Raw genomic sequence first — 72,089 nt, 5'->3', positions numbered from 1 at the left:
ATTCACAATATACATATAAGAATATCCCCTATCATTCCGAGATCCTCCTTCGAACATGATATAAATTTCGAAGTACTAAAGCATCCGGTACTTTGGATGGGGCTCGTTGGGCCCGATAGATCTATCTTTAGGATTCGCGTCAATTAGGGTGTCTGTTCCCTAATTCTTAGATTACCAGACTAAATAGGGGCATATTCGGTTTAATAATCCAACCATAGAATGTAGTTTCATTTACTCGTGTCTATTTCGTAAAACAGTTATAAAAGCAGCGCATGTATTCTCAGCCCAAAAATGTATATAAAAAGGGAATAATGAAACTCACAGTACTGTATTTTGTAGTAAAAATACATATGACGACATTGAACAATGCAGGGTTGGCCTCGGATTCACGAACCTATATCATTTATATATTTATTAACACATATAATTGTAATCGAACAAATTGATACATTCCATCTTAATTTATATATTAATATTAATATATATTATTTTAATTGTTATATATTTATATATATATATATATATATATATATATATATATATATATATATATATATATATATATATACTTTTTATACATGTTCTATATAAGTATTTATTTGATAAAATAATGTTAATAATAATAATAATAATAATAATCATATTTATGATAAATAATAATAATGATAATAATATTATTAATGATAAGTAAAAATAATAGTTTTAATAAAAATGATAGTTTTAAAATGATAATTTTAATAGTCATGATAGTAATAATATTTATATTCATAATGATAATAATGTTAATGATAATAATAATACTTATCTTAATAATAATAATGACATGATAATATTAATCATAATAATAATAATAATAATAATAATAATAACAATAAAACTACCTTAGAGCAACAAGTTCCCAAAAACAAATGCCACAGTCTAGGTTCGAACCCGTGACCTCTCAAAACCCAACAACACCTTAAACCATTCCCCTGTTTCTACTTTTCTGTTATAACTCGAAACCCATATTCATTTAACCTATCATCTGTCTCGTCCCAATTTAATCATGGCCCAACAAGTTAAACCGGGTTCTCGGCCCAATATCAAATTCAGGTTTACGGCCCACATAACAAAACAAGAAAACTCGGCCCAAGTTAAATTAAACAACCCAACTAGCTAAACCCACCTACTTGGAGTCCATGAACAAACGTTCAGCCCAAGTTTCATCAAACAGATTAAGGGCTCGGTATACAGATATATTTACAATGTGGTAGTGACCGGCAACTAAAAAAATATCACGGTGGTTGGGCAGTAAAGCAGAAACAGGAAGATCAACAGCTGGTTCGGTTTCTTATTCTTTTAAAATTCTACAGCAACATGTTCTATGATATGATGATGGTTGTTTTGTTGTCATGGCCATCGATCATTAGTAGTAAAGGATGATGATCTTGTGTTTAAAACAGGAAAACAGAAGTAGTACTTTAGATCACATTCGTGGGTTTCAAACATTAACAAGATTCAAAGATGGTTGCTGTTTGTGATATAGATGGAAAAAAATAAAAAAATAACAAGTACCAGTTGTAGCGAATTGCAGTATATATTCGATGGTTTCAGGGTCTGTTGAGTAGCGAGTAGCAACAGAATAAAAGGCAGTTATTGTAGGGTTTCGATGGTGGTTGTTTATGATAAATAAGAGGAGAGAGAGGAGAGAGAGGGATTTCATGGTGATCTTGTCGGTCGACTGTAACAGCAAAAAGGACAACAACGATGACAATGAAGTGGTGGTTGCTTTGGTGGTTAGGGGCGGTAATCGTACAAAGAAAACAGAAGTAGTTTTAATCGAATTATGATTATGAAAGAAAAAAAAAGATGGTTATAGGTGCCGGTTTATGGCTGTGGTTTGATTATGTTTCCGACGACAACAATAGATCATCAAAGTGGATTATTTATGTTGTTAAACGTACATAGCAGTTGTAATCCAAATAAGTTTTGGTAAGGATCACCTGGGTACTCAAATTTAATAGAAACAGCTTCTTGGTGGTTGATCATAGTGTTTATGGTGGCATTTGGTGCCGGTTATCAAATAAGGAGAAGAAAGAATAAAAGTTGGGTGGGTGGTGTTTGAGATTTCGAGCCAAAACAGACAGTGACACTGTAGCAGCTTCTTGTTAATGGTTGATGATGGATTGCGACGATTTAGCTGGACAGAAACATGAATATAAAACTACAGTAGCAGGTACCTGTTGTTGTTGGATTGAGCTGTAACAGAAAGAGTAATAGCATGAAAGTAGTGATTTTGGGTGTTGGAGGATGGTGGTGGCGAGTGATACTTGTCGAAGAAGAGCAAACATAGATGGTTTGATGGTTTGTTATGATTATTGTATGATGGTATTTGATGCAATCCTAGTGAACCAGTTGCTATTTGCGTGTGGTTTGAGATGGTGAACATAAACATGAATAATGGAATTCATGGTGGTCATTTGGTGTCCGATTCACTTGATAAAAAAATAAATAGAAACAAGATAGCTTTGTTGATGAACCGATGGTGGGTTATGGTGGTGGAAAGGAGGGTTATCGGTTGTATGGTGGCGGGTGTTACTTCAGTTAATAGAACAAGAAAGAGAGGGATATGTGGATGCCTCTATATATCTTATATATATATCTACTTATATACATAATAAGATTTGATTTATTTAATATAATAATAATACTCTATTCTATTAGTAATGAATTGGATTCCTAATTTAACAATAATCAAAAGTTTTACAACTCGTGATTATATTTTGTTTATATGTTAATATATATAACTAATAATAATTAATAAAGTAGATTCCTGAAAATGAAAGGAATGAAAGGAAACAGAATTGAATTCAATCAAGCACAGTATTCTCAATTATATTTCAATTATCACGGACATGTTATTGTTTGTCAAGTGGAATTTGAGTGTATACATATGTATATCTATCTATATGTAAATATATATTAAGAGTCATGATTGATTGCTAGTCAACTATAGTAACGAATTAAATATCCGAATGTATAACAGTTAACAGCCTTCAATAATTAGTTTACTATTCCTTTCATGGACTGAATCTCGTGCTCCTTGCTAAACAGTTTATTGATAAATTTAATTCAGAAAAAATCCCCTATTTTAAAATTAACTATATTTATTTATTTCAGTCATTATGATATAAAATTTGATCATTAACTATTTAAAATTATTAAACTACAATTAACTCACTGTCCACTCCTGATCCTGGGTAAAATATAAAAAGTGTTGAAATTTATTAATTAGCTCCTAAATATATTTTTAATAAGCCTAAAATTTATCTAACTCATTTTTGGATCACTGTTTATTTTATAATCACATAAGTTCAAATTTAACTTGCTTAATATCAATCAGAACATCAAACGAGTATTACAATCATTTAGTATTTATTTTTAATATACATTTATGTATATGTAGATATGATTTAGATAGTAATTATTATAATGTCATATTTCATAACAACAACATTCAATATTTCAAATTATACTTCCAATTATTATTTATATATATACACACATATCTATTAACAAATAGTTGTTCGTGAATCGACGGGATTGGTCGAAGGTCAATTGAATATTTGAACATAATTTCAAAACTTTTGAGACTCAATATTACAGACTTTGCTTATCGTATCGAAATCATATAAAGATTAAGTTTAAATTTGGTCGGAAATTCCCGGGTCATCACAGTACCTACCCGTTAAAGAAATTTCGTCCCGAAATTTGAGTGAGGTCGTCATGGCTAACAATAAATATGTTTTCCTGACAATATGAGCTGATCAAAAGAGTTTTATCATCATTGAGTAATATGGATAAAATAATTTGATTATTTGAAGAGTACGAATGAAGCTATCACAAAATATTGAGATAGAGATTTAACTTTTGATGTAGTCATGATTGAATTTAGAAAATAAGGTGTTTCTTTACTTTTGACGTTGTCTTGGTGGAATTCCAGAATTCCAGGGGTTTAAAAGAAAAATCTTTGAAATTTATAAGATTTGATTCTTCGGCAAATAAGGAAATTAGGATCTCTCTAATTAAATGCGGAGATCTTTCTTGCTTCCTCTATCAGACCTTTTACTATAAATTAACTTCTCCCGTTCCATTACTTTTACCATTCCTATACTCAATTCTCAAATTCAAAAGATTGAACAAATGCTTAATTCAGTTCAAATCCTTGTCCTCACCCTTACTATCGTAACAATCATTCTCCTTTTTCCAACTTCCACCTGACGAATCTGTTTACTTCTACTTTTACCTTGGGGGATACTATTCTTAATTCTACCGTGTCTTTATATTGCTATTCGTATTAATATCCCCGGTTTGAAACCTCCGTGTTGTTATTGGGTTTTATATTTTCTCTTATATTTTGGAATACCTGTTTCCGTCTTCTATAATCATTGTCATTCACAGTTAATGCTCTCTCTTATTTGCTGCGATTTATACCCCCTTTCAATCTCAGAGCTTCATGCTTTTGTTTTCTTTTTGCAAGTAACGGTCTAGAATTCATAAGTGTGGAGTTTCGAATGAGTTTAATGTTCTAAACAAGAAAGAACGTATTAGCACGATTTGATTTGTCAAATTACCAGAATCACTGAGGATAGAACTATCAAGAATATATTTTCTTGATATGTTCATAAGTTAATCAAAATGAAAGAGTTATGTAACATGACACATGATGACGTTATAATCTGTGAATCATCATGTTCCATTTAGAAACTCAGCATGACTTACTGTAATATAATCACGTTGATCAAGTGTCATTATATTATACTAACTCATGCATCAGTTCCCAACATTACTTCAATAACATTCATATTTTAAGCTCGAAAGTTTACAGAATATAGAAACTAACAGTTTCTATATGATGTAACACTGATATCATGAAGAGATTAATAATTTCAGATAAGATTAGTTATGAAAATATATTCAGAAATACCGATGATATTTATAATGAAAGTTACGATAATATCTCGGAATATCTAAGATCAGAGGATGATAGAAACTATTGTCCGTAAGGGTTTAGAGTAAAGAGCAAGATATTCGCTAAAGACTTTAGCAGGTATTGAATCATTTGGATTCTTTGAAGTCAAACTTATTCTTTGTGATTTGTCCACGGCTTTCTTCATAGTTTCGCATAATCTGCTTTTCGGTACTAAATTTTCTATTGAATGTTTCCAATATAATGATACACAGGAAGCACGAAGAGGTATATAATTTTCGGACGAGATTATTTATGAAAATATCCTCAGAAATATCGAAAATATTGATGAGGATATTTTTGGAATTTCTAAGTTCGATGGTTGATGAAGAAAGGTTTTCCGCAAGATTTTAACATGACTTCGGAGCAAGATATTCTCTAAAGATTTCAACGGATCCCGAATTATCTGGATTCTTTGAATATAGGGTATGGTCTTTGTATTTTGCCTTGGTCTCCTTCATAGTTTGCTCAATCTGTTTTTCAGTACTAAATTTTCTATCGAGCGTTCCTAACATTCCCTTCTTTATTATCAAACTTTTTGGCCGTTTAGACCATCTACCATTTTTCTGTTTCCTCTGCATGTAATGCTACGATATTTGAATCATCGGTTATCAATCCGAGGTGGTTTCAGGAGAATTTTATTTTTAGATGATTAAACGCTGATGGTACTATGGTGGAATATAAAAGGTTCCCCGGTAATAATAAAAGAGCGCACATATATATCAAGGTTATAATAAGGTTGTTTCGAATGAAAAGTCAAAGTTGACCTACTAGAGCTGTGACAAAATTTGCTAATTTGGAAAAGGAATACAAAGTTATTTTGGGTAATAATAACACTAAAGGAATTAGCACAACTACGTGTTAAACGTTTACTCAGTTTCTGAGAGTTTTTCAGATGCATAACTAAATGCATCAATCTTTTCTCCCGTAGATGAAGTGCGGTTGATTCATCTTCTTGATTGAGGTGTTTTAAAGGATCATGAAAAATTTGAACGCAGATTGTAATTGTCAAGATACAAATGAAATTTAGGATGAAATCAAGTGGCAAACTTGAAGAAATGTTTAGTTTCATATGTTATAATCAATATTTTAATTCATTTTAATTGTCCAATATTATTAGTCCACAGTCGATAGTCCACATTGACAGTCCAATAATTCATATACAGTTTAATATATAATATTCGAATTAATTAATATGTATCGTGACCCGTGTACATGTCTCAGACTTGATCACAACTCAAAGTATATATATTATTATAGAATCAACTTCAACCGTGTATAGAGAACTCAATCATTACTGCATATAGAGTGTCTATGGTGATTCCAAATAATATATATAGATGCGTCGATATGATATGTCAAAACCTTGTATACGTGTCCCGATATTTAAAGTGTGTAAAATAAATAACAGAAACTAAATGACGATAAATTAAATGTGTAAAGTAAATGACAGAAATTAAATGACGATAAATAAAATTGCGAGAATGTAAATTGCGATAATTAAATTGCGATAAATAAAGTGTAATCAGTTAGCTGGGAACAATTAGCTAGGAACAGTTAGCGTGGATTCTTAACAAAATTTCTCATAGTTCATTTGTTTGTCTCTAACAAATTTTATTTTGTCAAATGTTTTCTTCATTATGCCACTTGTTGGATTCTGATAAGTCAAAATCCAAATATGAAATTGAATAAAAATGGTTATTTTGTAGTGAACGGATATGTATATCGGTGTTTGTAAATAGGATAGTAAATGACTGTTGAATCAGATTCGAAGAATGTACAGTGTAACTTATTAATGTGAAATCTAAATATTCCTCGGGTATTACCTACCCGTTAAAATATTTTCACCATTAACAGTTTGTACAATAAAAATTTTGATTACAATCTTTATGAAAGCATATATACATATATATTTTCTTCAGACGTAATCATGGATTTAATGAGTCAATGTGATATTAAACTCATTTGCTTTTCGGTTGGAACTAGAATAAATAATCTCTAAAACTTTAGAGATTACATATTCGCCATGTCGAACGAAGATAAATGAGGTAGAACGATACGTAGAATGAAGATCATACTCAAAGTACAGATGATGATATTGAAGCATGGATTGTTGATGGTACTGGTGCTGTTATTGATGGTACTGTTGGTGCCGGTGATGTTGCTGAAGCTGGTACATTTTGCACCATATTCTTCGAATTGATTATTCGAGCGCGAAGTTCGTTGACTTATTACTCCAGGATGATTGTCGGTCGGAACGAGCGGATGAATAAGGTTCAGAATTGTGGATAGAATATAATCTTGTCGAGTTACCCTAGAAATAAGACTGAAAATGGTGTCTCGAATAGGTTCGCCGGTAAACGCTTCAAGTTCATTGTCAAGAGGTGAATTCGGTTGGTGGAAGGGATTGCCTTCTGCGCGTTTCCATTAATTAAGTCAACTACGAACCCATCAGATGAATTGATAATGGCTGTTTGGTTGATTCATACCGATGACGCTGTTTTCAGAGCTTAGGTGAACATCTATGTCGGAATAGCTGTCGGAATAACTATCGGAATAGTTATCGGAATCTGAGGGACTCGAACTGGTTGAGGGATTCATCTCGTACAATCAGATGAAGGATTTTCGATAAGAAATAGATTATAGGATGTAGATTAGTACCTTATAATACATAATTTACATATGCATATATAATACTAAAATCCCATAAGTTACGGAGGAATCTACGGAATATGTTAGACAAAGTTACAGTAACAGATACGCTAAGATATGAAGTAGTAGATACGCTAAGATATGAAGTTTGTCTATACACTATTCATGCAGTCAATGCATTAAAACGTGTCTAGACTAAGAATGATAAGCAAGTGATTCTCTAAGAATGATAAGCAGGTAATTTTCGACACGAAATGATAAGCAAAACTTTTGACATGCAGACCAGGTTCAAGTCCAGACTCCTTAAAGTAACCTAACAACTATTAAGTCGAAGTCCAGACTCACTAATGCATCCTAACAACTCCTAGTTAGAAACACTAATGCAAGACCTGGTTCGCTACGACCACCGCTCTGATACCAACTGAAAGGACCCGTCCTAATCCATCCGGACGAAGTCCATATCGATTATAAACGATTCACAACAGTTGATTACATCGCGAGGTACTTGACCTCTATATGATACATTTTACAAACATTGCATTCGTTTTTGAAAAGACAATCTTTCATTTCATCGAAAGTTGACAACATGTATACCATTTCGTAATATATCTTACTATAATTGACTTAATAATAATCTTGATGAACTCAACGACTCGAATGTAACGTCTTTTGAAATATGTCATGAATGACTCCAAGTAATATCTCTAAGATGAGCAAATGCACAGCGGAAGATTTCTTTCGTACCTGAGAATAAACATGCTTGAAAGTATCAACCAAAAGGTTGGTGAGTTCATTAGTTTAACAAAAATAATCATTTCATAATTTTAATAGACCACAAGATTTCATATTTCCATTTCTCATAAATATACGTCCCATGCATAGAGACCAAAATATCATTCATATGGATTGAACACCTGGTAACCGACATTCACAATATACATATAAGAATATCCCCTATCATTCCGGGATCCTCCTTTGGACATGATATAAATTTCGAAGTACTAAAGCATCCGGTACTTTGGATGGGGCTCGTTGGGCCCGATAGATCTATCTTTAGGATTCGCTTCAATTAGGGTGTCTGTTCCCTAATTCTTAGATTACCAGACTAAAAAGGGGCATATTCAGTTTAATAATCCAACCATAGAATGTAGTTTCATTTACTCGTGTCTATTTCGTAAAACAGTTATAAAAGCAGCGCATGTATTCTCAGCCCAAAAATGTATATAAAAAGGGAATAATGAAACTCACAGTACTGTATTTTGTAGTAAAAATACATATGACGACATTGAACAATGCAGGGTTGGCCTCGGATTCACGAACCTATATCATTTATATATTTATTAACACATATAATTGTAATCGAACAAATTGATACATTCCATCTTAATTTATATATTAATATTAATATATATTATTTTAATTGTTATATATTTATATATATATATATATACTTTTTATACATGTTCTATATAAGTATTTATTTGATAAAATAATGTTAATAATAATAATAATAATAATAATAATAATAATAATAATAATAATAATAATAATAATAATAATAATAATAATAATAATAATAATAATAATAATAATAATAATAATAATAATATTAATAATAATAATAATAATAATCATGTTTATGATAAAAAATAATAATGATAATAATATTATTAATGATAAGTAAAAATAATAGTTTTAATAAAAATGATAGTTTTAAAATGATAATTTTAATAGTCATGATAGTAATAATATTTATATTCATAATGATAATAATGTTAATGATAATAATAATACTTATCTTAATAATAATAATGACATGATAATATTAATCATAATAATAATAATAATAACAATAAAACTACCTTAGAGCAACAAGTTCCCAAAAACAAATGCCACAGTCTAGGTTCGAACCCGTGACCTCTCAAAACCCAACAACACCTTAAACCATTCCCCTGTTTCTACTTTTCTGTTATAACTCGAAACCCATATTCATTTAACCTATCATCTGTCTCGTCCCAATTTAATCATGGCCCAACAAGTTAAACCAGGTTCTCGGCCCAATATCAAATTCAGGTTTACGGCCCACATAACAAAACAAGAAAACTCGGCCCAAGTTAAATTAAACAACCCAACTAGCTAAACCCACCTACTTGGAGTCCATGAACAAACGTTCGGCCCAAGTTTCATCAAACAGATTAAGGGCTCGGTATACAGATATATTTACAATGTGGTAGTGGCCGACAACTAAAAAAATATCACGGTGGTTGGGCAGTAAAGCAGAAAAAGGAAGATCAACAGCTGGTTCGGTTTCTTATTCTTTTAAAATTCTACAGCAACATGTTCTATGATATGATGATGGTTGTTTTGTTGTCATGGCCATCGATCATTAGTAGTAAAGGATGATGATCTTGTGTTTAAAACAGGAAAACAGAAGTAGTACTTTAGATCACATTTGTGGGTTTCAAACATGAACAAGATTCAAAGATGGTTGCTGTTTGCGATATAGATGGAAAACAAAAAAAATAAAAAAAAATAACAAGTACCAGTTGCAGCGAATTGCAGTATATATTCGATGGTTTCAGGGGCTGTTGAGTAGCGAGTAGCAACAGAATAAAAGGCAGTTGTTGTAGGGTTTCGATGGTGGTTGTTTATGATAAATAAGAGGAGAGAGAGGAGAGAGAGGGATTTCATGGTGATCTTGTCGGTCGACTGTAACAGCAAAGAGGACAACAACGATGACAATGAAGTGGTGGTTGCTTTGGTGGTTAGGGGCTGTAATCGTACAAAGAAAACAGAAGTAGTTTTAATCGAATTATGATTATGAAAGAAAAAAAAAGATGGTTATAGGTGACGGTTTATGGCTGTGGTTTGATTATGTTTCCGACGACAACAATAGATCATCAAAGTGGATTATTTATGTTGTTAAACGTACATAGCAGTTGTAATCCAAATAAGTTTTGGCAAGGATCACCTGGGTACTCAAATTTAATAGAAACAGCTTCTTGGTGGTTGATCATAGTGTTTATGGTGGCATGTGGTGGCGGTTATCAAATAAGGAGAAGAAAGAATAAAAGCTGGGTGGGTGGTGCTTGAGATTTCGAGCCAAAACAGACAGTGACACTGTAGCAGCTTCTTGTTAATGGTTGATGATGGATTGCGACGATTTAGCTGGACAGAAACATGAATATAAAACTACAGTAGCAGGTACCTGTTGTTGTTGGATTGAGCTGTAACAGAAAGAGTAATAGCATGAAAGTAGTGATTTTGGGTGTTGGAGGATGGTGGTGGCGAGTGATACTTGTCAAAGAAGAGCAAACATAGATGGTTTGATGGTTTGTTATGATTATTGTATGATGGTATTTGATGCAATCCTAGTGAACTGGTTGTTATTTGCGTGTGGTTTGAGATGGTGAACATAAACATGAATAATGGAATTCATGGTGGTCATTTGGTGTCCGATTCACTTGATAAAAAAATAAATAGAAACAAGATAGCTTTGTTGATGAACCGATGGTGGGTTATGGTGGTGGAAAGGAGGGTTATCGATTGTATGGTGGCGGGTGTTACTTCAGTTAATAGAACAAGAAGGAGAGGGATATGTGGATGCCTCTATATATCTTATATATATCTACTTATATACATAATAAGATTTGATTTATTTAATATAATAATAATACTCTATTCTATTAGTAATGAATTGGATTCCTAATTTAACAATAATCAAAAGTTTTACAACTCGTGATTATATTTTGTTTATATGTTAATATATATAACTAATAATAATTAATAAAGTAGACTCCTAAAAATGAAAGGAATGAAAGGAAACAGAATTGAATTCAATCAAGCACAGTATTCTCAATTATATTTCAATTATCACGGACATGTTATTGTTTGTCAAGTGGAATTTGAGTGTATACATATGTATATAGATAATCTATCTATATGTAAATATATATTAAGAGTCATGATTGATTGCTAGTTAACTATAGTAACGAATTAAATATCCGAATGTATAACAGTTAACAGCCTTCAATAATTAGTTTACTATTCCTTTCACGGACTGAATCCCGTGCTCCTTGCTAAACAGTTTATTGATAAATTTAATTCAGAAAAAAATCCCCTATTTTAAAATTAACTATATTTATTTATTTCAGTCATTATGATATAAAATTCAATCATTAACTATTTAAAATTATTAAACTACAATTAACTCACTGTCCACTCCTGATCCTGGGTAAAATATAAAAAGTGTTGAAATTTATTAATTAGCTCCTAAATATATTTTTAATAAGGCTAAAATTTATCTAACTCATTTTTTGATCACTGTTTATTTTATAATCACATAAGTTCGAATTTAACTTGCTTAATATCAATCAGAACATCAAACGAGTATTACAATCATTTAGTATTTATTTTTAATATACATTTATGTATATGTAGATATGTTTTAGATAGTAATTATTATAATGTCATATTTCATAACAAAAACATTCAATATTTCAAATTATACTTCCAATTATTATTTATATATATACACACATATCTATTAACAAATAGTTGTTCGTGAATCGACGGGATTGGTCGAAGGTCAATTGAATATATGAACATAATTTCAAAACTTTTTAGACTCAATATTACAGACTTTGCTTATCGTATCGAAATCATATAAAGATTAAGTTTAAATTTGGTCGGAAATTCCCGGGTCATCACAAGAACGTCCATATGAGTCACCGTAATATAATCCCGACAATTATATTACCCTAATTCATATGTGCATTCGACATTATTTCATATAGTCAAGGTGGCGTGTCAATCAAATTAAACAACGTGAGATTAAGATGGAATAAGAGTTAGATATGAATAGAAGAGTTTGAGTAATAATGCACAAGTAGTCAAGTAATTCCTACTTCAAGTCTATATGCCGGTTGTAGTCTAGACTCACTAATGTACCCTATGACTCGGGGTTGACACCAATGACCTCTAAATCCCTACAACCAACGCACTGATACCATCTATAGCGACCTGACAAAATCGACATTGACGGCGTCATCTACTTAGGTCCCGTTACGTGGTCATAAGTCTTTAAAACAACGTTTGACCCAAAATATGTCGCATTCATTTCAAATGTAAGGATATTTCAAAGTTTACAAAAGTAGTTCAACGACTAGTTAAATTACAACGTTTAAAGTACAAATGAAACCTATGCGACACAATTTAAAGTAAGTCAAAACACGCTCCATGTATGCATGTATACTCGACATCCAAGCAAGTATCAAAAAGAGTGCAGAAGCATGTATCACATAGCATTCAAGGACCTGAGAAAACATATAGAAAACCGTCAACGAAAACGTTGGTGAAATCATAGGTGTATTAGTAACGTTATTTATGAACCACAAGATTTAATATTTCCATAAAGTTGATTATCTAAATCGTTTGCATTCCAAAAGTTGTTGCACGTTCGCGAGCACCCAATTATCAAAACTTAACTGTTTTGTACCCTGTTACGTAGTGTTAGAACAGACATTATACTCGAAAATATATTTCATCCGCTAACGGTAGCGAACCGTCCGAATGAGGGCTCGTCAAGCCCATGTGATCACATAACATAAGTTCACGTTTACACCCTGCAGGTGTAACTAATGATAATTGATTTGAGGCTTTTTGTTCTAACTCGCTGTGGAATGTTTGTTTTCGTACTTGTGTTCAAAGTATAAAAGTATGATACGTATATGTTTCTCATCCCATGATTTAAAAGTATAAAAGTTATTGAAAGATGGGACTATGATCTCACCTTGAGTGCACGAGTAAATAAGGTACTTCACAAAGTAAACGTGTACAAGGACGAATGCTAGTCTTGACCTAAACAAGTAGGTCGTATCAATAACGGTAAACACGATTGGTCAAAGTTGTTCAATTAGTCCTATGGCTCATTACGACTCGATTATATAGCATGTGAATCAAATTGTCAAGTTTCATGCAAGAATCAAGTATAAAAGAAGAATAGAACGATTACATAAGTATTTGGTTAAGTTTGACTAAAAAGTCAAACTTGGTCAAAGTCAACATCGACGGGGTCGGGTCGGGCATCCGACAATTTTTCTTCAATTAGAAATCATATATAAACGTGTTGGCCAAGTTTCATGTTAATCGGAGTTGCGAGTAAGCAGGGATGAATTTGTGAAAACACATAATAAGTTGGTCTACTTTTTCTGCACAGGAGCGGCGCACCAAAACCAGGAGCGGCGCTTTTGAGGACCCAGAAGCGATGCTCTTGTTTCCAGGAGTGGCGCTCCTGACATCTGATGACAAACTCCAAAAAAAGGCTGACCAGGAGCGGCGCTCTTAGTGCAGGAGCGGCGCTCATGTACCTGGGTAAATGTTGTTTCTGAATTTTAACAAGTGCACGAACCAAACTTCAAACAAACATAACTAATGAACCGTAAACACTTAAAATGCAAGTCATACATTGTTGGAAAGGTAATTTAATGAGGAACATAACTAAACACATTTCTTTAACCAAAAACATCATTTACAATTATCAAAACCAAGTTAAATGTTCATTTAATGTTCATCATAAATGCTTCCAAGTTCATAAATGCATTTTGGTGATTCAGGAAATAAATGCACACATATAATACGTCATTTTGTAGGTAATTATGCAAACAATGCAACTAAACACTTACAAACAACATTGGAAAGCATTCAATGCATCAAAAGTTCATTTTACTTCTATCAAACCCTAACCCAAAATCATAAATTTAACAATTATGTTTATGAAGCTTTTCCATGTCAACCTACACACCAAATTGAAGCTAGTGATGCTAGTAACACATTTAATACATGCACTTTCAACATCTAACAACACTTAAGCAACTAAATTTCAAGATCAAACACACCCAATTATCAAGTTCATGCTAGTTACTCAAAACAACAAGATCGAGCATATAAATCACATATTCATGTTAGACTTGAGCCATAGACACTAATTATCACACTTTTAAGTTTTAAAGATTAAGAACAAGAAATTTAGTGTTTTTAGAAAGTTACCCAAATGAGATGAAGTTGGTATGGAATCAAAGAGGAAGTTGCGAGGATTCCAAATATGTAATTTGTTTTGAAGAACGCTTGCTAGATCGAATTTAGATGATGATTCTTTAATTGAGTGTGTTGAGAGGAAAAGTGGAAGTATCAAGAATGAGGAGGTGGTGAATGAGTGGAGGAGGAGAAGGGTTTGACTAGTTGACCTAGTTAAATCTTTGGCCTCTTGGCAAGTTTAGTCTAAAAGCGGGTGAGTGAATTATCCAAACGAATTTTCTTAAATACGTAGAGTAAACGAGAGATGTTATAATTAAATAACGGAGGTTAAATTAATTAACGGAAAGTAAACGGAAAAAGACGGGATGTTACAGGCGGGTCGAGAGTCCAAATAAGTTTGTATTGATGATTATGTGATAAATGGAATAGGTACGTTCCATTGGCGAGTTGTGGGTTGGATTGCACTTCATCGAGGCGTTTAAGGTGAGTGTAAATTTGCTATACGTGTATGTAAGTATAGGATGGGTGCGTGTGTGTAGAGTGACCCTTGCTCGGGTTTACTATATGTTTGTGTGGGAGAATGGACTCCTCTTGTGCTTCGGGTCCATGTGATACGCTTATGCGTTATGGGTTACTACCCTTGATGTTGTGATTGGCTAGCATATTGAATAAACCCTTTGGCGATGGGTTTTGCTGTCGTGGAGATGATTCGGGTAGTGAGTCGCGTGATGTTCAGATTCACTAAGGCGCGTGAAGTTCGGCCAACCCTATTGTGATGTTTGACTAAGGTATGAGTCGCGTGATGTTCAGATTCATAAAGGCACGTGAAGTTCGGCCATCCTTAATAGTCAAGTTGTTTGAAGGTAGTGAGTCGCGTGAAGTTCAGATTCACTAAGGCGCGTGAAGTTCGGCCAACCTTCATGTGGTTTAGGTTAAGGGGTTAACCTTATTGATGTGTTGATTATATTTATTGTATATGCGTACATACTTATTGTTGTGTTGTAGCTAATCTTGTGGCGTTAGCTTGGTTATTACATAGCGTGTAGCTACTTTGTGTATGTGCTCTTTTGTAGCTTGTTTACCATGCGAAGGTGGTATGTGTTTGCTTTTGTGCTTAGTGATGCGTAGTAATTTTATACATATGTATATGTATAGTATCTTTACATTCACTAAGCATTAGCTTACCCTCTCGTTGTTGATATTTTTATAGGTACGCGTGATGGCGGCTTGGGTAAGCGTGGGGATTAGAGATCTTGGCTAGGTTGCTTTAGAAGATCTTGCTTTTGGACTCGATTTAGGATTGGGTAGCGTAGTCCCAATCACCATGCTCGGTTTTGTGTAAAAGTAATTAGTCGGGTCATGTGACGTATATTGATTTAGTCAAATGGGTCATGAGTATAACCCGGTTTATGATTTAATTATGTAATGTACGTTTTATTAAAGTCGCTAGACGTAACATGATAACAAATACGTTTAGAAAATTGTGTAATGGGACCTAAAGTGCTATTTAATATATATTAAAAAGGAAAAAAAAATTATGGACCGGTAATCGACGGGTTGGGTCGTTACATGAACACGTTTAAACCCAACCACGTAAATCAAACACATTTTCTCTCAAAAAGGTTTCAACCAAAAGGTTAAACTATATCGTTTAACACAAACAGTTAAACTAAACCGTTTAACACAAACGAATAAACTAATCTGTTTAACACAAACGATTAAACCAAACAGGTTTAAAACCAGTCTCGAATACTGTTTGAAAACATTCTGAAAAGCAGTCCGAAAACAATCCGAAAACAGCCCGGAAACATTTCGAAAAACCTGATTAAAGTCATGTTCGAAAACAGTCTGAAAACAGTCCGAAAACCGTTTGAATACATGTTATATAACGAATCAACCATGTCATTCAAAATATAGTTGCAGCACAAGGAATCCGAGTGATTCCAAGCCTGAACCTGCGCTCACAATTTGAGCATCATGTTCCCTTCAGCAACTTGGGAAGCAGTTCAGTCAAGAACCTCGCAAGGTTCAGCGTGGTTAGATAAAAGAACATCTTTTTTTATCAACGCTTAAAGTTTACACAAGTGAACTTCTCAGGTCTTTCTGCCTGATTAAGAACCGCATCATGTTCCCATCATCAACTTAGAAAGCTGTTCAGTGAAGAACCCCGAAAGGTTCAGCGTGGTCAGATAAAAAAAAAAATTCTTTTATTGCCAACGCTTAAAGTTCACACACGTGAACTTTTCAGGGTTCTCGGCATGATCTGAATTCAACACGGAATTAAATAACAAAATTTGCAACAAACTATAATTCACGTAATACAAAAATGAAAATTTTGACCAAGTATCACTTAGTTCATATAAGCAACATCCTAATAAATTAATTCATGTTATGCCAATTAATATAAAGTAATACTCCGTAATCCAATACATGTGCTAGAAATAAATCACAACAATAGTCCATGATCCATAATTCAAAGTCCGCAATCAAAACAAATCATGATGTATATACGAATTATATAGGTCGTTTTGATTCCTTATTAGTCATACTATTTTGGCTTTCATCTAATCAAGTGACACATTGATAAAAATAATAGCATGTGTCTAAATATTATGCACATAGCCATTAATATTAATATTATATATCTATATCTATATATCTAATATACAAGTCAAATACACATGATGAAACGCATAAATTTATACGGAGCATATGTGAAATCAAAAGTCCAAAAATTTATTAATAGAAAAACGCAGAATAAGACGGGATCCATTATACGTTTAATCTGTAAACTAATTAACAGACCATATCATATTTAAGTTTTAGTAAACATAAATATTCGGCAGAAAAGTCCAATTGCATTCATATTATATATTGATCAAATATACCAAAGGTACTGTATTAGATCTTTATAGTCATATAGCTATAAACTAGTCCGGACCGGTCCGCGAGTTGCTGCGGGGGCTTTCGAGCTGCGTATTCATATTTAACGTAGCGTTGTGTATTTACAGAGGGGAACACGACCCATGTGTTAAGCGCCGTTTTAGATGTCGTTGTGTTAAACATTTTTTAAAAAGTATCCGTTTCGAACGTAGTTAGTTTTGTTTTGTTCAATAAATTTTTTCGAGTGTAACGGTGCTGTTGGAAAAATTTAACTCGCGGCGAGCAGAAAGATACGGGCTGTCGTTGTGTTTAGCGTTTTTTAAAAAGTGTCCGTTTCGAACGTGGTTAGTTTCGTTTTGTTCATAAAATTATTTCAAGTCTGACGCTGCCGTCGAAAAATTTAACTCGTGGCGAGCGGAAAGATACGGGTTGTCGTTGTGTTTAGTGTTTTTTTAAAAATTGTCCGTTTCTCGTATAGTTAGTCCCGTTGGATTCGTAAGATTTTTACGAATTGAACGGTGGTCTCAGAAAAATTTAACTCGCACCGAGCGAGAAGATAGACCCGTTATAAATTCGAGTGAAACTAGTTTCTTTTATTTTAATAAAATTATATATTTACACTTTTAACCCCTGAAATAGTGTAAACTTGAGGGGTCGTTGTGTAAATATAGCTGAAGTTGAGGAACCGGTTGTAATGTGAACGCAAACTCAAAACTACAATCGGATATAACTAAAACTACATATTGTCGTTGTGTAAATATAGCTGAAGTTGAGGAACCGGTTGTAATGTAAACGCGAACTCAAAACTACAATCGGATATAACTAAAACTACATATTTTGCCACCACATTTAGTATATAAGAGTTAATTAATTAATTAATAATAATTAATTAATAATTAATAATTATAACCAAATTAGATATAATGCTTCCAAACGTCCACTATGGACATATATATGTATTATAACATAATAAAATAATAGTTTTGAACATGTTAATCAAGCGGTAGCAGCAGTTCAAACATAATCGGACCATGCAGAATAAACTCAGAATATTTAATCATATTATTAATCCGGCAATTTAATTGACAACAAGATACAACAAAATATGTAATCTCGTATTAGAGTTTTATATATTAGAACATATATGCTATAAAATAAATATTGCATAATATATATCAGGATAAATTATCATGTAACAATAAAACTAACAGTAGCAGCAAAAACCGTTTCGACTCAGTTTCGTACAACAAAAAAAAAAAAATCAATTTCGTGAACACGAATCTGTTTAAGTTTGTAGGAAATATGTATACGAAACAGAAACAATTATATGTATCATCAGAAACGTAATAATCAGATAGCAAATATGTATAATAAATAATCATCATAAGAACGAAAGATAGAACGATCTAACCGAATTAAAGGTTGAACCGGGCTTTTGTTTAACACAATTTCTTTAAACAGATTCCTTGTCTGCTCCCAGGGTACACCGGTCCTAAACAGCGTACTGCCGGACTTGAACATATGCCTGAAAAGGTTGTCAATAAGCCTAGTACACGATTAAGTTTACAAATGAACTTGTGTGTGTTTTTTACTAGAGTTTTTCGATTTCTCTCATCTCAAGCTCTCTAAATCATTAGAAAACTTGAAGAGAATTGTCTTATTTATATAGATGGAGGAGGGATGATTAAAGGACTTCTTTAATTACCATAAACCATAGTTTTAATGTTGATAAAATAGAAGTTAAAAACTTATAATTTGCATCATAATATATGGTCATATTTAGTTAGAACAAATGACATTAAATTAGTACATTTATGTGAAACAAAAGACAATCAATTTCAATTCAAAACTTATAATTTTCCAACATTTATAACCTGCATAAAATTTCACTTGCTTATAGTTGCTTATAGTTAAGAGTAAGAAATGGTGTTTTGGCCTCAACAAGAGCTTCATCCAAGTGAATTCTTTCCCCGAGAATATAAAAAACATCGGTAAATTAAAAAGAGTGAAATCTTCCAAAGCGGTGTAACTTAAAAGTGAAAGGCTTGATAGTTGGGAATTAGAAAAGAGTATACAATCCAGATTCCAGATCAACAGATTACTTTTTCATATCCCGACATATATAAAAGTATTCTAGAGGGCACCTTTTAGATGATAATTACAAATTGAATGTAACGATATTAGTATTAGTTTAATCACCTATTTATTGGTTAATGTAACAACGATATTGAATTATTGATGCAGCCCTGGAATGACTCTTGAGTTGGTCAATGATAGGATGTAATTGTATGGAATGATTGTAACACATAATTTGTAAGTGGAAGGAGATTTTTATTTAAGAAAAAATTACGCCGTTAATTAACATTTTGATCAAATTAACATTTTGATCATATAACCAAAGTAAACCATACAACTTCAATGTAAGAAAATTTAAATCAGAAAAGATGATAACTATCTTTATTAAATAAGAAAATTCAAATCAGAAAAGATGAAAACTATCTTTCTGCCCAAGCCAAAAGGCTCCAATACAACTCGAACATGATTACATGAAAACGAAAGATGCCTCTAACAAACTATCCTCTCCGGTGATGGAACGTGAATAATACGGAGTAATACATAAATATACTCAACTAAATAATTGAATATATATATATATATATAAAGAAACAATACACACAATTATTATTATTATTATTATTATTATTATTATTATTATTATTATTAATAAATAATAATATTACATTTAAGCAAATCAAGTTACTATTCCTCTATAGCATCCTTCAAACATCAATTAATTTAAACTTTATATAGTAAACATTGTAATCATGTAACATATGCGAGATTGGATCAGTAGTTATTTGTGTGTCTTTGTGACCGATGAGTCTTGAGTTCAATTCTCAGTTGCCCCTTTTTATTTCTCTATTTTCTTTTCTTTTTATTCTTTTAAATATTAATCTCTAATTTTATAAAGTTGTGATAATGTACCCTTTACTATATTTTATTTTCTCATTTCTATATATTCTTTCCTTTTTACTTTTTTACATGTTAATCTCTAATTTTTTAAAGTTGTCTTAATAAACCCCTTAATCTTTTTTATTTTTAATTCAGTCATTCACTTCTATCCTTTTATTTTTAATTTTTTTTTTAATCTAATCTAATCTCTCTTATTTTTTATTGAATCTCCAATTTTTTAAAATTGTCGTAATATATCCCTTAATATTTTTTTTCTCATTTCTTTATTTTCTTTTCTTTTTACTATTTTACATACTACTCTTCAATTTTTTTTAAAGTTGTCATAATATACCTCTTAATATTTTTTATTTTTAATTCAGTACTTCACTCCTATTCTTTTATTTTTAAATTCGTTTTTTAATCTAATCTAATCTCTATTATTTTTAATTACCAATTTTTTATTTTTTTATATTTTTTTTAATATTTTTTTTTTTACTTATTTTTACCTCTTTTTTCCCTTACAAATTATTAGTCCTGCTCTCACACTTTAATATTAAATAACAAGAATATTCTAATTACGTTAATTTTAATTATTCATTTGATAAATAGAGGTTAAGAGGATAGGTACTAAGGACCAGCGGGCTGACCTTTATACTAAGGCTTTTGATAAACCTAGGTTCTTGCTCCTATTAGAGATGAATGACATTGTTGATCGAGATAAAGTAATTTCGGATATCGCCGGTGAGGTTTAATCAAGCTTTTAGACTTTGCATGTAGGTTGCATGACATATAGATAATTAGTTTATGTTTATCTATACCGCATGATTATGTTTGCTATATGCATATCTCTGCATGATTTCTTTCATGTTTGCATGCTAGTCTGTAGCTATTTTCCGTTTCTTTTGTTTAAAATGCTAAAAGACAAAAAGATTTTATGTTTTTAGTATTTTAGGGGGAGTATAAGTCTCAACAGAAAATACCTAAAAAGTGTAAAATGCCTCATCAGAAAACCCTAAAAAGTGAAAATTCCGAAAATGAGCTTGTTTTTGTTAATGTACTGTTGGAGATGAAGAAATTACTGTACTGAGAATTGATAATTGATTAGTAAGGACTGATTTGAGCGTTTATGTTTATCTGTTGTGTGATGTACTGATAGACATGACTGATGAATTCTTGACATTAGATGATCATACTAAGTATAACTATCATCTAAAAATCAGAAGTCATGGACGATCTGTAGCGTTTGAAGGTAGTCACCTAATTATCTTCGAATATGTATAAAATAATAATTGTTGAGGAACTCAACAGTCGGTTGAGGGTATCTCCTATCATAATTGATAATCATTAGAAAAGGTTGGTGTTGGATATCCCTGAAACTTGTTATTATTACAATTGAACACAAACTTTTTACTGCTCACTCGATTATTTTAATCAAAAATGGTATTTTGGTCTTTTAAGTATGGTAGATATTTTTTGGTTGAGCCTGGAACCTACTGGCTTGAGGAAAGTGTAAGAAGAAAACATACCCTTTCCTCCATTCCATCCCATTGTCTTCCCTAACATCACGCTCGCGACCATCCTTGGCGCCATAAACACCAACACCACTGTCGCAACAATTTACGCCGGCGTAACACGACGTAAGCCTCGCAGCCATCAGCGCCACCCTCTCCAGCGTAAAAACCGCCCGCTGTTCGCCTGTTATCGCCTCCATCACCACCGCTCTCACCATCAGCGTATTGGTCGCAAGCGATGTCGATATCTAAGCCTTAAACCTACTCCGTCACAAGCACCGTCGTCCTCTCCGCCATTGATATACCAGGTACAATTTTTTTGTTACGAATTTGTTAATTTTGGATATATGACTAATCTGAAAATGGTTAGTCTATTACTACCGCCTTCACTGCCGTTGCTAGCGTCTCCTCTTCTAACATCGCGGCTGCTACTACCATCGACAAAGTTTACCATCACCGCTGCTGATTAGGTCCTTTTAGCCTAAGAGTCTTTGTTACTGTAAGTTAAGTTTTTCTTTTTAGTTAGGGTTTATAATTTTCTTGCTAATTTATTGTAGTAAGTGGCAATTTTATGTTTGATGCTTACCCTAACGTATATTTTCGGGTTTGGGCAAAACATTTTAGCTTCAAGGAACCTGTTGGGACACAGGTCCCTAATACTCAAATATAAAAATAACTAAAATCAAACTACTGTTATTTAGTAAGCCAAAAATAAAGAAACGAAATCACACCGAGAACTACATCGTTCCTTTCCCCCCTTTTTTTTTTAATTAAATGGTTTACAATGCTTTTACTTAAATACTACAAACTATAAGTAGCCCACTACCCATGATCATACACATGATCTAACATTTACTATGCCATCACATGTACACCACACGTACAACTTGAATCTCGGTCAACAATATTACTAATTCCCACTAACTAGCAATTAATTAGAACTATTAACTAACAATAGATACGTAACAATTAAATTAAACTTATACTTAGCATAAGACATAAATTGATTAGTCCAACAATCACTCCCTTAATCAATTTATCCATGCTACTCAATCACCACACCACACGTAACATTCACCGCGGCTCTCCCGGATACGTTCAACACCATCTCGACTCACTTGGACCCCCGACCTCTTCCCCGGTCACGTCCACAGCCATCTCGGTTTAAACTGTTCAAAACCATCTCGACTCTTCCCGGACACCTGACCTCTTCCTCGGTCACGTCCATAGTCATCTCGGTTTGAAACTCCATAGCCACAATGTACAATAACACATGTTTTCCCCTTGACTTCAAAAACCATCCCGATCACACTTGTTCTAAGAAACTTTCACACCACCCAAGAAATCAAACCCTGGCCACGGGCTCTACCGATCACTTGTCCCCGGTTAGTCTCTTTTCACGAACAAGTTTTGACAACCTCGTAGACACCTTCAACAACACTTTTGACAACTCCAACTTTCCCGATCATATTGCTCATGAAGCTCTTCCACCACCCAAGAAAACAAACCGACATGATTATATGTGACAACCCGGAAATTTTCGACCAAATTTAAACTTTAATCTTTATATGATTCTGACACGATAAGAAAAGTTTGTAATGTTGAGTCTCGAAAATTTTGGAACTATGTTCATACATTCAATTACCCTTTTGACTATGCTCGACGATTCACGAACGAATATGTAAATGGATATGAATATATATATATATATATATATATATATATATATATATATATATATATATATATATATATATATATATATATATATATATATATATATATATATATATATATATATATATATATATTATAACTTGAAAACGTTAACAAAGTATTAAATGTATAATATTTTAGATTAAACGTATTTGTCTCAATATATGCTTAATATATTCATCTACGGAATTAGAAGATAATGCCAACGATTGGATTAGCAGATATTTCAACAATTATAAATCCCGTAAGTATTGTGATAAGTTTTTGTTGAGAGGTCCACCTTGATTTAAGAAATCTTTCCTTTTTAACTGTATTTGATATATAAATAACTTGCAACGTGTATAGAAAAAATATTTATATATATTGTATATATATATATATATATATTAAGGTTCGAAATTATTTTTTTAAACAATAGTAACACCCATTTATTGTTCTGTTTGATAAATAAATATTATATACAAATTTATATTTTTCTAAACGAAAATATATATTTTACAATGTGATAATGCATAGAATTGAATTAGATATAAAACGTTTCGATATTATTAAATATATTTTAATAAATAACGAGGAGTTGATTTATATAAGCAAATGACCAAATTACTAAAATGTATAAGTTATACTTTGAGTAATATAGTTTATTGATAATTTAAGATTATATTTTGAAAAAGGTACGAATCACGAAACGTAAAGTACAAGTTTTCTAAGCATACGAAAATGCATTCGAGAAACCGGAACTGAGACATTAGTCGAGCGTAAACGTACGAGTCATCGGACCAAAAATTAAAAATCAACTATGCACGTGAATATAATATAATATATAATTAATTAATATAAATTTATATATATATATATATATATATATATATATATATATATATATATATATATATATATATATATATATATATATTATAAAAATATGTCGACAAATAAAACAACAAAAAATTGTGAGCTGAATTTTGGGGTCATGCAATTACATGAGAAATAGGCATAAAACCCATGCGATCGCATGGCAGTCAGAATTCAGAAACTCTTTATAAATTGGCCAGTTTGCTCAACGTACACACACACCCATATTCTATTTCTTACTCCATCTGTTATATAATAATAATAATAATAATAATAATTATTATTATTATTATTATTATTATTATTATAATAATAATAATAATAATAATTATTATTATTATTATTATTATTATTATTATTATTATTATTAAGATTAATATTATTATTAATCTTATAGTCCGGAGTATTATTAATTAGTATTATACATAAAATACTACGACGAGGTCGTGAGCATGTCACATTCAAAACAAGTTTTCAAACGGGTTTAAGCTAAGGAAACTATGGATTATAGCTATGGAGATTATGAGTAATGTTCATGGGTATTATTCGCAAGTCTAACCTAGTGTTTATCATCTCCGTTAGGTCTACGTACTTTCCTGCAATATTGAATCACAATATTGATACGTGAGCATTCATATCTTATCTTTTATATATTAATAGTGTATACATGTCTAGTGCTCGAGTATATATGTTTATGCATGCTAGTATGCTAAATTTCGTCGTTAAATAGTTTATGATGAATCACGAATTAAATACATATATTACTAATAAAAGGTATATGATATGCATGTTTTTGGAAAGCTGGCGAAAAATCAATAACTTTTCTTTTAGATATCGTATGATTTCGATGAACGAATTAAAAGATATGATCAACTGAATTATGATTAACGTTAATTGAAATTGCTTTTGAATCTGCAATTAATATTTAAACAACTTGTTTATAAGATTGATAAATTGAATTTTTTTACCAGCGAAGTAAATGAATTCTTATATAAGGCACGTCTCGTTTTGTTGAACAATTGTCAAAATTAATTATTTTATCATATTTTAAAGCCTTATAAAAACTATAGTTTAATTTTACAAAAATTAGGAAACTATGTGAAATGTTAAAATGTTTCGATTGCCATGATCATTCAACTATTGTATTGAGTCAGATTGACTTTTTGAAATGACTTTTGATAACTTTTGTATGTCGATCTCGAGCATTAGGATTATGATACACTATGACCTGGCCTAGCTTGATAGACAATTATTGACCAACACATGTTCTCTAGGTTGAGATCTACTGTTATTTGGTATTCTAAGTTTCGGTCACATTTCGGTGAACAACTTTATGTACTGCTAAGGTGAGTTTCATTGATCCCTTTTTAATTGCTTTTGCAATATATTTTTGGGCTGAGAATACATGCAATTTATTTTAAACGCAATGGACACAAGTACATACTAAATTCTACACCGAGTTTGAACCGAAAATCCCTTAGCTTTGGTAACTAGTAACTGTCGGTTATAAGAACCGATGGGCGCGAATAGAGGTATATGGATCCATAGGGCTTGATATCCCCGTCCGAGCTAGAGCACTAGCCTTTTAACGGACGTATGTTATTTGAGAAGCGTACACGTTGGCTTGCGTGTATTATTAAGATGATTATACAAAGGGTATAAATTATATATACGTTAAGTTTAGTTACCAGGGTGCTCAATTTCGTAGAATATTTTGATAAATGTTTCTGGATGAAATAACTGAAATCTTGTGATCCACATTTATGTACAGATTATGTAAAACATTAAAACTATGAACTCACCAACCTTTGTGTTGACACTTGTTAGCATGTTTATTCTCAGGTTCTCTAGAAGTCTTCTGCTGTTTGCTTATATGTTAGACAAGCTATGTGCATGGAGTCTTACATGGCATATTTTTCAAGGAAACGTTGCATTCACCAAATCATCACCATGTATCTTATTTTGACCACATTGTCAACGGAAGTACTATTCTAAACTATTATATTACGATGATTGTCTATATGTAGAAATCATCAGATGTCGAAAACCTTTGATTTAAATATTCATTTATGGTGTGCCTTTTCAAAAAAATGCAATATTTATAAAACGTATCATATAGAGGTCAAATACCTCGCAATGAAATCGATGAATGACGTGTTCGTCCATATGGATTTGGAGCGATCGTCACAGTTGGTATCAGAGCGTTGGTCCTAGTGAACCAGGTCTTGCATGAATGTGTCTAACTGATAGTTGTTAAGATGCATTAGTAAGTCTGGACTTCGACCGTGTCTGCATGTTAAAAGTTTTGCTTATCATTTCTTGTCAGAAATTACATGCTTATCATTCTTAAGTCTAGACACATTTTCCTGTATTTATTGCATAAATATTGTATAGACAAAAATTCATATCTTAGCGTATCTGTTACTGTAAACCTTTTCTGACATCTTCCGAAAATTTCTCCGTGATTTATGGAATTTGGTATTATATACATATGTAAATTATGTATTGAAGAATCAAACTAAATTCTATAATCTAATTCATATTAAAAATCATCTCCCTAATTATACAAGATGGATCCCGTATCTAGTTCAAATTCCATAAACTCTGACAGCTATTCCGATATGGATATTCACCTGAATTCCGAAGACAGTGTAACCGGAATGGATCAACCAATCAGCCATCACCTATTCTGGATGAATTGGGGATGAGTTCATAGCCTACTTAATCATTGGAGACCAGAAGAAGGTAATCCCTTCCATCCACCACATTCCCCTCTTGGCGAAGAACCTGAAGCACTTACCGGCGAACCTGTTCGAGACACCATTTTCTCTCTCATTTTCAGAGTATCTCGTCACGATAATATACTATCTCAAATTCTGAATCTTATTCATCCGTTCGTCCAAACCAACAATCATCCCGGTGTAATAGAAGAAGTCAACGAGCTTCGCGATCGGGTAGTGGCTTTGGAGAATATGGTGCAAAGGTTACAAGCACCAGCAGCATCACCGGCATCAACAGTACCACCGACATCAACACCAACAGTATCATTACCACCACCAACAACAACATCCGCATCCTACACCTTAACATCATAATCTGTACCTCAAACATCAACGTCATACGCACCATAGATACCAAGGAATACCAACAACAACAAACGATGAAGTATTGATTCATAACTTCATCGAAGAAATATTCTGCAGAGAATATGTAGTTTCTAAAAGTTTTAGAGATTATATATTCTAGTCCTAGTCGAAAACTAGATGAGATTAATATTATGTTAACACATTAAATCCATGATTACACCTAAAGAAAATATATATGTAGGTATATTTTCATAAATATTGTAATTAAGAAAATTCTTTTGTACAAACTGTTAATGGTGAGAATATTTTAACGGGTAGGTAATACCCGATAGATATATAAATTCATAATTAATATGTTACATTCTCCGATTCTAATTCAACAAATCATCAACTATACTCACTACTTTCATAACAATATATATATTCTTTTATAAAAATCAAAACAACCATCCTCATCCAAATTTGATTACATATTTTGATTTTGACAAATCAAAATCCAAGTCCAGATTTAACAAAAGACATCATTCTTAGATTCCTACATCTTTCGAAGCTATACTTTGACTTCAAAACTGTGCTAGAACATCATTTCCATTCATAGAACCCAGAAAAGTATTTGTATCATTCAAAATCCTAGAACATCATATGAATATTAACGATTACAATCTATGTTCAAATCCCTCAAGACACTTCAAATAATGAACAATCGAGATGATGATCCAACCACATGTTAACCGCAGTCTTGTACCTAAAAAACCCTCGAAACCAAAGTCATAGTTTAACACGTATCCGTGTCATAACCTTTGGATTTTATTAGCTAAAATAACTTTTCAATCCCTTTTCAAAATAGACAGTTTTGTCACAGCTCCAGCTAGTCAACTTCGATTCTTCAGTCGAAACAGCCTTATTATAACCTTGATATATACGTTGCCCCTTTCGCCATCGTTACCGGGGAACCGTTTATGTTCCACCACATTAGCAATAAACTTACCAACAACTTCACTGATCTTTGACTTTCCGAAAAATCATTATATTTATTGAAACCCCATCATTTACTCATCTGCATCTTGTAACAAGAATTGTCTTGCCAATTACTGGGAATCAGCAATCCATATTTTGAAATCTCGCAGCATGTATATACCAACAGTTATATATGTATATATAACATCTATCTCCTATACTTACGTACTTTGAATGTGAAGTTTCTGAAAAACACCCTAAACTGCGAACTAATTCTCGAAATTTCGAAAGATGCTGATGAAGCAGCAAAAACTGTAAACGACCTTAACAGTAAAAAGTTTGATGATAAAGAATAGTGTGTTGGCAAAGCTAAGAAAAAGAGAAAGTTTGAAACTGGAAAACGAATTGAGCAAAGTATGAAGGAGGCTGTGGACAAATCACAAATACTAAACCTGCCTTCAAAGAATCCAAATGATTCAGTGTCTGCTGAAATCCTTAGCAAATACCTTGTTCCTTACTCTAAAATCCTTGCGGACAATATTCTTCATCATCCTCTGATCTTAAATGTTCTAAGATATCATCATATCTTTCATTATAAATATCTTCGATGTTTCTGAAGATATCTTCACAACTATTGTTATCCGAAATCATTTACTTCTTCGCGCTATCTGTGTAAAATCATAAAAAAAACTATTTTAGTTTCTAAATTCTGAAACCTTCGAGTTTAAAATATGAATGTGTTTGAAGTAGTGTTGGGAACTGAAGCATGAGTTAGTATAATATAATGACACTTGATCAACGTGATTATATTACAGTAAGTCATGCTGAGTTTCTAATGGAACGTTATAAAGGTTCACAGATCATACCCTCATCATGAACCATGTTACATAACTCTTTCATTATATTTAACCTCTAAACATATCAAGAAAATATTTTCTTGATGATTCGATCTTTTTCGGATATTCTGGTAATTTGACAAATCAAGACCGTGCCATTACAATTTCCTTCTTAGAACATTAACTATGTTCATTCCGAAATTCATATCTACAAATTCTGGACCATTATCCACTTGACTTAAGGTCGGGAAGAGAAAATGAAAGCATGAAGCTCCGAAATATAATGGAGAATATAAAGCTCGATAGCAACACCGAAATTACAAACCATGTATATCAATGCATATAGCAATATAAAGACACGGGATAATGAAAAATACTATAACACCAAGGTAATAGTAGAAGAAAATAAATTCCTCCGGTGGTAGATGAAACAGAAGAATGAAGGATACGATAGCCAAGAAAATATCAAGAATTAGAACTGGATTTAGCATTTTCACAACCTTTTGGAAATAAGAATTAAGGAAGAGATTATAGAAATGGTGAAAATAATGGAATGGAAGAGGACAATTTATAAGGAAATATCAGACATAGCAATCGAGGCAGATTACGCATTTAATCAAAGAAAATCTTAATCTCCTTAATTTTCGGAGAATCAAATCTTATATAGATTATGAAAGTTCCCTTGAATTCCGGAAATCAATCGTGACTACGTCAAGAGTTAAGACGAACCTTAATTTCATCATTTCACTCTTTTACGATAACTTCTTTCATACGCCTCGAGTAATTGAATTGTTTATCCATATTACCTAATGGTAATAAATTCTACTTATCAACTCATATCGGCATGAAAAATGTTCTAACTGTCAACCATGACAACTCCACTCAATTTTCGGGACGAAATTTCTTTAACGGGTAGGTACTGTGACAACCCGAAAATTTTTGACCAAATTTAAACTTTAATCTTTACATGATTCCGACACGATAAGCAAAGTTTGTAATGTTGAGTGTCGAAAATTTTGGAACTATGTTCATACATTCAATTACCCTTTTGACTATGCTCGACGATTCACGAACGAATATGTAAATGGATATGAATATATATATATATATATATATATATATATATATATATATATATATATATATATATATATATATATATATATATATATATATATATAGCATATATTATAACTTGAAAACGTTAACAAAGTATTAAATGTATAATATTTTAGATTAAACGTATTTGTCTCAATATATGCTTAATATATTCATCTACGGAATTAGAAGATAATACCAACGATTGGATTAGCAGATATTTCAACAATTATAAATCCCGTAAGTATTGTGATAAGTCTTTGTTGAGAGGTCCACCTTGATTTAAGAAATCTTTCCTTTTTAACTGTATTTGATATATAAATAACTTGCAACATGTATAGAAAAAATATTTATATATATTGTATATATATATATATATTAAGGTTCAAAATTATTTTTGTAAACAATAGTAACACCCATTTATTGTTCTGTTTGATAAATAAATATTATATACAAATTTATATTTTTCTAAACGAAAATATATATTTTACAATGTGATGATGCATAGAATTGAATTAGATATAAAACGTTTCAATATTATTAAATATATTTTAATAAACAACGAGGAGTTGATTTATAGAAGCAAATGACCAAATTACTAAAATGTATAAGTTATACTTTGAGTAATATAGTTTATTGATAATTTAAGATTATATTTTGAAAAAGATACGAATCACGAAACGTAAAGTACAAGTTTTTTAAGCATACGAAAATGCATTCGAGAAACCAGAACTGAGATATTAGTCGAGTGTAAACGTACGAGTCATCGGACCAAAAATTAAAAGTCAACTATGCACGTGAATATAATATAATATAATATATAATTAATTAATATAAATTAAATATTATATATATATATATATATATATATATATATATATATATATATATATATATATATATATATATATATATATTATAAAAATATTTCGACAAACAAAACAACAAAAAATTGTGAGCTGGATTTTGGGGTCATGCGATCGCATGAGAAATAGGCATAAAACCCATGCGATCGCATGGCAGTCAGAATTCAGAAACATTCTATAAATTGGCCAGTTTGCTCAACGTACACACACACACACCCATATTCTATTTCTTACTCCCTCTGTTATATAATAATAATAATTATTATTAATATTATTATTATTATTATTATTATTATTATTATTATTATTATTATTATTATTATTATTATAAAGATTAATATTATTATTAATCTTATAGTCCGGAGTATTATTAATTAGTATTATACATAAAATACTACGACGAGGTCATGAGCATGTCACATTCAAAACAAGTTTTCAAACGGGTTTAAACTAAGAAAACTATGGGTTATAGCTATGGAGATTATGAGTAATGTTCATGGGTATTATTCGCAAGTCTAACCTAGTGTTTATCATCTCCGTTGCGTCTACGTACTTTCCTGCAATATTGAATCACAATATTGATACGTGAGCATTCATATCTTATCTTTTATATATTAATAGTGTATACATGTCTAGTACTCGAGTATATATGTTTATGCATGCTAGTATGCTAAATTTCATAGTTAAACAGTTTATGATGAATCACGAATTAAATACATATATTACTAATAAAAGGTATATGATATGCATGTTTTTGGAAAGCTGGCGAAAAATCAATAACTTTTCTTTTAGATATCGTATGATTTCGATGAACGAATTAAAAGATATGATCAACTGAATTATGATTAACGTTAATTGAAATTGCTTTTGAATATGCAATTAATATTTAAACAACTTGTTTATAAGATTGATAAATTGAATTTTTAAATATTACCAGCGGAGTAAATGAATTCTTATATAAGGCACGTCTCGTTTTGTTGAAAACTTGTCAAAATTGATTGTTTTATCATATTTTAAAGCCTTATAAAAACTATAGTTTAATTTTACAAAAATTAGGAAACTATGTGAAATGTTAAAATGTTTCGATTGCCATGATCATTCAACTATTGTATTGAGTCAGATTGACTTTTTGAAATGACCTTTGATAACTTTTGTATGTTGATCTCGAGCATTAGGATTGTGATACACTATGACCTGACCTAGCTTGATAGACAATTATTGACCAACATATGTTCTCTAGGTTGAGATCTACGGTTATTTGGTATTCCAAGTTTCGGTCACATTTCGGTGAACGACTTTATGTGCTGCTAAGGTGAGTTTCATTGATCCCTTTTTAATTGTTTTTGCAATATATTTTTGGGCTGAGAATACATGCAATTTATTTTAAACGCAATGGACACAAGTACAGTTTGAACCAAAAATCCCTTAGCTTTGGTAACTAGTAACTGTCGGTTATAAGAACTGATGGGCGCGAATAGAGGTATATGGATCCATAGGGCTTGATATCCCCGTCCGAGCTAGAGCACTAGCCTTTTAACGGACGTATGCTATTTGAGAAGCGTACAAGTTGGTTTGCGTGTATTATTAAGATGATTATACAAAGGATATAAATTATATATACGTTAAGTTTAGTTGCTAGGGTGCTCAACTTCATAGAATATTTTGATAAACGTTTCTGGATGAAACAACTGGAATCTTGTGATCCACCTTTATGTATAGATTATGCAAAACATTAAAACTATGAACTCACCAACCTTTGTGTTGACACTTGTTAGCATGTTTATTCTCAGGTTCCCTAGAAGTCTTCCGCTGTTTGCTTATATGTTAGAGAAGCTATGTGCATGGAGTCTTACGTGGCATATTTTTCAAGGAAACGTTGCATTCACCAAATCATCACCATGTATCTTATTTTGACTGCATTGTCAACGGAAGTACTAGTGTAAACTATTATATTACGGTGATTTTCTATATGTAGAAATCATCAGATGTCGAAAACCTTTGATTTAAATATTCATTTATGGTGTGCCTTTTCAAAAAAATGCAATATTTACAAAACGTATCATATAGAGGTCAAATACCTCGCAATGAAATCGATGAATGACGTGTTCGTCCATATGAATTTGGAGCGATCGTCACATTATACCAATTTCTTGTTCTCCGGTTTAGCTTCTTCTCATGAAACTCTTCTACCACCCAAGAAATCAAACCCACCTGGTTATACCGATTTCTTGTACCCCGGTTTAGTATCATCCCAAGAACAACACGACCTTAGTTGAAGCCGCACCAAAGCTCTGATACTAATTGTTGGGACACAGGTCCCTAATACTCAAATATAAAAATAACTAAAATCAAACTACTGTTATTTAGTAAGCCAAAAATAAAGAAACGAAATCACACCGAGGACTACATCATTCCTTTCCCCCCCTTTTTTTAATTAAATGGTTTACAATGCTTTTACTTAAATACTAAAAACTATAAGTAGCCCACTAAGCCCACTACCCATGATCATACACATGATCTAACATTTAATATGCCATCACATATACACCACACGTACACCTTGAATCTCGGTCAACAATATTACTAATTCCCACTAACTAGCAATTAATTAGAACTATTAATTAACAATAGACACGTAACAATTAAATTAAACTTATACTTAGCATAAGGCATAAATTGATTAGTCCAACAATCACTCCCTTAATCAATTTATCCATGCTACTCAATCACCACACCATACGTAACATTCACCGCGGCTCTCCCGGATACGTTCAACACCATCTCGACTCACTTGGACCCCCGACCTCTTCCCCGGTCATGTCCACAACAACACCACTTCAATTTATCCATGTTGCGTATTATTAGACAAACACGTAAGTGGCCGCCCATTTATAATATAATTTAGCCTCTTTGTTCAGACATAACAGTAGACAACAAATTTTAAAAGCCACCGAAATAACATCTATAGATTCTATTATATTGCTAAAATGATGATGTCATAAAAAATAATTTTCTTTGTTAAAAAATTGTAAAAGAAAAAAGAAAAAAATCTAGACACTCTAGATGACATCATTAATCATTTAATTTACAATTAAAATTATAATTTTTATAATTATATTTTAGATATTAGTATAAAAAAACGCACGCTCTCCTTTTAATTGGATAGAAAAATAAAAGCACGCTCTCAAAACCCTATCAAATCGATTGTGCAGATACTTCGATTGTGCAGATCAAAACCCTAGGAAATCTAACTTACCGATACTTTCTATAAATTGGAGTATCAGATTAATTCGAGAAATGGTTGTTGTTATGAAGCACCTGATTCAGGCTGAAAAAGCAATTAAATCGTTTAAGTTGGTGAGTAGAAGATGATGCTCTGATCAGTCTCAAGAATCTCTTGATGACATCCTTTCTGGTATATTGTATAATTTCATTCTAAAGTCATTGCAGTGTATATGTTTTACTTTAAATATAATGAATTATAATTTGTGTAAGTTAAACAGATGTAGCCATTAATTAATTTACTCTGTACATTGCTTTTATGCTTTATATAAGTACTCAGTGATAAAAAATTTCTATGTAAGTTTTGCTAGTAGTTTGGTTTGTACCGATTTTGGTTTTAGTTGGGATGTATTGATGAAAAAATAACAAAAATCTCATCTTCGAGATCTGGATAGTGTATATTTTATGGTTTTATGTGTTTTGGACAGTGTCTAATCTATGGCTTTTAGGATGTATAAAAAGTGAGTTAAACTAAATGCTATTGATTCGTCTAATCTATGCTTCAATGCACCTGACTTTTGTGAGTGGGTTATGACTGGTTGTATCTCTTCGATTTTGTCATGCTTTGTTATTTATATAAGTACTCACTAACTGCTTTTTGCTTCACGATTCATGTATTTCTCATCTTTGTTTTTACATATTTGTCATCTTCATGGTCCGTTTTTTGGATTTTTTTAATACTATGATATTCTTCTCTTCTTTTTGAAGGTTCTTATCTGACAACTAAGAAGGTTCAACAATTGATTTTTCGGCGTGTAAACTTTTATGTGTTTTTTCTCCAGGTATAACGCTATATTCTTATGTCGATTTATGTTTATGTTTATTATAAATACTAAGAGGTAGCATTTACTTGGATTTAGTAGAAACTGTGTGCATTGTAACATCCCGCCTTTTTCCATTTACTTTTCCGTTATACTAATTTAAAGTCCGTTATATGTTTATAACATCTTCCGTTGATACGCGTTTTAAATTATCTCGTTTAGGTAATTCACGCACCCGAACGAAAGTTGAGGGACTAAACTTGACAAGGGATCAAACCCTTGACTAGGTCAAAGGGTCAAACCCCTTTCACCCATTCATTATCATCTCCATCTCTCTCTCTTTCTCTCTAGCAAGAACACACACACCATTACCAAATTCATTCAATCATCATCTAAAACCGATCTAGGAGGCTTACAACAAAATAAATTACATATTCGTGATCCTCTCTTCATCCTCTTCATTTTGGTACCAACTTCATCTCGTTTGGGTAACATTTCTAAAACTCTAGATTTCTCTAAATTCGTGTTTTTGACTTGAAATGGTGTTAGTTAGTGTCTATGGCTCATTGTGATTTCGTGTATGTAATTTGTATGCTCGATCTCGTTGTTTTAGTATAACTAGCATGAACTTGATTTTGGTGTGTTGTTCTTGAATTTAGGATGATCATATGTTGTTAGATGTTAAAAGTTGATGTTTTAATTGTGTTACTAGCATCACTAGCTTCAATTTGATGTGTAGGTTGCCTTAGAAAACTTCATGAACTTGATTATTGATTTTGGTGAATTTGGGTTAGGGTTTGATGAACTTGAAATGGACTTTTGATGCATTGAATGCCATGGATTATTATTGGTAAATGTTTAGTTGGATTGTATGCTTGATTACCTTCGAAACGGCATATCATTCATGTACATTGGTTGCCCGAATCATTGAATTGCATTTATGAACTTGTATGCGGTTAATGTTAAGCATTAGATGCGGTTTTGGTTGTTGTAATAGGTAGATTGATTGATGAAATGTGTTTAGTTGTTTTCCTCGTCAAATTACCTTCCCAACGGTATAAGATACTTGTCTTGATTGTTTGCGGATCATAAATGGTGATTGTTTGAAGTTAGGTTCGTGCATAAAACTTAAAAACTGCCAGAACTCTCTGCACAGGTAATGGCGCGGCGCGCCATATACCCGCGCGGCGCGCCATTATGGTCTGTCCAACTTTGTCAATTTTCGAATAATGTTTGCTATGCTACGCACCTCCGATTCACATGTAACTTGTCCTAACATGCTCATACATGATTAAAAACCTCAGAAAAATAGTTCGGGACCCGACCCGAATGTGTTGACTTTTTCGTTGACTTTGACCGACCAAAGTTTGACTTTTTGTCAAACTTAACCAAATGATTATGCAACCTTCCTAACTTGTTTATACACTTGTACCTTGCATGAAACTTGACAATTTGATTTCACATGCTACATAATCGAGTCGTAACGAGCCATAGGACTAATTGAACATCTTTGACCTATCGTGTTTACCGTTATTGATATGACCTATTTGTTTAGGTCAAGACTAGCACTATCCTTCGCACACGTTATTTTGTGAAGTACTTTTCGTACGTGCACTCAAGGTGAGATCATAGTCCCACTTTTACTCTTTTTGAACTTACTTTTGGGATGAGAAAACATAAACGTTCTTTTAAACTACGTGAACACAAGTACAGGGAAAACAAACATTCTACATACGAGTTTGAACACAAATCCTCAATTCGATTATCATTAGTTACATCAGATGGTGTAAGCGAGAACTTATGTTATATGGCCATATGGGTTTGACAAACCCTCACTTCGGACGGTTCGCTACCGTCTACGGGTGAAATATATTTTCGGGAAACAGTGTATGTTCTAACACTATTATTACGGGGTTCAACGGACGGAATGTTAAGCTTTGATAATTGAGTGCTCGTGAATATTAACTTTTAGAATGTACTATGACTTTATCGATGTTGCAAATCTCGTGGTTCAACTTACTTTTACTCACTTACTTATTTAAACCTATGATTTCACCAACGTTTTCGTTGACAGATTCTCTATGTTTTTCTCAGGTCCTTGAACTTAGGTGATACATGCTTCCGCTCATACTTTTTGATACTTGCATTGGATGTCGAGTATACTTGCATACGTGGAGCGTCTTTTTGACTACTTTTAAATTGTGTCGCACGTGTTTCATACAAACTTTAAACATTGTTATGTACTTGTTATGGAAACTACTTTTGTAAACTTTGAAACATCCTTATTTATGAAATGAATACGACAGATTTTTTTTTCGGTCAAACTTTGTTATAAAGACTTACGACCATGTAATGGGACCATACGTAGATGACGCCGTCATTTGACGATTTGTCGGGGTCGCTACAAGTGGTATCAGAGCCCAGGTTGTAGGGATTTAGAGTTCATTAGTGTCAACCCCGAGTCATAGGGTACATTGGTGAGTCTAGACTACAACCGGCATATAGACTTGACATAGGAATTACTTGACTACTTGTGCATTTATACTCGAACTCTCTTACTCATATCTACTCTTATTCTATCTTAATCTCGCGTTGTATAATTAAATTGGCACGCCACCTTGACTATATGAAGTAATGTCGCATGCACATATGAGTTAGGGTAATATAATTTCCGGGATTATATTACGGTGACACATATGAACATTCCGACATTATGACATAAAGAATTTAAGGCGGGTCAAGGATAATTTTCTCTCTATCTTTATTCCATATCACGGTTAGTATTATTTAGAATACTAACCAACGGTATTCTTTTGTTTTGAAGGAACAATGCCTCCTCGCCGTGTACGACGCAATGAAACTCCCGAACAAGCCTTACAATGCATGATAGCCACCGCCGTGGATGCGGCCATGGCCGGTCACTCGTCTAACAACAACAATAACACCAACCACAACAACAATAACCAAGGAGCCGGTAACTCTAGCGAAGGGTGCTCCTACAAAGCTTTCATGGGGTGCAAACCTCACACTTATGATGGAACCGGGGGACCGGTTGTGCTTACTCGTTGGTTTGAACAAACGGAGGCCGTCTTTAGCATAAGCGGTTGTCGGGATCAAGACAAGGTCAAATACTCCACCCACACTTTCTCCGGAATTGCTCTAACATGGTGGAACACCTATGTTCAATCGGTGGGTACCGATGAAGCTCATGCCCTCTCTTGGGCCGATCTAAGGGAAAAGATGATTGTTGAATATTTTCCGCGCGAAGAAACCCGAAAGCTTGAGGAAGAACTAAGAGCTTTGAAAGCGGTCGGAAACGATCTTAAAGCTTATAATCAACGCTTCGCCGAACTATCCTTGATGTGTCCTAATCTTGTTAACCCCGAATCTCAAAGGATTGAGCTCTACATGCTCGGTCTTCCAAAAAGCATCAAACAAGGGGTGATGTCATCCAAACCCGCTACTCATCAAGCCGCTATGAACATGGCCCGCCAATTAATCGAAACGGTTGACGAAATCGTAGTGCCGGCTCCTAAGGCCGAGGACAAGTCGGGTGGCAACAAAAGGAAATGGGAAGCCACTCCATCAACCAACTACAACAACAACACCTTCACCAAAAAGCCTTTCAACAACGACGGCAAGAAGGGTTATGTCGGAAACTTACCTTTTTGCAACAAATGCCACAAGCATCATCACGGCGAATGTAACAAGCTAGTTTGTCACCGTTGCCAAGGTGTTGGTCATAGGGCCAACAATTGCACAAGCGCCGCCCCCGTTGCTCGAAAGGGGCCCAATCCTCCAAAAACGGTCACTTGTTACGAATGTGGCCAAACGGGCCATTATAAGAACGAATGCCCGAAAAAGAAAGCCAACCCCAACAACCGAGGCCGAGCCTTTAACATCAACACCGAGGAAGCCCGAGATGATAATGAATTAGTCACGGGTACGTTTCTTCTCAACAATTCTTATGTCTCTTGCTTATTCGATTCGGGTGCCGATAAGAGTTTTGTATCCAAGACTTTGACTCATTCTTTTAATACTCCACCACGTCCACTAGATACCACTTATACCATTGAAGTGGCTAACGGGAAACTATTAAGTGCCGACACATGTTACCGGGGGTGTACGTTAAACATTTTGGGTAAGGAATTTGAAATTGACTTGATACCTATGGAACTAGGAAGCTTTGATGTAATAATCGGTATGAATTGGTTAGTCAAAACGAAATCTCACATCCTTTGTGATCTTAACGCAATCCGAATTCCTATCGAGAATGGTGAACCTTTGATTGTTTATGGCGATAAGAGTTGCACCAGACTCAACCTCGTTTCGTGCCTTAAAGTTAGAAAACTACTCCGTAAGGGTTGTTTTGCGATCCTTGCTCACGTTAAGAAAGTCGAGTCCGATGAGAAGCACATCGGTGATGTGCCAATTGTTAGTGACTATTCCGATGTATTTCCCGATGAATTGCCGGGTCTTCCACCTCATCGACCGGTTGAATTCCAAATCGATCTTATTCCGGGAGCCGCACCCGTAGCACGTGCACCATATAGACTCGCTCCATCCGAAATGCAAGAATTGCAAAGTCAAATCCAAGAACTACTTGATCGTGGTTTTATCCAACCTAGCCATTCACCATGGGGCGCTCCGATTTTGTTTGTTAAAAAGAAAGACGGATCCCTACGAATGTGCATTGATTATCGTGAACTAAACAAATTGACGGTTAAGAACCGATATCCTCTTCCTCGCATCGATGACCTCTTTGATCAACTACAAGGGTCTTGTGTATATTCGAAAATCGATCTCCGCTCGGGTTATCATCAATTGAGGGTTAAGGGGGAAGATGTCTCCAAAACCGCTTTCTGAACTCGTTATGGTAGTTATGAATTCCTTGTCATGTCATTTGGTCTCACTAACGCACCGGCGGTGTTCATGGATCTTATGAACCGCGTGTGCAAACCGTATCTCAATAAATTCGTTATTGTGTTCATCGATGACATATTGATCTATTCTAAAAATGAAGAAGAGCACGAACAACATCTCCAACTTGTGCTTGAACTCTTGAGACAAGAACGACTTTATGCCAAATTCTCCAAGTGTGAATTTTGGTTAAAGGAAGTTCAATTTCTTGGTCATGTTGTAAGTGATCAAGGTATTAAAGTCGATCCCACAAAAATCGAAGCCATTAGTAAATGGGAGACTCCTACTACTCCTACTCACATTCGTCAATTCTTGGGTCTCGCCGGGTACTACCGTAGATTCATCAAGGATTTTTCTTTGGTTGCTCGTCCTCTAACCATGTTAACTCATAAGGGAAGAAAATTCGTTTGGGCAACCGAACATGAATCCGCATTCCAAATCTTGAAAACGAAGCTAACCACCGCTCCTATCTTGTCACTTCCCGAAGGCAATGATGACTTTGTTGTATATTGCGATGCCTCGAAACATGGTTTTGGGTGTGTATTGATGCAACGAACGAAAGTCATTGCTTATGCTTCTCGACAACTAAAAATTCATGAACGGAATTACACGACTCATGATCTCGAACTCGGAGCCGTTGTCTTTGCACTTAAAATGTGGAGACACTATCTTTATGGAACCAAGAGTACTATCTTTACCGACCACAAAAGTCTCCAACACATTTTCGATCAAAAGCAACTAAACATGAGACAACGACGATGGATTGAAACTTTGAACGATTACGATTGCGAGCTTCGTTACCATCCCGGGAAGGCAAACGTAGTAGCCGATGCCTTAAGTCGAAAAGAAAGAGCGGTGCCTCTTCGTGTCCGAGCCTTAAACATCACCATCCACGCAAACCTTAATAGCCAAATTCGGGTAGCCCAAGATGAGGCTCTCAAGGATGAAAACCTTTCACACGAGCTCTTGAACATTCTCGTCTCTCGATTCGAAATTAGGGAGACCGGACTCCGATATTACGCCGGAAGGATTTGGGTGCCTAGTTATGGGGACCTACGAAGCCTTATTTTAGACGAAGCCCATAAGTCACGATACTCGATTCACCCCGGTGCCAATAAGATGTACCACGACCTTAAACAACTATATTGGTGGCCGAACATCAAAAGGGACGTAGCTACTTATGTTTCCAAGTGTTTGACATGTTCCAAAGTCAAAGCCAAACACCAAAGACCATCCGGACTACTTCAACAACCCGAGATCCCGCAATGGAAGTGGGAAAGGATAACGATGGATTTTATCACCAAGCTACCAAAAACGACGGGCGGTTATGATACCATTTGGGTTATTGTTGACCGTCTCACCAAATCCGCACACTTCCTGGCCATGAAAGAAACGGACAAAATGGAGAAACTTGCACAACTTTACATTAAGGAGATCGTAGCCCGACACGGTGTACCTTTATCGATTATCTCCGACCGAGATGGCCGTTTCGTTTCTAGATTTTGGCGTACATTGCAAGAAGCGTTGGGAACGCGTTTAGACATGAGCACCGCATATCATCCTCAAACCGATGGACAAAGCGAACGTACAATTCAAACCTTAGAGGACATGTTACGAGCTTGCGTGGTTGATTTCGGAAAAGCTTGGGACAAGCACTTACCTCTCGCCGAGTTCTCTTACAACAATAGTTATCACGCGAGTATTAAAGCCGCACCTTTTGAAGCGTTATATGGTCGAAAATGTCTCTCTCCTCTTTGTTGGGCCGAAGTGGGTGACGTGCAAATTTCCGGGCCCGAACTCATTCACGAAACAACCGAAAAGATTCTTCAAATCCGAGATAGGCTTCGGACGGCCCGGAGTCGTCAAAAATGCTATACCGACAAAAGACGCAAAGACCTCGAATTTCAAGTCGGTGACCGCGTCATGTTAAAAGTCGCACCTTGGAAAGGTGTCATCCGTTTTGGGAAACGTGGGAAACTAAATCCGCGGTATGTTGGTCCTTTCGAAATCTTAGAGCGTGTTGGAACCGTTGCTTATCGTTTAAACCTTCCGCCTCAACTAAGCTCCGTCCATCCTACTTTTCATGTATCTAACTTGAAAAAGTGTCTTGCCGAACCCGATATCGTCATTCCTCTCGAGAAACTTACTATTGATGACAAACTTCATTTTGTGGAGGAACCGGTTGAAATTGTGGACACCTCCGTCAAGACATTGAAACAAAGCCGAATCCCGATTGTTAAAGTCCGTTGGAACGCCAAAAGGGGACCCGAGTTTACTTGGGAAAGGCAAGATCAAATGCAAAGGAAGTATCCTCATCTATTCGTGAATTCGGAAATACAAGATCTCGAGGAAGAAACAACGACTACTACGCCTACTTAAATTTCGGGACCAAATTTCTTTTAAGGAGTAGGTAATGTAACATCCCGCCTTTTTCCATTTACTTTTCCGTTATACTAATTTAAAGTCCGTTATATGTTTATAACATCTTCCGTTGATACGCGTTTTAAATTATCTCGTTTAGGTAATTCACGCACCCGAACGAAAGTTGAGGGACTAAACTTGACAAGGGATCAAACCCTTGACTAGGTCAAAGGGTCAAACCCCTTTCACCCATTCATTATCATCTCCATCTCTCTCTCTTTCTCTCTAGCAAGAACACACACACCATTACCAAATTCATTCAATCATCATCTAAAACCGATCTAGGAGGCTTACAACAAAATAAATTACATTTTCGTGATCCTCTCTTCATCCTCTTCATTTTGGTACCAACTTCATCTCGTTTGGGTAACATTTCTAAAACTCTAGATTTCTCTAAATTCGTGTTTTTGACTTGAAATGGTGTTAGTTAGTGTCTATGGCTCATTGTGATGTCGTGTATGTAATTTGTATGCTCGATCTCGTTGTTTTAGTATAACTAGCATGAACTTGATTTTGGTGTGTTGTTCTTGAATTTAGGATGATCATATGTTGTTAGATGTTAAAAGTTGATGTTTTAATTGTGTTACTAGCATCACTAGCTTCAATTTGATGTGTAGGTTGCCTTAGAAAACTTCATGAACTTGATTATTGATTTTGGTGAATTTGGGTTAGGGTTTGATGAACTTGAAATGGACTTTTGATGCATTGAATGCCATGGATTATTATTGGTAAGTATTTAGTTGGATTGTATGCTTGATTACCTTCGAAACGGCATATCATTCATGTAAATTGGTTGCCCGAATCATTGAATTGCATTTATGAACTTGTATGCGGTTAATGTTAAGCATTAGATGCGGTTTTGGTTGTTGTAATAGGTAGATTGATTGATGAAATGTGTTTAGTTGTTTTCCTCGTCAAATTACCTTCCCAACGGTATAAGATACTTGTCTTGATTGTTTGCGGATCATAAATGGTGATTGTTTGAAGTTAGGTTCGTGCATAAAACTTAAAAACTGCCAGAACTCTCTGCACAGGTAATGGCGCGGCGCGCCATATACCCGCGCGGCGCGCCATTATGGTCTGTCCAACTTTGTCAATTTTCGAATAATGTTTGCTATGCTACGCACCTCCGATTCACATGTAACTTGTCCTAACATGCTCATACATGATTAAAAACCTCAGAAAAATAGTTCGGGACCCGACCCGAACGTGTTGACTTTTTCGTTGACTTTGACCGACCAAAGTTTGACTTTTTGTCAAACTTAACCAAATGATTATGCAACCTTCCTAACTTGTTTATACACTTGTACCTTGCATGAAACTTGACAATTTGATTTCACATGCTACATAATCGAGTCGTAACGAGCCATAGGACTAATTGAACATCTTTGACCTATCGTGTTTACCGTTATTGATACGACCTATTTGTTTAGGTCAAGACTAGCACTATCCTTCGCACACGTTATTTTGTGAAGTACTTTTCGTACGTGCACTCAAGGTGAGATCATAGTCCCACTTTTACTCTTTTTGAACTTACTTTTGGGATGAGAAAACATAAACGTTCTTTTAAACTACGTGAACACAAGTACAGGGAAAACAAACATTCTACATACGAGTTTGAACACAAATCCTCAATTCGATTATCATTAGTTACATCAGATGGTGTAAGCGAGAACTTATGTTATATGGCCATATGGGTTTGACAAACCCTCACTTCGGACGGTTCGCTACCGTCTACGGGTGAAATATATTTTCGGGAAACAGTGTATGTTCTAACACTATTATTACGGGGTTCAACGGACGGAATGTTAAGCTTTGATAATTGAGTGCTCGTGAATATTAACTTTTAGAATGTACTATGACTTTATCGATGTTGCAAATCTCGTGGTTCAACTTACTTTTACTCACTTACTTATTTAAACCTATGATTTCACCAACGTTTTCGTTGACAGATTCTCTATGTTTTTCTCAGGTCCTTGAACTTAGGTGATACATGCTTCCGCTCATACTTTTTGATACTTGCATTGGATGTCGAGTATACTTGCATACGTGGAGCGTCTTTTTTGACTACTTTTAAATTATGTCGCACGTGTTTCATACAAACTTTAAACATTGTTATGTACTTGTTATGGAAACTACTTTTGTAAACTTTAAAACATCCTTATTTATGAAATGAATGCGACAGATTTTTTTTTCTGTAAAACTTTGTTATAAAGACTTACGACCATGTAATGGGACCATACGTAGATGACGCCGTCATTTGACGAAAAGTGAGTTAAACTAAATGCTATTGATTCGTCTAATCTATGCTTCAATGCACCTGACTTTTGTGAGTGGGTTATGACTGGTTGTATCTCTTCGATTTTGTCATGCTTTGTTATTTATATAAGTACTCACTAACTGCTTTTTGCTTCACGATTCATGTATTTCTCATCTTTGTTTTTACATATTTGTCATCTTCATGGTCCGTTTTTTGGATTTTTTTAATACTATGATATTCTTCTCTTCTTTTTGAAGGTTCTTATCTGACAACTAAGAAGGTTCAACAATTGATTTTTCGGCGTGTAAACTTTTATGTGTTTTTACTCCAGGTATAACGCTATATTCTTATGTCGATTTATGTTTATGTTTATTATAAATACTAAGAGGTAGCATTTACTTGGATGTAGTAGAAACTGTGTGCATTTACTCCATATAGCGATTTATGTGTTTATTATGCTTCTTCAATCCATATGCAAACATATGTAGTCCTTTCTTTAAAAAGGAGAATTTTACAATGGGTATTGTCGCTGAATGATGTTTATGTTTTAGTTGTATGTTTAGACATTGATTATGGGTGTACTTTTGTCAATTAGGTCTGACCGTTTTGGGGGCATATAAGTACTGATATTTTAGAATGTTGCCTTAAAAGAAGATGGCTTTTGGACATATATGTTGTTGAATTTAGTAAATTTGAGATAAACTTGGATTTATATGACATTGTATTTCCCTTAAAGTAAAGTAATATGTTTAAGAAATATAATTAAATTAAAATTTGGTGAACTTAGGTGGATTGTAAATGTGCAAAATCTTCTGTTTTTCAAGAATGGCAGCAAATCGGTTTTGTAAAAAATAATATAGAAATAGAATTATATGCTACTACAAATTGGTTGACTTCAGTTCAGTTTCTACAATTGGATAAAAAATGAGACATGTACCCTTATTGACTTTGTCGGTTTTAAAATGAGTGTAATGCGGTTAAAATCTTCCGACTAGGTGACCAGTTGTGTTTAGTGTGTCAATTATGTTTTGATGTAGATATGGTGTAAAAATAACCAAGTGACATTTCTTATAGAGTCGAAACGTTACATGAAGTTGCAAGCAGAGGCGGATCCAAAGGGTTAAGGAGGGGGGCGGCCGCCCCCGGTGGATTTCGAAATTTTAGTGCAAATTTTTTCGATTTTTCGATTTTGCCCCCGGTGGAATTTTTTTTTTGCCCCAAACCCTTCATTATTTGCCCCAAAACCTTCATATTTTGCCCTAAAACCTTCGTATTTTGCCCAAAAACCTCCAAATTTTACTCAAAAAACTCTATATTTTGCCCAAAACCTCTATATTTTGCCAAAAAAAATTCCCTACATTTTAGAAAAAAATCTGCCCCCGGTGAAAATTTTTCCTGGATCCGCCACTGGTTGCAAGGTGATGGCGATAAATCTGAAAATTGAGCCGGCATTACATGCATGAAGTTTTCAAGGTGAATGTGAACTGGATATATGAGCTCGGGTTGTGTGGGTCTCAAACACTATTTTGTAAGTAGGATACTTGAACTGCAGCTCCTCTTTTACTCTTTCATTGCGTTATTTTTAATAGTTAGATTTAGATGTCTATTTGATTCTTTAGTGATTTTTGAAAAGAAAAATCACTACAGGTCATTAAATTTTGATAGGTTGGTGTTATAAAACTTACTACCTCCTTACGAAATTTTGATAGCTTAATGTGATAAACTATTTACTTCCTTCTTATGAAATCTCGATGGGTTAATGTTTTTAAATAGTTACAACTACCCTATGTCATGAGATTGGTCCATAGGCTATTTTTTTTTGTTAAGCTTAATATCCCTTCCTACGCGGAACCTTGACCAGTTTTTTGGATACACGAATTGACCATGTTTAAAATGTTTAGTACTGTTATAATGTGTTTACCTTTAAGAATGTGTTTACCTTTATAAACTGAAAATGGCAAAAGTGCTTTGTTAGTATTTGTTTACGGTATTAAGTTTATTTTTCCTTCCAGAAATAAATGGATATTTGACCTAAGTCAACTAAACTATTGTTATATGTTTTAAATTTTTGGTAAAATTCTACTCTAAATATGTTGTGTTTTTATTTGTAGGATAATTTCAAGAAATATGTTGTGTTTTTATTTGTAGGATAATTTCAAGATGAGAGTTGTTGTCATCCATCTTACTGTTTTAATTTTAGAGTGGTATGTTACTGATTATACTTGCAAAGAGTCTGAAACATGGTTTGATGGTCTCATTATGTTGAAGTAGGGAGTATTCATGTTAAGCATAAACACACATAAGGCATTGATGTATGAAAATGTCTTATTAGTTATTACTCTATTTATACGCCTATGTTTTTTGGTTCTTATATTGTGAAATGTGTATTTGAGTATTTATATTTTTAAAACAAACCCGTGATTTAACTGGTCATTTCACTATTACTTTACTAATAACCAATCACTATGCGCATTGTAGGGACCTGCCGTGCAAGCAAACTTGGTCCATAACAACACCGCTTCAAGGATATACAACAAGCAAACTCGCTTACAAAACAACAAACTTCTACATTGAACCTACAAAAAAGTGGTTGCAAACAATATACAATCCCACCTCTCTGAGATTCGGCATGATCACAAAATTCGAGTAAACTCTGAGGAATTTCCAAAACACTACTTCGAGTTTAGTTTCAAGGTACACTTTTTATCGTATTCTCACTTTATGTTTATTTGTGTAGAATATTGTTGTTGAAAGTAACATTTTAGCATAGTAATTTTTTTTTTAAAAGTAATATTATACTTAAGCTTCCATTTTCATTTTATTGACAGGCTGAATACAGCAGGCCGTAGCTAACATGTATCATTATTCATGCAATTAATGTAGGCTTATGTAGCCGTGCTGCTTTTTATAGGTTGGGAATAATAAGGGACTGTTTGGTAACGGGGATACAAAATGGAAGTTGTCAAAAGATAATCTTAAGAACACAGTCTGAAAATTTTGAAAGTTCTAGCCATTAAACAATAATAATTTGCTGCAGCTACTCTAAAACTTATGTTTTTTTTTACTTAACTGTCCCGATCTCATTATTCGTTTAATACCGAATTCTGCGAAAGAAGAGCTAAGCTATTCAACGAGTTTATCAAAAGCAACTCACTAATAGACTTGCCACTAGGGGGAAGATCTTATACGCGCATCAGTGATAACGGGAAAAAGTTCAGTAAATTGGACAGATTCCTTGTTTCGGAAAATTTCTTACATCATTGGCCAAATATAAATGTTACGGTTCTGGATAAAAAGCACACGGATCATTGCCCGCTACTTTTAAAAGGAGGAAACGTTGACTTTGGTCCTAAACCCACCAAAGTTTTCGACGAATGGTTAAATCAAAAAGATTCCTATAATATCATCAAATCCGCTTGGGCGTCAAATGTCAAAAGCTATAAACTCGATTGTATTTTTCGAGACAAGCTGAAACTGGTTAAGCTAGAATTAAAAAAATGGTTCTCCACCTCCCATGGTAAACTCAATTCGGATATAGAAGAACTTACAAATTCGGTGAATAATTGGGAGAAAAAGGCTGAACATACCAACCTTTCGGAAGATCAGTATAACACATGGATGAAAGAGCGGGAACTACTTTTTCAAAAAGAAAAAAACACAAGTCGAAATGCTCAAACAAAAATCGAGATTTAAATGGGCCCTTGAAGGAGATGAAAATAGCAAGTTCTTTCATTCATATATTCGGCGAAGGAACCAGAAAAACAACATACACGGAGTTAATATTGGTGGGGTATGGTCCTCTAATCCTTCTAATATCAAATCTGAAGCTTTACATTTTTTTCAGGGCCTTTTCACACGAAGCAACACTGAAGCTTGGTATCTTAACGACTGGGATGGACCAAAACTGGAAAGCAACATGGCCGAAACACTTGAAGCTCAATTCACGGAAATGGAAGTTCTTGATGCTATCAAAGGATGTGATAAAACTAAAGCCCCGGGCCCGGATGGTTTCAATCTCCTTTTCTACTCAAAATTTTGGGACATAATCAAATATGACCTCCTAAAAGCTCTCAATTGGTTCTGGGAAACGGGTACTATATCTAACGGTTGTAATTCTTCCTTTATTACTCTTATCCCTAAGATTAAAGACCCCCTCAATTTTTCCAATTACCGGCCAATTAGTCTCATCGGGAGCTACTACAAAATTCTTTCAAAAATTCTTGCAAACAGAATCAGAAAATACATCCCGAGGCTAATTGGTGACGAGCAAAGCGCCTTCATTTCAAATAGATACATTTTAGACGGTGTTTTAATTGCACTTGAAACAATCGATGATCTCAAATCTAGGAACCAAAAAAGTTTTATTTTTAAAGTGGATTTTGAAAAAGCTTTCGATTGTCAAGATTGGGATTTTCTTTGTTCTATAATGAAATCTATGGGGTTCGGGTGTAAATGGGTCAAATGGATTCTATCTTACCTAAACTCTACTTCAATTTCCGTCCTTATAAACGGGTCACCCACGGACCAATTTCTCCCCAAACGAGGAGTAAGACAAGGAAATCCTCTCTCCCCTTTCCTCTTCATCATTGCGGGGGAAGGCCTAAATCAACTATTAAAAATGGCTTCAATTAAAAAACTAATTAACGGTGTTGAGGTGGGTAAAGAAAAAGTAATAGTAACTCATTTGCAATACGCGGATGATACTATTATTTTTGGTAAATGGAACAAGGCTGAAGTGAGAAATATTCTTAAAATTTTAAAATGTATTGAAGATTTATCGGGACTCAAAATAAATCTTTCAAAAAGCAATGTGTACGGTATCGGTACTACTAAACCCGAACTTAATAGCCTTGCAACTTGGTTTGGTTGCAAAGAAGGATCCTTTCCCTTTATTTACCTCGGTCTCCCCATTGGGGCAAACCTAAAGATCCACTCCACTTGGTCCCCCATTCTTGAAAAAGTTAAAAAACGACTCTCCGATTGGAAGGCTAAATCCATATCCTTCGGGGGCCGTCTAACCCTCATCAAATCCGTTTTAAGTAGCCTCCCGCTCTACTATTTCTCATTGTTCAAAGCTCCATTAAGTGTAATTAAAGAACTCGAAGGTATGCGTCGTGATTTTTTTTGGAGAGGTTCCTTTGACGAAAGGAAAATGGCTTGGGTTAAATGGAGTCAAATTCTTTTACCATACGATTCTGGAGGTCTAAATGTTATCTCTTTAAAATTAAAAAAACTTTCACTTCTCACCAAATGGTGGTGGAGATTTCTTACAAACGAAAACACTTTTTGGGTACGGGTCATTAAAAGCATTTATGGGAAAAGTGGTGGACTAAGTTGCATCTCAATACCTTCTGATATCGAATTGAAAAAATTTTCTGGGCGCATTTGGACGAACATTATTAAAATCGAGCAACCCCTAACTAAGTTAGGGGTTAATCTTTCTAACGATTTCACTAAAGTTGTAGGTAATGGAACGGATACTAGCTTTTGGAATGACAAATGGTTTGGTGAACTTACTCTCAAAGAAGCATATCCACGACTTTACAGATTGGAATCGTCTAAAGACGTCTCGGTTGCCGATAGGGTCGGTGTTATAGATAATTCTATTGTTTTCTCATGGGATTGGACTTCACAACCTAAATGGAGAACAAATGATGAACTTATTCGTCTAACAGACGGTTTAAAAGGGCTGCAATTCTCATCAGATTCCCCGTAAAAATGGTCGTGGAAGCATTATGCAAGCGGGAAATTTTCTACCGATTCCCTCCTGTCACGTCTTGTCACATCCAGCGTCCAGCCCTCTAAGGCCGTGCAAACTGACCTTAACCCCTTTGTTCGGTAAAAAATAGCTATTTTCATCTGGAGGGCGAAGCAAAATAAACTTCCCGTCCGAACGGAATTAGATAAAAATGGCATCGACCTCCATTCAACTAGGTGCCCGGTTTGCGACAAGGATATTGAAACTCTTCACCACTCCCTTATTAAGTGTGACTCCGCCATTGATATATGGGAAAGAATCCGTAAGTGGTGGAATCTCGACAAGCTACATCTTTCGTGCTTAAATGATCTCGCTAAATGCCCAAACCCGCAAATAAACACAAATCTTGGAACGTCCATTTGGCAAGTGGTTGTTTGGGTTTCTTGTTATTATATATGGCTCCATCGAAATGATTGCACGTTTAGCTCGAAATGCCTAAGCTCCGCAAAGACCTTCTCAGATATCTAAAGTAAGTGTAAGAGCTCTTATAGCTCGATATCTTGTACTCTTTTTATTTTAATATAATATTTTGTTGGCTTTTCAAAAAAAAAAAAAAAAAGGTTAAAGCGTTAGCATTCGATACACGAAAAATTATTTGTTTAACAATCGATATGTTAAACATTTTTAGATTTTGCATAGCTGTTTTTTTTGTTTTGTGGCATAACTGATTGTTGCCTTCGGTATCAGTTGGAGGTATGTTTTTTTTTCTTTTTTTGAAAAGCAAGGTAGGATTTATATTAACATAATACCATGAGTACAATACATGAAGAATTCTTGGCACAATGAGTACCAAAGAACACGAAACAAACACAAAAACAAAAAAATACTTGGGTTGCAAAGGAAGCAAGACCCACACGAATTACAAATTTTTACAATGATCTTAAAAATACGCTAGGATCGTTTAACCATGAAAGCCAATCCAAGCGCCTTCCTCTCGATCTCTTTGAAATCCATTCATAAGATTTAACTTCTATTTCATTCAAAGCAACCTGGGCGTTCCATTTTTTCCCTCGAAAGACCATGTTGTTCCTATTCTTCCAAATTAAGTACACACACACCCATTCAATGGCTTGCCAAACCTTTTTTCCCGAATTTAGTCATGGAAGCCGAGCAATTGCCTCGACATATCTCGTTTAAACTAAGGTTAGACATGTTACCAAGACCCCACCAAGCAAAGACTTTATCCCAAATCTCCATAGCATCTTTACAAAAGATTAACGATTGACCCACCGATTCTAGATCGTCATCACATAGTGGGCACCTAACACTGTGTAAATCTATACCCCGTTTGTCTAGTTCTAGCCTAACAGGGAGTCGATTTTGGTGCCCGCCAAACAAAAACTTCTAATTTCTTTGGAATCAAATTATTCCTCAAAGTTTCACAAGCATTAGGAGTACCTGCGAAAGATTTTTCATCGATGATCCGAGTTAGCTGCTTGACCGAAAGTTTTGAATTTGATCCAAGTGACCACGTCCAATCGTCAGGCCTGTTACCATCGAATTGAAACTGTGACAACATCGCTTGTAAGGAGTCGAGTTCACCACTTGTTCTTCCGCTGGGATTGCGCCGCCATTCCCAATTATATTGTAGAGACCTGCTGCTGAAGTCTACACGATCCGCGATAACCGCCACTTTGTTTATCTCTAATCGATACAATCTAGGAAATAATTCTCTCAGCTTGACGCCACCACACCACCTTTCTTCCCAGAATAGAGTAGTTCGCCCATTTCCAATGTTTCTGATGAAGGAGCTTTTGAAATCAATCCCCAAATTTTCTTCAAGCTCGATACCTGCCAATACAATATTACGCCAAATAGTTGGCTTTGAAGAGCGAGTAGATTCGCTATCCAAATCCAAAGCACCATCCGACCCATAAATACTTCGAATAATTTTGACTCAAAATGAGTCGGTTTCGGTTTTGAACCTCCACTACCACTTCCCTAATAACGAAAGATTTTTGTTTTTAAGAAGCCCGATGTTTAACCCCCCATAGTCGTAAGGTGACACGACACGATCCCATTTAACCCAAGAGATTTTAGAACCCGAATCCGACCCACCCCAAAAAAACGCTCGTCTCACACTCTCAAGTATTTTTAGTACACACGGCGGGGCACGAAAAAGCGAGAAGTAATACAAAGGTAGACTATTTAGAACCGACTTAATAAGGACTAATCGACCTCCAAATGACATCGAACGCATTTTCCAATTCGAAAGTCTTGCTTTGATTTTATCCACTACCGGTTGCCAACTTAATAATTTATTCATCTTTGCACCGATTGGCATACCAAGATATGTAAAAGGAAGTGATCCCACTTGACAACCCAAATGATTTGCCATAAGAGCAACATCATCGTGACTAACACCGATTCCATATAAGCAACTTTTATGAAAATTGACTTTTAAACCTGATGCCCACTCGAAGCAACTAAGTAGATTACGAAGACTTAGGACGTTTGCTCTTGACCATTTCCCGATAAAGATAGTGTCATCCGCATATTGGAGATGCGATAACACAATCTTGTCAATACCAATTTCAACACCTTTGAATAAGCCTTTCTCGGATGCCGCTTTTGATAAAATATTTAGTCCTTCCGAGGCTAGGATGAAAAGAAAAGGAGATAACGGGTCACCTTGCCGAATACCTCTACCCAATTGGAGGTATGTTTTTTACACCGTTTGAAGAGCCTGAATGGTTGACTACGTTTTGAAACTGGGAACATCATGTACCATTGTACGACTTTACTGTTGCGGTTGAACCCCAAGGTAAGTGGTCAACATTTCATCGATTAAAATAGGTAACCGAAATATAAAAGATGTTTCGTCATTGTTAACCTAAAATTACTTTAGTTTCATTTTTAAAATTGAAGTTGAATTTGATTTAATGTGAATGCAGGGTAAATAATCAGTTGCTGACAAGCTGGTGTTGTTGAGATTTCCGAGGTATATATTTGTGTGGATATCGCAAGCTATGTGAACCAATGATTGGTGGAATTAGTATATTAGTATGTACTGCATACGACATAATTACATGGAAATGTAAGTATATTATATACAGTATGAAATGCAATACTTACAAGAAAAGAAGAAAAATTAGCTGTATATAAGGTACAAGCTAAAAACTTCGTTTACTACTCCAAAGGAATCGAAATGAAAGGACTGAAAATACATAATTATATAATACAAAAAACTTTCGTACGCGTCGTATAAAGGGCCGCTGCAACGCGCGACTGGTCACATGCTTGTTAACTACATTTTGTTCTCAACCACTTATTTACTTAAAATAAATAGGCTATAATTAGGGTGCTCCTAAGACCGTATTTAACGGTGGCGTGCTACCACCGGTGCGGGCCAACACGCCATGTAACAATGCCGTGCTCCACCAAGTGCTAGCGGCGTGCATCAACTGAGCACCGAAAGTTTGTCTGAATCCATCGTCGACGTGTCTGGCTCCCATCCACGAAAATTCCAACGGTTGTATCTTTCTTTTTTGATTTTGCAGTATATATACATGTATACAATATGCACTTCAGACACAACATACACAACCAAATCAAACACAACTCAAAAACACTTCACAAAATCAAACAAAAACAATGTCTTTTCCGAATGAGTGGGGGTACAATATTGGTGAACAGACTACTCCGGGGTCATCATCTTCATCCCGACCTTTTTCTCTTGGTTTTGCCAACTATACCACTAGCTCGTTTAATGTAATCGTATTTTTATTATTAATTTTAGTGTGTTTTATTAAATTAATTTGTTATTATAATTTCAAAATAATAATATAACTAATAAACAAATTTAAATAAATACAAGAAAAATGAAAAAGAAATAAAAAATACGCCCAACACGCCACTCAGCACGCCACCCATTACACAGCAGTCTGACAACACGTTCATCAAGCACCCCACCCGCACCCAACAACACGCCAACACGCCCCTCAGGGATAAATATGGTCTAATGGTGAAGTTCCTCCCTTCCCAGGATTAGCTGCTATATCAGCGTCACATCAACACTTCCTTCTCATGACTAACCCAGGACTAAACAATACCAACAATGACATACTTCCTCAAATAATTTGGGACCCACTATATTAATTAATTAATTAAATGTACAACTAAAAAATTGAAAGGTACCACAGAATATAACATAATCTTCCGTCCACGAATATGATTGAAATAGACATGGATAAGGGCTAAAGGCTGAACTAAAGACTGGACTAGATGCTGAACTATTTGCTATCAATGGTATCCTCCAAGACTAAGAGGAACACGGCTTAAAAGGCATAATCATTGGAAGCAGTTTTATAGCCATCATAAAGCAAGATATATGACATCCATTTACTACCATGTACCCACGTAAATTACCACTAAAAACTAATTGCCTAACTTAGACCCACTAACTACTAAGGAAATGGTAAATCACACTCCCACGTGCACCATACTCGGTCAAGTCATTTTACCAAATCCAACCTACCTAAAACATTTAATTCAGACTAATACACTGCAAAATAAACGCCGGTCTTATATGGGCTTTTGGGCTTTTAAACTGTAGTTTACTAATCTCAATAACGGGCTGCAAATTGAACTTCAAGATTTGTCAACATCCACCATATATTATTCCTATCATACAAGTAACAAACTGAATTAATCTTGACCATTGATCTTGCTCTCTCCTGCATTCTTCATCTTGTACACTTTCCATTCGTTGGGCCTGGACTGAATGATCTTGGGCTGCATCCTAAAGGTAATGAGCTGGTCTCTATCAATCATCGACTTTCTTTGGGAATTGCTTGAGTTAGGAATGCTTATATTGCAAATTGAACGCACGTGTATTGGAAAAAAGCTAATCAAGTTGGGGTTTTTTGGATGTCCATTTTAAAGTGATCATGATCATATCCCATGTGATACCAAAATCAAATGAGATAAATTGACATAATAGAAAGAGTTGCAGTACGTTGATGCGCCTTTGTAAAAATTCCGATTAAAAAAAATAGGAAAAAAAAAAAAAAAAAAAAAAAAAAAACAGCTCACATAATGGCATTCTTGTTCAAAAAAAGATATATCATGTGAGACAAAAGTAGATGTTGTTAGGAGTGCGAATCGAGTTAAACAAGGAGTCAAAAAATCAAAAATTGCTACACAAAGTTCGAGACTGCTAGTTCCAAATTCGCTACTGGAGTTTATGTTCGGGAGGTGTTTCGCGATCGCGAAACTGGTGAAGGAGATGAGCTCGCGATCGCGAGTCGGGACTGGACGGGAGAATTTTCTAGCTCCCAAAACTATTTCCTTGTATTTTTGGGGTATTACCCGGTAAATCTTATTAATATAAAAAATACAATGAGGAACAAAACCTGACTACAAGAAAAAACCCATATCCAAACAATCAAAGCATAGCAAAATAACTGATCAATCCCTAATTAATGAGTTACTTAATTACGGATTGAGTGCAATGAGATTAAGATGGAGAATGGGATGTTTGATGATTATTTTGGGCCCTGATGATCGTCTTTCACTTTTCAATCAAGTGATCAACCACCCCGACCCGGTCTTGATTGTCAATTAGCATAATTCACCTTAGCACAATGTAGAAATTCCTTGGGCGAAGTCACAAGTGAAAATCACAAAGGCTTGGGCAAATGGCAGAGAATCAACAACCTATAAATGAGATGTCATGCTCTCTATTTATAGTATTCGAAATATCCGCGGTCTGCAGATTACTTAACTATCCGCGGAAACTTAGCGGATTAAACCGCAGTCTTTTATTAAAGCGGAAACATAACCGCTATGCTTATTTTCAGCGGATATTCCACACCTTTTTATTATAGTTCGCGTAACTTCTGCTTTTGGCCTTTAGTCAATAAAATATATACATATACAATGCTATGTATATGATCAAGTCCCCCCAGTTTATTATGATACATTTTGCGAAGCAGATGTATCATGATAAACTCTATAAATAAAACCGTGCTACCTTAAAATATATTCGCAATTGATTTTTTAATAATAATTTTTTACCACCAAATTATTACCGTTGATTTTATTAATCTCAACGCATAACAACAACGGTAACTTTACAAAACTGTCAAATCAGGAACGCTGTAACGGCTAGAAAATTACCGTTTACACGTTGCGGTAATTTTAGCCGTTTAAGAGTAATCATTACCCATTTGACTTCCTCGCCCGAATTTCAATTATAAATAGCTGGATGATTCGCATAAAAAACTTTACGCATTCTTCCTCGATTGCTTACTCGATCAAACTTTCTTGTTAAAATTCACACGCATTCGTTGCAATTAAACGATTCAACCCTTAAAACTTTTCAATTCATCTTCCGATCTAAATATATTATTATGAATGGCATCTTCTTCATCAGCTAATACACCCAGCGCCTTCGTTTCATATATGACGGAGGTGAAAATCCAAACCCTACAACAGTATTATCCACTGCTTGCACAGTTTTCACCCACCGCTCCATCAGCCGAAGATAGGGCTAATGCCCCACCCAAGGGCATGATTACCATTTACGAGGCCGCCATATCACATGGCAATTTACGGCTTCCGTTTACTCCCTTTTTTTGCAGCGTATGCGAATACTACAAGGTTGCAGTTGCACAACTGCACCCAAACGCGATTAATAAAATTGTGCTATTCGAGATGTACTGCAAAGCACTTAATGAGAAACCACTACTCAACACCTTTCGCTCTTTTAATAGTCTTACACCGTACGATAAGGGGTGGTATTCCTTCCGCGGTCGTCATGGCGTGATGACTTCTCCCAAGGATCCCATCGGGAACTGGCGCAGCTCCTTCTTTTTTATTAATAATACCGCCCACTTTGATAGCAACATATCCAAAACTTGGTGCACCGAAATGGACGCAACGGTGAATGACAAGGTCACCCCGGATGACCTTGAGCAAGATTTACTGAAAACAATCAAGAATGCAGCCTTGATTATGCGGGCATACTCCAATGTGCCGCTTTATATTGGCGGAGTATCCATGTACTGGCTATGGGGCGATTGCGACGCACTTTTAATCGACCCTGACAACAACAGTATACTGCTTATACTTTTTATTTTACAGAAATACGCATTATATATATTATTCTTACAATTGCATAACTTTTTGCGGTACTACGTTGCAGAGATTGACCTTGAGCTGGTGATGAGGTCAACAGATATTAGTAGGATTAGGCTAGCGCGTCTCCTTAAAGTCGGCGACGGCGAGATCATACCTATTGATGAATCGATTCTCAACACCTTCTCCATCCCTGGGGACGAAGACCGCGGTAAGCGCAAAGCGTCAGCAGAGGGGGCTTCCACACCTCATAAAAGGCGCAAAGCGTCAGCAGAGGGGGCTACCACACCTCGTAAAAGGCGCATTCGCTCTTTATCCGAACAAGAAATGAGTAAGAAAATCTCAATCCGCATCATTGCCTGCGTTGCGCTATTATTGTTACTACAGTAATTTGCTGTATTTACTTATTTCTTTTTAGTTGTGCTTTCAGATTCTACAGGGGAGCCGGAACCTCTATACAACATTACCGGGGACATTCCCGAAAATTTGGAAGATCCTGGAAAAGAAACTTTGAGCCTGCCTTATGATGCGGAAACATCAAACCGCGAAGAAGAAGATGCAGAGGAGGCTGCAGAGGAGAGACATGCCAACAAACTCTACCGCAAACTTTGCAAGTTTGTGCCGCAAAATGTTCAGCAACAATACCACCAACTGTCCTATGCTCAATCCGAAAGACATCGAATTCAGAATTGCTTTAACTCGATTTGCTTAACCGTCGACAATGTTGAGCATTACAATGAAATGTCCGACGAATATGAAAAGCAAGTGAAAATTGCAAACGCTCAACAAAGGAGAGCGCAGAAGTTTGAGGCAAAATTTAAAAATGCCACGGATGAGAACGCTATGCTCAAGAAGAGGGCAGAATACGCTGAACATCAATTTTCTCAGCTTGTTAAATATTTGCCAGAATTCGGCGATAAAGTTATGGATTCACAGCCAGTAACTGAGAAGTTCCAAGCGTATGCCCAGGCTGCCAAACTCGCTACACGCTGTGAGTGGCATGATTTGCTTTGCAAGCTTGGCGATCTTACTCAACCTCTTCCCGCGGACATTGCCAGTGAAATTTGCCCAACCGGCGATGCACAAGAAGCACTGGAAATCGCAAAAAAAGAAGTTGAAAAGATCGCCATCCCGGCGCTAGAAGAGCTTAGTCAGCGCGAAGGTTTTACATTTGAAGATATTAAAGCTCTGAAGCTTTAAAATATCTTAAGTATTTGTAAATTTCAATCCCGCAATTATAAATTGCGTTTTTTGTAATTCCACGCGCTTGCATAGCGTGTTTATTAATGAATCATTTATATTCCGCAGTTGCAACTTGTCTTATTTATATAGCGCTTTACTTTATCATATATTCATAATTCAGACTTGCCCTTTGCAATTTCCACATTCGCTATTGTGCACATAACAAACGCGTACTTATGCGAAACAATCTGTTATTCATTACGAATCTTCTAAGTCCGACAAATTGATCCTTAGGCCATTTTTAGCATTGCGAAGCATCTAAGTATTGGCAAGATCAAACACTTAGGAAATTTTATCCTTTCGCAACATTCATTTCTTAACACAAGTGCGCAATCTCATCACTTGGTTTTAAATGTATTATTTCACTATGCATACTCGCATTATTTTTATAACATTAAGCAGGCGATGTTTAGCGAAAACCATGCCATATTGTTAAAAATATTCGCAGAGCCTTAATTACATTTACACAAACATTAATTCAGTGTTATGAAAATTAAGCAATTGTATTATACAAAATAATCACTACGCGTGACCACACGCAATGTTTTTGCTTTGTATAGAAACAACCATTAATCACTGAAACTATCTTTGCTTTATTCATTACTTTTCCGCAATACAAATTTCAGAAAAAAAAATAGCATATCAATCATTGATCAAACTTGACTAAGCACTATATTACAAGCCTTCTATTACAAATATTCGCACTATTCAAGGTGGATTGAATGTCCCTTAACACCCACACTTTCTCTTGCCATAATCATAGAACAAAATGGCTCTACCACCGCAGAAGTTAGCGTGCCAATTCCCTTATTAGCAGAAAATTTAACCATGCCATGTATAGTAGAAGGGATTGCGCCAAACATGCGCAAAGCAGTGTGTAGCGACCCGACTAAAATCTTCATTGACGGCGCCGTCTACTTAGGTCCCGTTACGTGGTCATAAGTCTTTAAAATAACGTTTGACCAAAATATGTCGCATTTATTTCAAATGTAAAGATTGTTTCAAAGTTTACAAGAATAGTTCAACCATTAGTTACGTTACAAAGTTATAAGTACAAATGAAACCTATGCGACACAGTTTTAAATGAAGTCAAAATACGCTCCATGTATGCATATATACTCGACATCCAATGCAAGTAACAAAATAGTGAGCGGAAGCATATATCACATATCGTTCAAAGACCTGAGAAAAACACAGAAAACTGTCAACGAAAATGTTGGTGAAATCATAGGTTTAAGTAAGTAAGTGAGTAAGTAAAATGAACCACAAGATTTGTAACATTTCAATAATAGTAAAAAAGTAAGTGCATGAGAAAATAAAGTACTTCGCAAGTAAATGTGTGCAAGGACAATTGCTAGTCTTGACCTAAACAAGTAGGTTGTATCAATAACGGTAACACGATTGGTCAAAGTTGTTCAATTAGTATTATGGCTCATTACGACTCGATTATATAGCATGTGAATCAAATTGTCAATTTTCATGCAAGATACAAGTTTAAAAGCATGTTAGAACGGTTGTATAAAAATTTGGTTAAGTTTGACTAAAAGTCAAACTTGGTCAAAGTCAACGGGGTCGAGTTGGGTATCCGACAATTTTTCCATGATGAGAAATCATATGTGAGCATGCTATACAAATTTCATGTTAATCGGAGTTGCGGTTAAGCGAGTAGAATTTTATGAAAAATAAAACAAAAATAAAAGTGGCCTGGGCAAATGCGCGGTGCGTGCAAGAGTGCGCGGCGCGCACTACCGCATGGAGCCAGATTAGGTACTAGCCCAGGAGTTAAGCATTTTCACTTCACTATGTGCGCGGCGCTCAAAGGGGTGCGCGGCGCGCATTCCTGGAAAATGTGCTGGTTGCAGTATTTTGTCAAGTCTCGAACCAAAACTCAATTTAACATAATTCATGAACCGAAAACATTCAAAACGCACACCATACATCGTTGGAAATGTAATTTAACGAGGAACACAACTAAACACATTTCATCAATCAAAACATCATTTAAAATAAACAAAACCAAGTCGAAAGCTCATTAAATGTCCATCATTAATGCTTTCAAGTTCATAAATGCACAATTATGATTCGGGAATTAAATGCATACATATCATACGCCGTTTTGTAGGTAATTACGCATACAATACTATTATATACCCACAATTAACATTCCAAAGCATTCAAAGCATTTAATTTCCATTTTACTCCTATCAAACCCTAACCCAATATCACAAAATCACTAATCATGTTAATGAAGCATTCTTGATCAACCTACACATCAAATTGAAGCTAGTGATGCTAGTAACACATTTAATACATACACTTCTAACATCTAACAACATTTAAGTAACCAAATCTCAAAATCAAACACACCCATTTCAAGTTTAAGCTAGTTACATCAAAATGACAAGAACAGGCATATAAATCATATATTCATGTTAGACTTGAGCCATAGACACTAATTAACACTTTTATAAATTAAAAATATCAAGAACAAGAAATTTAGTGTTTTAGAAATTTACCCAAACTTGATGAAATCAGTATGGAATCGAAGAGGAAGTTGCAAGGATCCCAAATATGTAATTTGTTTTGCAAAACACTTGCTAGATTAGATTTAGATGATGAATCTTTGAATTGGAGTTTGAGAGAAAAAGATGAAAGTATTAAAGGTAATGGAAAAAGGAAAATGGACAATGAGTGGAGGGGGTGAAGTGTTGACTAGTTGACCTAGTCAAAAGTTTGGTCTTTTGGCAAGTTTAGTCCCCCAAGTTCGAAGCGGGTGCGTGAATTACCTAAACGAATTATTTTTAAAACGCGTATTAACGGAAGATGTTATGACTATATAACGGACTTTAAATAAATAAACGGAAAGTAAACGGAAAAAGGCTGGATGTTACATTACCTACTCCTTAAAAGAAATTTCGTCCCGAAATTTAAGTAGGCGTAGTAGTCGTTGTTTCTTCCTCGAGATCTTGCGTTTTCGAATCCGCGAATAAATGAGGGTATTTCTTTTGCATTTGATCTTCTCTTGCCCAAGTAAACTCGGGCCCCCGTTTGGCATTCCAACGGACCTTAACGATCGGGATTCTACTTTGGTTTAGCGTTTTGATGGAGGTGTCCACAATTTCAACCGGTTCCTCCACAAAATGAAGTTTGTCATAAATAGTAAGTTCTTCGGAGGGATGACGACATCGGGTTCAGCAAAACACTTCTTCAAGTTTGATACATGAAAGGTAGGGTGAACGGAGCTCAATTGAGGCGGAAGATCTAAACGATAAGCAACGGTTCCAACACGCTCCAAGATTTTGAAAGGACCAATATACCGCAGATTTAGCTTCCCGCGTTTCCTGAAACGGATTACACCCTTCCAAGGTGCGACTTTTAACATTACGCGGTCACCGACTTGAAATTCGAGGTCGTTGCATTTTTTGTCGGTATAGCTCTTTTGACTACTACGGGCCGTCCTGAGTCTATATCGGATTTGAATGATCTTCTCGGTTGTTTCATGAATGAGTTCGGGTCCGGTGATTTGTGTGTCGCCTACTTCGGCCCAACAAAGAGGAGAACGACATTTTCGGCCATATAACGCTTCAAAAGGTGCGGCTTTAATACTCGCGTGATAACTATTGTTATAAGAGAATTCGGCTAATGGCAAATGCTTGTCCCAAGCTTTTCCAAAATCGACAACGCAAGCTCGTAGCATGTCTTCCAAAGTTTGAATTATGCGTTCGCTTTGTCCATCGGTTTGTGGATGATATGTGGTGCTCATGTCTAAACGCGTTCCCAATGCTTCTTGTAAGGTACGCCAAAATCTAGAAACAAAACAGCCATCTCGGTCCGAAATAATCGATAAGGGTACACCGTGACGGGCTACGACCTCTTTAATGTAAAGTTGTGCAAGTTTTTCCATTTTGTCAGTTTCCTTCATGGCTAGGAAGTGGGCGGATTTGGTGAGACGATCAACAATAACCCAAATGGTGTCATAACCGCCCGTCGTTTTTGGTAGCTTGGTGATGAAGTCCATCGTTATTCTTTCCCACTTCCATTGCGGGATTTCGGGTTGTTGAAGTAACCCGGATAGCCTTTGGTGTTCGGCTTTGACCTTGGAACAAGTCAAACACTTGGCAACATAAGTAGAAACGTCCCTTTTAATGTTCGGCCACCAATATTGTTCTTTAAGGTCATGGTACATCTTATTGGCACCGGGATGAATCGAGTATCTTGACTTATGGGCTTCGTCTAGAATGAGGCTTCGTAACTCCCCATAACTAGGCACCCAAATTCTTCTGCCGAAATATCAGAGCCCGGTCTCCTTAACTTCGAATCGAGAGGCGAGGACGTTCAAATGTTCATGAGAAATGTTTTCATCCTTGAGAGCCTCATCTTGGGCTACCCGAATTTGACTATTGAGGTTGGTGTGAATGGTGATGTTTAAAGCTCGGGCACGAAGAGGCACCGCTCTTTCTTTTTGACTTAAGGCATCGGCCACTACATTTGCCTTCCCGGGATGGTAACGAAGCTTGCAATCGTAATCGTTTAAAGTTTCAATCCACCTTCGTTGTCTCATGTTTAGTTGCTTTTGGTCGAAGATGTGTTGGAGGCTTTTATGATCGGTGAAGATAGTACTCTTGGTCCCATAAATATAGTGTCTCCACATTTTAAGTGCAAAGACAACGACTCTAAGTTCGAGATCATGTGTCGTGTAGTTCCGTTTATGAATTTTTAGTTGTCGGGAGGCATAAGCAATAACTTTCGTTTGTTGCATCAACACACACTCAAAACCATGTTTCGAGGCATCAAAATATACAACAAAGTCGTCATTGCCTTCGGGAAGAAACAAAATATGGGCGGTGGTTAGCTTTGTCTTCAAGATTTGAAATGCGTATTCTTGTGCGGTTGCCCAAATAAATTTTCTTCCCTTATGAGTTAACGCGGTTAGAGGACGAGCGACCAATGAGAAATCTTTGATGAACCTACGATAGTATCCGATGAGACCTAAGAATTGACGAATGTGAGTAGGAGTGGTAGGAGTCTCCCATTTACTAATGGCTTCGATTTTTGATGGATCGACTTTAATACCTTGATCACTTACAACTTGACCAAGAAATTGAACTTCCTTCAACCAAAATTCACACTTGGAGAATTTGGCATAGAGTCGTTCTTGTCTTAAAAGTTCAAGCACAAGTCGGAGATGTTCCTCGTGTTCTTCTTCGCTCTGAGAATAGACCAAAATATCATCGATGAATACGATAACGAATTTGTCGAGGTATGGTTTGCACACGTGGTTCATGAGGTCCATGAACACCGCTGGTGCATTAGTTAGACCAAATGGCTTTACAAGAAATTCATAACTACCATAACGAGTCCGGAAAGCGGTTTTGGAGACATCTTCCCCCTTAACCCTTAGTTGATGATAACCCGAGCGGAGATCGATTTTTGAATATACACAAGACCCTTGTAGTTGATCAAAGAGGTCATCGATGTGAGGAAAAGGATATCGGTTCTTAACGTGGGCAAGGATCGCAAAACAACCCTTACGGAGTAGTTTTCTAACTTTAAGGCACGAAACGAGGTTGAGTCCGGTGCAACTCTTATCGCCATAAACAATAAAGGGTTCACCATTCTCGATAGGAATTCGGATTGCGTTAAGATCCCAAAGGATGTGAGATTTCATTTTGACTAACCAATTCATACCGATTATTACATCGAAGTTCCCTAATTCCATGGGTATCAAGTCAATTTCAAACTCATTACTTAAAATGTTTAATGTACACCCCCGGTAATATGTGTCGGCACTCAATAGGTTTCAGTTGGCCACCTCGATGGCATAAGTAGTATCTAGGGGAAGTGGTGAAGTGCAAAGAGTATGAGCCAAAGTCTTGGATACAAAGCATTTATCGGCACTCGAATTGAATAAGCAAGTAACGTAAGAGTTGTTGAGAAGAAACGTACCCGTGACTAGTTCATTGTCATCTCAGGCCTCTTGGGCGTTAATGTTGAAAGCTCGGCCGCGTGTGTTGGGGTTGGCTTTCTTCTTTGGGCATTCATTTCTATAATGACCCGTTTGGCCACATTCGTAACAAGTGATCGTCTTTGGTACATTGGGCCCCTTTCGAGCGACGGGGGCGGCACTTTTACAATCGTTGGACCTATGGCCACTTCCTTGACACCGGTGACAAATTAGCTTGCCACATTCACCAAAGTGATGCTTGTTGCATTTGTTGCAAAGAGGTAGGTTTCCGGCATAACCCTTCTTGCTGTCGGAGGTGAAAGGCTTCTTGGTGAAGTTGTTGTTGCTTGATTGGGGGGCTTCCCATTTTGTTTTGTTGCCACCCAACTTATCCTCGGCTTTAGGTGCCGGTACTACGATTTCATCCACCGTTTCTATCAATTGGCGGGCCATCTTCAAAGCTTCTTGATGATTTGCGGGTTTGGATGACATTACCCCGTGTTTGATGCTCTTTGGAAGACCATCCATGTAAAGCTCAACCCTTAAAGACTCGGGGTTGACAAGGTTTGGGCACATCAAGGCTAGTTCGGAAAATCGTTGATTATAGGCCTTGAGATCGTTTTCGACCGCTTTTAAAGTTCTTAGCTCTTGTTCGAGCCTTCGGGTTTCTTCACGAGGGAAATATTTGATGATCATCTTTTCCCTTAAATCGGCCTAAGAGAGGGCGTGAGTTTCATCGGTACCCACCGATTGTACATAGGTGTTCCACCATGTGAGAGCGACACCGGCGAAAGTGTGGGTGGAGTATTTGACCTTGTCTTGGTCCTGACAACCGCTTATGCTAAAGATGGCTTCCGTTTGCTCAAACCATCAGGTGAGCACAACCGGTCCCCCGATTCCATCGAAAGTGTGAGGTTTGCACCCCATGAAGGCTTTGTAGGAGCACCCATCGCTTGAGTTACCGGCTCCTTGATTGTAGTTGTTGTGGTTGTTGTTATTATTGTTGTTGGAGGAGTGACCGGCCATGGCCGCATCCACGGCGGTGGCTATCATTCGTTGAAGAGCTTGTTCGGGAGTCTCATGGCATGGTACACGGCGAAGAGGCATTGTTCCTTCAAAACACAAGAATATCGTTGATTAGTATTCTTAATAATATTAACCGTGATATGGAATAAGGATAGAGAGAAAATTTTCCTTGACTCGCCTTAAATTCTTTATGTCATAATGTCGGAACGTTCATATGAGTCACCGTAATATAATCCAGTAAATTATATTACCCTGATTCATATGTGCATTCGACATTATTTCATATAGTCAAGGTGGCGTGTCAATCAAATTAAAAAACGTGAGATTAAGATGAAATAAGATTAGATATGAGTAGAAACGTTCGAGTATAAATGCACAAGTAGTCAAGTAATTCCTACTTCAAGTCTATATGCTGGCTGTAGTCTAGACTCACTAATGTACCCTATGACTCGGGTTTGACATCAATGAACTCTAAATCCCTACAACCAACGCTCTGATACCATCTGTAGCGACCCGACCAAAATCGTCATTGACGGCGCCGTCTACTTAGGTCCCGTTACGTGGTCATAAGTCTTTAAAATAACGTTTGACCAAAATATGTCGCATTTATTTCAAATGTAAATATTGTTTCAAAGTTTACAAGAATAGTTCAACCATTAGTTATGTTACAAAGTTATAAGTACAAATGAAACCTATGCGACACAGTTTTAAATAAAGTCAAAAGACGCTCCATGTATGCATATATACTCAACATCCAATGCAAGTAACAAAATAGTGAGCGGAAGCATGTATCACGTATCGTTCAAAGACCTGAGAAAAACATAGAAAACTGTCAACGAAAACGTCAGTGAAATCATAGGTTTAAGTAAGTAAGTGAGTAAGTAAAATGAACCACAAGATTTGTAACATTTCAATAATAGTAAACCATTCCAAAAATTGTTATCACGAGCACCCAATTATCAAGGTTTAACTTTCCATCCATAGAACCCCATCACAATAGTGTTAGAACATACACTGTTTCTCGAAAATATATTTCATCCGTAGATGGTAGCGAACCGTCCGAATGAGGGTTTGTCAAACCCATATGGCCATACAACATAAGTTCTCGCTTACACTCGACAAGTGTAACTAATGATAATCGAATTAAGGATTTTGTTCTAACTCGTATGTAGAATGTTTGTTTTCATACTTGTGTTCACTTTGTAAAATGAAACTTTTATGTTTTCTCATCCCAAATGTAAGTTTTGAAAAAGAAGTAAAAGTGGGACTAGGATCTCACCTTGAGTGCACGAGAAAATAAAGTACTTCGCAAGTAAACGTGTGCAAGGACAATTGCTAGTCTTGACCTAAACAAGTAGGTTGTATCAATAACGGTAACACGATTGGTCAAAGTTGTTCAATTAGTCCTATGGCTCGTTACGACTCGATTATATAGCATATGAATCAAATTGTCAAGTTTCATGCAAGATACAAGTTTAAAAGCATGTTAGAACGGTTGTATAAACATTTGGTTAAGTTTGACTAAAAGTCAAACTTGGTCAAAGTCAAAGTCAACGGGGTTGGGTTGGGTAGTCGACAATTTTTCTATGATGAGAAATCATATGTGAGCATGCTATCCAAATTTCATGTTAATCGGAGTTGCGGTTAAGCGAGTAGAATTTTATGAAAAATAAAACAAAAATAAAAGTGGCCTGGGCAAATCGCGGTGCGCGCAAGAGTGCGCGGCGTGCACTACCGCGTGGAGCCAGATTAGGTACTAGCCCAGGAGTTAAGCATTTTCACTTCACTATGTGCGCGACGCTCAAAGGGGTGCGCAGCGCGCATTCCTGAAAAATGTGCTGGTTGCAGTATTTTGTCAAGTCTCGAACCAAAACTCAATTTAACATAATTCATGAACCGAAAACATTCAAAACGCACGCCATACATCGTTGGAAAGGTAATTTAACGAGGAACACAACTAAACACATTTCATCAATCAAAACATCACTTAAAATAAACAAAACCAAGTCGAAAGCTCATTAAATGTCCATCATTAATGCTTTCAAGTTCATAAATGCACAATTATGATTCGGGAATTAAATGCATACATATCATACGCCGTTTTGTAGGTAATTACACATACAATACAATTATATACCCACAATTAACATTCCAAAGTATTCAAAGCATTTAATTTCCATTTTACTCATATCAAACCCTAACCCATTATCACAAAATCACTAATCATGTTAATGAAGCATTCTTGATCAACCTACACATCAAATTGAAGCTAGTGATGCTAGTAACACATTTAATACATACACTTCTAACATCTAACAACATTTAAGCAACCAAATCTCAAAATCAAACACACCCATTTTAAGTTTAAGCTAGTTACATCAAAATGACAAGAACAAGCATATAAATCATATATTCATGTTAGACTTGAGCCATAGACACTAATTAACACTTTTCTAAGTTAAAAACATCAAGAACAAGAAATTTAGTGTATTTAGAAAGTTACCCAAACTTGATGAAATCGTTATGGAATCAAAGAGGAAGTTGCAAGGATCCCAAATATGTAATTTGTATTGCAAAACACTTGCTAGATTGGATTTAGATGATGAATCTTTGAATTAGAGTTTGAGAGAAAAAGATGAAAGTATTAAAGATAATGGAAAAAGGAAAATGGATAATGAGTGGAGGGGGTGAAGTGTTGACTAGTTGACCTAGTCAAAAGTTTGGTCTTTTGGCAAGTTTAGTCCCCCAAGTTCGAAGCGGGTGTGTGAATTACCTAAACGAATTATTTTTAAAACACGTATTAACGGAAGATGTTATTACTATATAACGGACTTTAAATAAATAAACGGAAAGTAAACGGAAAAAGGCGGGATGTTACACAGTGCGCCCGAGAATCATATTGAATTGCGACTGATTTCGCATTATATAAAGATTCAACAATGCTTGGCGCCTTAGCGATTCATCGCGATCATCAACTAACTCAATATGCAACTCCAACTGACCAACATGCCAAGTTGACTCTCCTGAAAATCCAGCAAGTGAAACCACAGTAGGTTTCATCAAAGCTTGAATACTTGCGGGTAATTTGCTAAAACATTGCTCATACATGACATCTACATTGCTACCAGTGTCAATGTGCACTTTCATAATCACAATGCCAGTATTCGCAATGCGGCATGAAACCACTACCGATTTATCAACATCCGCAGTCAGGTTTGTAGGAGGAAAAACAATAGAGGGATATTGCCAGCTTGCAATTTGTTCAGATATTTGGAATACTGACATTTTGCCCTGTATCTCTACCACATTAATGACCTGAATTCCGCGCTAATTTTCTTTATTAGTCACCATTTTTACCCCAAGATTTTTCACCGTGGGAGCTTTTCGCTCAGCCACATTTGGCAATTGTGGAGCATTGGTTTCTGCATGCAATATAATCACATTCGCAGTACTTGCATCACCCTGCATGATCAAATGGTCCAACTTGCCTTGCTCATACTCCTCCGCGATCAGTTCCGCCAAATCTCTACAACGATTGGTGTCATGACCATAATCATCATGGAAAACACAAAACTTTGACCTATCTCGCATGCTGTTCTCCCCTAAAGGTTGCGGATCTGGAAAAGACTTAGCAACTCTTTCCTGTAGCAAAATTTCCTTAGGCATTTTAGTTAGCATCTGAATGATATTGAAAGACTCATTATTCCATTTTCTTGAAGAATAACGATCACGACGGTTATAACCATGGTTATCATTTTGACCTTGAAATCTATCATTGCGCGGGTAACCACCGCCGCCATTTCGCCATGGATATCCTGAATCGCGGTAATTATCGCCATTGCCATCGCGAAAAGAATCGTTGTCATCCCGCCAACTTTTGTCCTTACCCCACCCACATGCAGGGGTTATAGTACTATCTTCTCCACCTCTGAGATAATCATATGTTTCTTGTTGGACCTTAGCGAAAGTTGGCGGGACATCTCTTCGCAGTCTTCGCACATGCGTTGGATGTCGCTGCGGATTAATAGCATGCAAAAACCCAGAGATTTTTTAATCCTCATTCAAACTTGGTATCTTTTGGCATTCATAAATGTATCGCGTAAGTAATGCGTTCAAAGTTTCCTTGTTGCCTTGCTTAATATCATGACATTCTATATGTGTCTTCTTCTGCGGTAAGAGATTTTGAAAGTGCAGCAAAAATTTATCGTGAAGATCAATGAAGCCAATAATACTGCGAGCTTGCAGGCTATGGAACCACTCCCTGGCAGATCCTTGCAAAACCATAGGAAATACCCTACACGCAATCGGTTCGTCCCAATTATAGGTGCTTACCACACCTTCAAATCGCTGAAAAAAATCCAAGGGGTCAGTTAACCCTGAGTAAACTCCCAATGTCGCTGGCACAATAGGCGGTGTAACAATTGGATAATAAGAAATATGCTGGACAAACTTGTCTGCAGCAGTGGTAATTTCAGTCGCCTTTTTTCTGCGAGTATCAGTATTCTCCGCGTAAAACTTGGCGATCATATCTTGCAAGAAATTCGGTTGTTCAAACTTATGTTGCATTGACTTAGGCGCAATGCTTCTAAAAGCATCCGCTAATAAATGTTGTGCATTTTCTCTGCGAACAGCATCAGATGCTTCACCTTCATCCCCATGAGGAGGGAAATGTGCTGGTGGTCGCCTTCGCTTAACATGTGGAATTTTTACAAATTCCTCTGCATTGTCTGAATCATCAGAAAATTCACTTTCTTCTCTTGGCGCTTTCGCAGTCTTTGAATTATAAACAGAATTTAAAATAACACGTTCATCTGTGCCATCGCTATCACTATCGCGATGGTCAATAACTAAGCGATCAACTTGTGATCCAGAATCTTTCAACGGCCATATGAAAGTTCGCGGCATGCGAGATTCACAACCATCCTGTCTAGCTTGTTCAATAGCAGTGCCAAGGACTTTGTCTGCTTTTCCAGCCAAAATCCGTAATCGCTTGCCGTCAGCGACATTTTCTTCACAGTGTTGTTGTAAATTCCTACGCGCGACCATTTTTTCAGCAGCAACCTTTAGTTGCGAATCGGTATTAGCAGGATTGTCACTAGGCGCTTTAGCTAGCGGTTCTTGCCCTGAATTTCCCGCGATAGTATTAACATTTGCCTGCATACTACTTGACAAGGCATTTTGCGAATCATTAACTAACGCATCAGCATTGATGGAACTTCCTGCTTGTTTCGTATTAGCTGCTATATTCAATGATCAAATCAGCTAATACGCCTCAGTGACTTCCTGTAAATCATTGTAACAATACACGATTTAAATTAAACAAAGCAATTAATTGTTTGACAGCACAAAACAAAAAATTTCTAGTTTAATTCGTAAAACGTGTCCCACGAAATAACTAAGCACATCAAACCAACCAAAATGCCAAAATAACCTTAAGGATATACACCAAAAACAAACATACACAAAGACCTTTAGATATCTTCCACTCCGACTTCATTAGTTGCGCCTGTTTTGACTTCTTCCAAGGAATTGACATAAGCTTTAGCTATTTCCTTGTATTGTTTTGCCTATTTAAGCATCCTATTGTAACCCATAAATGTATCCATGCAAATTATCAATAAAAGAACTCTCCTTGATGGTCGAGGATTAAAGTAATCATTCGTGATTCCATATAACCTCGTTAAATTCTTTTGTCTTTATTGTTTTTGCTAGTTTCTTCGTATACATCAAATATTTTCTTTTATTGTCGGTGGGTTTGATAACTTAGGATTATCAAGTCTTGTTAGGGCTCACGTGCTTTATTCCTAACAAGTGGTATCAAGAGCCTCGATTCGGTTTTACGAGAACAATGGCGAAAAAGAACGAGGTAAAGATTGATAAGTTTGATGGAAATGATTTTAGCTTTTGGAAGATACAAATTGAAGATGTGCTGTATCAAAA

At 35.3% G+C, this 72,089-nt stretch overlaps 2 long non-coding RNA genes across 2 annotated transcripts; both read left to right on the top strand.

Annotated features, from left to right (window-relative positions):
• The first annotated feature begins 34,630 nt into the window (after window positions 1–34,630).
• On the top strand, window positions 34,631–48,071 carry LOC139891420 (uncharacterized). Its single transcript, XR_011773648.1, has 4 exons — window positions 34,631–34,870; window positions 35,446–35,519; window positions 47,578–47,793; window positions 47,928–48,071. It is a non-coding gene; the product is annotated as an uncharacterized lncRNA (long non-coding RNA).
• LOC139891776 (uncharacterized) lies at window positions 46,518–47,494 on the top strand. Its single transcript, XR_011773830.1, has 2 exons — window positions 46,518–46,627; window positions 47,248–47,494. It is a non-coding gene; the product is annotated as an uncharacterized lncRNA (long non-coding RNA).
• Window positions 48,072–72,089: the final 24,018 nt, after the last annotated feature.

This window comes from Rutidosis leptorrhynchoides, chromosome 2 (assembly GCF_046630445.1).
Source record: "Rutidosis leptorrhynchoides isolate AG116_Rl617_1_P2 chromosome 2, CSIRO_AGI_Rlap_v1, whole genome shotgun sequence".
Lineage (NCBI taxonomy): Eukaryota > Viridiplantae > Streptophyta > Magnoliopsida > Asterales > Asteraceae > Rutidosis > Rutidosis leptorrhynchoides.
The sequence above is the reverse complement of the archived record's forward strand: the minus strand, read 5'-3'. Positions and strand labels throughout refer to the sequence as shown.